General features: G+C 46.1%; 1 long non-coding RNA gene across 1 annotated transcript; it reads left to right on the top strand.

Moving 5' to 3' along the window:
- The first annotated feature begins 31943 nt into the window (after nt 1-31943).
- On the top strand, nt 31944-71103 carry LOC134911151 (uncharacterized). Its single transcript, XR_010176356.1, has 3 exons — nt 31944-32044; nt 69616-69752; nt 70978-71103. It is a non-coding gene; the product is annotated as an uncharacterized LOC134911151 (long non-coding RNA).
- Nucleotides 71104-72089: the final 986 nt, after the last annotated feature.

Below are 72089 nucleotides of genomic sequence, written 5' to 3'. Positions count from 1 at the left end.
TGACCCCTCTCCAACCAGGTGAAGATGTTTGTACATTGTCCCTCACTGTCTGATCGAGTCCGTCCATTAGCACAGACACAGCTACCTTTCTGTAATTTTCATTGTTCCCTGCATCTAATACCCCCATGTATCTATCCATTTCCTGTAGTGCTCGGTGGAAATATTCAGATGTCATTTCATTTTTCCTCTGTTTTATGGAGAAAATTCTTCTCCACTCAGTGGGAAAACACAACTCTAGTTGCTTATTAATTTGTTCTATATTTTCCTGATTGTTTCTGTCAGTCATAGGACTATCCGACTCTAATCTACAATCAGTGATGAATTTTTGTGCGTTAATATTAGGGGGTAGGCCTGTTTTCAAAAATGTCCGCCAATGTTGGTTTGTCGGTTCATACACATTACCCAGATCTCTTATAATTTTCTGACATCTGGCTAAATGCTTCCGAGGGTTGGGGAATTCTGAAATGATTGATCGCAGCTCATCTCTGGGCCACGGGCAATACATTGCATTATTCTCGGTGAAGACTACTTCCTGACTATCGGTTCCCCCATTGGGAGTTACTATTCCCAAGACAGGGTGTAATCCTACCATTCCGTTCCTACTCTGTTTACTGTGTGGTGTTGTTTCTGTGCAATGAACTGTCTCATACTTACCAGTAGCTGTGACCTCACCAGTTCTTTCATTGGAGAATATTGTTACTGCGCTACCTGGTTGGACAGGTCCCACCTGAGTTTCCTGCAACATGACTGCTTGGAGGAGAGCTGCGACTTGGCTGAATCCTTCATCCTCCTGTGACCTAAAACCTTGGAGAGACTTCAAAACAGGATACATTTTGCAAAAGTTAGGGTTAATACATTGCTCTTTCATATTACTACCATTTACGGATGTATCATTGACTGTAGCCTTCTGTTCCCCTTCTCTGTGTCGACAATGGTGTGTTTGTGTTCTCATTCCCGCTAGGTTTGGAACCGGTTGCATATGTTAATTTCTCCTGCATATCGGCCTCTTGCTGCCATACATTTAAACAGTTTGTGTGTCTGACCCTTTGTTTTCGGGACTTTATCAGACATATCCTAACCCTTAAATTCTGCAACACCTCTGGTTCAAAACTGCCTACCCTAGGGAATGGTTCCCTATCTTCCGCAGTCATACGTTCCCATTCATTGCATAAAATCTCTGTGTGTGATCCGTACTTCTCACACATTATGTACCTCGCTGACCCTCTGGGCCACGGAACATCAACCTGAACCCTGGTTGAACGTCTCTTACTTGAGCAACTGGCCCCCATTGCCTTCTCAGCTAATTCCTACAAAAAACCAAAATACTCAATATAAGGCAACGGTGAAAGTTCAACGAGTGCTCTCACCCACTCACGCCCACGTTGGCCAATACTACCAAATGCTGTCGTCAGCGAAGTTAGTACCCAACCTAGGGCCCCTGTGTAACCTCTATTTACTGGAAGTATATGGGAGTGACTTACCCTTCCCAGTAAATATTGGTTGTTGGAGATTTCCTGAGTGACCAGCGAAACTCCCTTAAAACAAATTTTTTTTTTACACAAATCACGCTTGCGTATGCTACACCCAGCGCTAATGATCCCGCGATTTTACGCAACGCTCGTAAAAAGGGTATCACGTTGCGCTAAGTATTGCACTCACGAACATGCAGTACAATCGCACAGCGTATAGGTAACTGTTACTTATCTGCAGTACGACCAATGGAATCGTTTTTCAGGCTGCGAAACCTCAGCTGGAGCGTATCAATCAAATGGACTATATGGGTTTCTTCGCTAACCCCTTGTGGTTGCGGCACCTAAACAAAAACCTCACTGACCTTTTGGTGTGTGGTACTCTAAACCTTCGCTGACCTTTTGGCCTGCGGTATCTGCTACCTTGCTCCTTTGTACTTCAATTTATGTTTACGTGAGCAAGCCACTCTCACGCCACCAAGTGTTCACTCACCTGGTGTGGTCTCCGACGGGATCCCGAATTCCCTGGGTCCACAAAAACCTTTATTGTTTGCACACTCACGCTCGTTCACTCAAATACACTTTGGTTTTTCTGTACAGAAAATTAACTTTCATTCAGGTGAACAGCCTTAGTACCAGAGGTAATACAGTAAAAAAAGGTTTTCTTTAAACTAAATCTTGGAAACTGAGCAATTTGTGCTATTGTAGCGTGGCTACCGTCCCGCGCCTAAACTAAACAATGCTATTGTGTAATTTGTACTTAGCGGTCGTACCTTTACGCACGTTGCGTAAACACGCGATCGTGCGTACGTCTTTACGTTGCGTACGCAGTCTTGTACTTTGTCCGAGACACGTGTACAAAGTCCGTACGTCCGCAATAGTACAAATCCCACACTTCTATAAATGTAAGCGATATTAACTATAATCGCTCACTTAACACAGCACACAGTTTCTTCTGTATAAACCTTTACAACTAGGCCAGGCTGCGTGTGCGTCTTACACTTATTTCTTAAATATTTACTCTATATTTTAACTAAATAGCAACAAATTTCTCAGTACAGGTCTAAATGAATCTAGTAATCAATACTTATGGCAACAATGCGAGCAGATATGCAAAGTACAAATTACAGGTGTATGCGTGTGATGTGTGCGTATTTGGCGCCAAACAGAAATTCAGACTTTAAAAATAGCTTTGCGTATTTACCTTACGGATCCCACCAGCATCCCTACAAACCATGCAGAGCAGACGCTTATCTTATCAGCAATTGATATAGAGTTTATCAGAGTATCCACCAACCAGGAGAAGGCTTACGTGGATACCTGTCCGCCCTTTGCTGATAGATAAAGTCTGCTGTAACCTGCTAGGCTGTGGGTATAAGGAAAAACAGGACGATGCCCCCAATTGATAATATCGATATTATCTTAAACCATAAAGCTATACCTTTAAACACACTTTTACCATGGAGCCGCTACGGCCGCTAGACTTAATACACACGCTACGCATTTCGCACGCTATTTGCGTACAGAGTCCTGTACGTCGTACGTACTTAGCGTACACACGCCGCGCTGGGTGTACAGAGTACGCACAGTGCGCGCACACTCTTGATAAACTTTAAACCTTATTCGTGATGCAATGCAAAGTTATTCTTACACTCTAAACCTTGTGCCGTAAAGCACTGTACTGATGATACACCTTAAACCTTTACGCAGCGCTGAAGGTATAAAGTACCCGCTATGCGTACACACCTTATCAATACACTTTAAAACCTTATGCAGTTAAATACACTTTAAACCCTAGCAGGGAAATGAGGACGCAACACCAATTTGTAGTAAACCGCTGGGTTCTAAGGCCACAGTGGATTATTTGAAAGGGGATAACAGTACAAGTTATACACTACAGACCTAACAAGATAAATCTACAACAGAATAATGGCTACAGTCTTCTGACCGGCCAGGCAACAACAGGCTTTTTATACACAACTTCCATATACAATACAATGGTCACTGTAATCCCTTTGTCTATTGGACACTGAGATCCATCTTTACATTACAGGAGAGGTCATAGGTTGATTTGAAAAGGTGGGCAATGTCTTTCTCAACTGCTCTTGTGGATGGTATCCTCTGGATTCCCGCCGCATACATAATATACAGTAAATACAGTTTATACCTATATTCTACTTCTGCACATAACTATACGCAGGAACATGTAATCTTTCTCTAACCAACACCGGAATGTTACCCTTAAAATACCCTACAGCTGGATACTAGACATCACCTTATTACCTAGGTGAATCCCTTAGTCCTGGAATCATTTAAACTGTTGATACTTGCTGATGTGGTGTAGGGGAGCTATGTGTACAAAATGCACTATTTGGGTTAAATACGTAAAGTTCTGATAACCCTCTACGCACTCACAAACTCCGCCGTAAATACCCATACCACGCGCATGATCGCAGGAGCGATCCTACGCAAATTGCGGATATGTGCACGCACGGCGAAACAAGTGCACGCGCAGCGGGCATGTGTATGGTGTATGCATTACAATACAGTACATGGTGTATGCATTACAATATTTTTCGACTTTGACAATTCTGTATTGGACAAGGAGTCATGGAGCTGTTTCCTAACCATTGTCGACAAGGTCGTTATATAGCTCTCCCAAACTTCAAAAATTTTTTGTATCTTAGTATCTTTTTCCAGCAGGACGCTTATCCACTCCATCCTAAAGAGGTAGAATAGTTTGGCTTTAAATAATGATAGAGTAGGTGGATCCCTAGCAATCCACACTTGCAGAATGGCTTTCCTAGCCGCTATACTAACTGCCAGCAGCAGCTTTTTACTGCCCAAAGAGAGGCGTTGATTCGGTGGTAGGATACCGAAAAGCGCCCACTCCGGAGACAACCTCCAATAGTTCACCAGATTGGCCGTCAAGTAGTTTCTTATATGTATCCAAAACTGTCTGATTATAGGGCATGTCCACAGGCAGTGAAATAGATCCATCTGAAGAGTGCCACATTTCCAACATGCATGTGTGTCAGCAAGTCCTATCATGTGTCGTCTATGAGGCGATAAATAAGTCCTATGTAAAATATTAAGAGATATTTCTTTATACCTAGAAGAGGGAAATAATTTGCAGTCCTTAACATGTGCCGCAAGTAAGTCCGTAGTCTCAATGTCTGGGAGACAATCCTTCCAAGACATAATGCTTCCCAGTCCCCTCGAGTAGTCTAGGACATTCCGAAAGTACCCATATGCCGTCGAAATTGCCTTACGAACCTTAGGGGTTTGTTTCAGCATTCTATCCAACGGATTGTCCCAATCCCCAGGTGAAAAACATCCAATAATGGATGAAACATAGTGTTGAGCCAAAAGAAAGGCCACAGGATAGGCTAACAAAGTTGGATATTTAGTAGTGGCCTCCTGGAACGTGAGCGGCCTCGAGCCCCGCATATCCACTAAATCACCTATCCTGGACACCCCCCCCAACCGCCATATATTAAACGGATATTGTGCCCGACCATCCTGGAAGTCAGGATTAGCCATGAACGGAAGATGTAATGATTTGTGGGCATTTAGATCATGTTTATGTCGCATATCCGTCCATAGCTTCTTAATGTTCCACAATAGTGGGTTTCTCCTCAGCTCCTCGGACACCTCCTGAGCGTGTAGATGTAGAAAGGTAATTAGATCCCCCCCTTGTAAAAATTCCCTATCTAAGTCTGTGTTTGTGTACGTGTTGTCATTGTGCATCCAGTCATGGAGGTATCATAGTTGGGCCGCTTGGGACTACCAGAAAATATTAGGGAAGTTAATTCCCCCATTTCCTGCAGTCTGCTGGAGTTTGATCAACGCTATGCGCGGTTTCCCTCCCTGCCAAATAAATCTTCTAAAAAGAAAATTGAGACGTTGAAAGTCTTTAGGTAGAAGTACATGCGGCATGGCTTGAATGAAGTACATCAAACGGGGGAATGATATCATCTTAATCAAGCTAGCCCTCCCCATATATGATAAAGGCATAGATTTCCAGGTCTCAAGTTCTGTTTCAATTGTTCGGATGGCCGAGGTAAAATTTAGGGCATATAATCGCTCCGGCTTTCTCGATATTCGAATCCCTAGATAAGTTAGTTGATCTGAACTCCATTGCAATGGTAGGTTCCTCACCCCATGTTTCAAAAATGAACCATTCCCCAATCTGAGTGCCACCGATTTTGCCCAGTTAACATTGAAGCCCGAAACTTGTCCATAAGCCTGCAGTAAATTAAATATATGGGTCAATGAAGCCTCCGGGTCTGAGATATAAAGCAGTAGATCATCGGCAAATGCAGTAAGTTTTAGGTCTCTGCGACCAACCAGAATTCCATGAAACTGAGTATCACTTAACAGCAAACGGTGTAGGGGATCTATGGCCAGGTTGAACAGTAGGGGAGACAAGGGGCAACCCTTCCGCGTGCCACGGCGCATAACCACCGGGCTGCTAATATGTCCATTAAGTCAGAGGGTAGTAGAGGGAGAATCGTATAGGTAGCGAATAATATCAATGAAGTCTTGGTGGAATAGTCTACGTTCTAAGACTTTGAATTGATGGGGCCAAAGTACTGTATCGAAGGCCTTAGTGGTGTCTAAACTGAGGAGTATATTCCTGGATTGGGGCGATTGAGCAGAAGCTATAACTGCAGCGACCGCCGCCCTAATTCCCTTAACCGAATGTGTATTGCGAACAAAGCCAAGCTGGTGATTAGTTAAAGTGTGGGGGAGAATAGTTTGTAGATGATCTGCCAAAATCTTAGTAAATAGCTTTATGTCGGTATTTAATAACGTAATGGGCCTGTATGAGGTCACCAATTGTAAGTCCTGTGCGGGTTTAGGGATTAAAATAGTATGTGCTGTTGTGAAGTGGTGAAAGGGGGTGCGATGATGCAAAAGGCCGTTGAACAATTCCAGCAGAGTCGGAACTTCGTGAGGCTGAAGGATTTTGTAAAATTCATTGGAGAGGCCGTCAGGGCCTGGAGACTTGTGCAATTTGAGTTTGGACATTGCCGAGACTAGTTCCTCCTCAGTGATAGCTCTCACCAGTAAATCCGACTGTGCATTCGTTATTGGCGGTACTACTGTGTCTGGTAGAAGCGTCGTATGGGTAGATTCGCTGAAGGGGAGATCAGAGTATAGGTCAGCAAAGTAAGATTCAAAATGGTCTAATATGGCAGGGGAGCTGGTAAGGAGTTGTCCCGAGGCTCGGTGTCTAACAGCTGTTATGAATTTGCGAGTAGTTTTTTTCCTAGCCATATTTGCCGGTAGTCGACCGGATTTATTTCCCCATTGCTAATATTTATGAGAAGAAAATACCACGTCACGCTTTGCTTGTGCTAACAAATGGTCATTTAAGAGTTGCTTAGCCTGTAAATAAAGCTGCAAAGACTCCTCAGTCTGCAGGGTAAGGTGACGCCGCAGTGCATCAGTTAATTCTGATTGTAAAGCGTTATAAATCGCCAAATTTTTCTTTTTCAATCTATGAACATACTCAATAATTTGACCCCTTAGAACTGCTTTTGCTGCACCCCAAAGAATAGTTGGGCGGTCCCAGTGTTCCAGGTTATCGTCTAAATAGTTGGTCCAGTTCGTTATCAAAAATTTCCTAAAATCATCACAATTATAAAGATAACTCGGAAATCTCCAAATCCTGGAGCCTCCCGACTGAAGAGTTCTTTGCAGCGTCAATGTCACAGGAGCATGGTCCGATATCAAAATGTTGTGGATATCAGCTTGCGCGACTTGCGTAACTAGGGAGTCTGCAACCAAGATTGAGTCAATCCTGGACCAGGATCTATGAACCCCGGAAAAGAAAGTAAATGATCTGTCAGAGGGATTGAGGAGACGCCAAATATCAGTATGCTGAAGGGAGGCTTTTAACGTTTGGAGATGTGTCCAAAAAGAGGAACCGGAAGTACGCGGGACAGGACGTTTATCAATAGTGGGATCATCCACTGTGTTCCAGTAGCCTCCCAGGATAAATTTAAAATTATCGCGTTGTAACAGCTGAGAGCTTAATTCTTGGAGAAAAGCAGCTGTCTCACCATTGGGTGCGTAGACATTAACCAGTGTGTATTTGTTACCCCAAATTTCCACATCCAAAATTAAATAACGCCCCTCCGGGTCAGTAACAGAGTTTAAAACAGTGTAGTGTAGGTGTTTGCTAAATAGGATCGCCACCCCCCTAGTCTTCCTCGCGTTATCTGCAGAAACACAGCTATCTAACCATGGTGCCTTAAGCGCAGAGAAGGCGCCCGGCACCCAGTGGGTCTCTTGGAGAATCATAATTTGAGGTTTAAACCGTTTCAGGTGTGTGACAACTCTTTTACGTTTTATTGGGGAGTAAAGGCCGCCCACATTCCAGGATAAAATCTTAAAGCAAGAATCTGATGAAGAGGTTCTTACACTAGGATCGGTCATTAGTCTATTAACCTACACCCACCTGAGGGTGACACTCCAGCGGGAACATCACGTCACAGAGTCGTCCTCCTCCTTCCCAGCGAGCGGAGAGGAACGACCGAAACCATACTGTACCATAGAGCTCAGGAACAGACCGGGTGAGTAAGGCACGGCATGGCAAAAAAAAAAAAAAAAAACACACATTGCTTCACATAACATTTTTCATTTTTTCCAAGCCAAACTAATAACAACGCAAGTGCTAAACCCTCCGGTAGCACTGGCGAGAAACCTATCAGAAGTAAATGCAACATTTAAATTAAAGCTGAGTAGCATGTAATGAGACCAAATGTCTCTCTCATGTGAAAATTAAACCGACTCAGGGCGTAAAGTTTAGAACAACAATATATCTAGTACTGGTGTGGTGGATTTCCAGGGTTCAACATGTGTGTAACATGGGATTTTGCAGTGGCAGGATCAACAAATAGCAGTGTGCGACCATTGTCATGAATGCGCAATTTAGCAGGATACATCAGTGCGAATCTAGTATTGCTCTCATGGAGTATTTTGCAAACATCCGAGAATTCCCTTCTCTTCTGCGCAACAGAGGCAGGGAAATCCTGAAAAATCAAAATACGTTTTCCCTGCGCTACCAATTGCGGGAGTTTGCGATAAGAGCGCAATACATGTTCCTTCATACGAAAGTCCATGAATTTCACAATGACTGGCCTCGGCTTCACTTCAACATCAGGTCGAGCAGGACCAATTCTATGCACCCTTTCAATATGTGATAAGAATGGGGCATCTGTAATTTCCAAAGCCAGGAATATATCAGTTGTTATAAAATCTGACAATTGTCTGTCTTTAACTGTTTCGGAGATGCCCACAAAGCGTAGATTCGATCGCCTATCCCTGTTTTCAAGCTCATCTATTTTTGCCTGTAAGGTTTTAAGAGAGGAATCTTGAGTGTCAGTGGATCGCTGGAGTGTGTGTATCTGATCCTCCCCATCGCTAACCCGCTGCTCTAATGAGGTGATCCGTGAGGTGTTATGGTCAATTTTCGCAAGTGTCGAATCAAGTAGTGTCTGTATCTGTTCAAGCCTTTGGTCGCCACCAGGTGGCGATGTAACCTCAGAAATTCCTGCACAGGGGCTACAGAGATTTCAATAAACTCATGTACCAGTGTCGCATGAGGCAGCTTCCAACATTACTAATAAGTACAGTATTAATGGTGGGCAGATAGGGAAAGAAAAAAGGAAAGAAATAAAATGGGAGAATCCAGCAAGATACAGAAGGAAGAATAAGAGAGAGGCCTGGGTTTCCACACCTCAAGACAAAAGGGCCTAAGCAAGAAGAAGAGACTGAGCACTCCGTTGGAAAGAGGTATGAGGTATTACAAGAAAGGTTAGGGAGAGGCACACAACAGGCAGGTATCAAGCAGTGTACAAGGGGGCTGTATAAGTCTCTCATGTAAAGATGCGGTCCCGGGTAGTAGGACCACGCAGCCAGTGGTCAGCGACAGGCAGGACCCCAAACCGCCACTATCTTCCAGAGTGATGTTCACTATGCCAGCGGGTACCCAAAGACAGTTCCCAGCCCCTTATTCTAGCCACTCTCGAGGGGTTCAATCGAGCAGGCACAGGGCTCACCTCAGCACTCACCGCCGCTGCAATGTACAAGGGCACAGTAATCCGGGTGTCCAAACCCCGGCACCAGGTTCAGAGGGCTGAAGAGGAATCGCAACACCCCGGGCGCCGAGGGCAGCAGCGGCCACCCCCCAGGTAACAATCGGCCTCGGTTCAGCAGGCTCTCACCTCACCCGCGCTGAAAAGTGCCTCCCGGGATCCTCCGTCGCCGCTCCACCAGCGCCCGTCACGGCAGCCGATCACCGCCGCGTCGCCCAGTCTCTCCTCCGGACACTGCAGCACAGACGTGGAAGCAGGGGGGGAGCCAGGTCAGCGTCCTCTGCTCCAGGGGCCGTCCCCGTCTCAGCACCCCACCGCCGTCAGCCAAAACTCGTCCCGCCGTTCGGCCCCGTCCCCAGACACTGCCGCACAGCCTTGGGAGCAGAAGCGGGGGGGAGCCGGGCCAGGTCCACCGCTCCAGAGATCGCCGCCGGTGCAGCGCTACACCGCAGCCAGCCGCGGGAGTCTTTACAAGCGTCCAGGGGCAGCAGGGGCAGCCAAGTACCAGGGAGCAGAAGCCGCCGGGCTGCCAGCAGGACACGGAGCCCCCGCACCTTCCCAAAACGGATGGGTCCCCACCAAAGGGCCGCAGGTATTGGGAAATCCCGCGTGAGCGGCAGGGGATGGGTATTACCAGGCCTCCATTCTTCACGCCAGAACCCACGACGGCGGTCATGCAGGCCGTCTCCTTGAAGGCCAAACTTCGGGGGCACACAATCACGCTCCTACCCTTGCAGGGTATCTCCTGGCTCCCTATGATGTAGGGGTTGGTATAGAGGGTCTCTCAGGAGAATAGAGGGCGGATAGCAGGGGATGTTAGTGGATTTCCACCCTGCAAGCCGGAGCCCAGCTAAAAAGCAGCCATGCTGGATGGCCCGCCCACCGGAAGACGGAAGTGGCTCTTCTTGATCTTTCCCTATTTTATCCTCAAAATTTTTGTTCTCCATTATTTTTTGGGAGTTATATAAGACAATATGCGGCACAGGAATGACTGATGAGACAGGACACTACCACTGGTCTGATGCAGCACAACACAACAACACTGTAAGGGACTTGTGGTTGTTGTTATTATTATTATTTTACGTCAGCAGTGGACATATAGCAGCAGCGTATATCGTCACTTGAATGACTGATGTACAGGACACTACCACTGTTCTGATGAAGCACAACAACACTGTAAGGGACTTGTGGTTGTTGTTATTATTATTATATGGCAGCAGTGGACATATAGCAGCAGTGTATACCACTGTGACTGCCTCGTCACTGGAATGACTGATGGACAGGACACTACCACTGGTCTGATGCAGCACAACACAACAACACTGTAAGGGACTTGTGGTTGTTGTTATAATTATTATATGGCAGCAGTGGACATATAGCAGCAGCGTATATCGTCACTTGAATGACTGATGGACAGGACACTACCACTGGTCTGATGCAGCACAACACAACAACACTGTAAGGGACTTGTGGTTGTTGTTATTATTATACGGCAGCAGTGGACATATAGCAGCAGCGTATATCGTCACTTGATTGACTGATGGACAGGACACTACCACTGGTCTGATGCAGTACAACACAGCACCACTTTATACAGCTACACTGGATACATGGCAGCAGAGGACACCAACACTGAGGGAAAGAAGTGGAACAGGGATTTTTGTGAACATTCTCCAGAAGAACTGAATCCTTGGGTACTGGTTAATTCAGGAAGAAAGATTCATAAGAGATAAACATTCGACCCCATATTATCCCAGAGGGTGCGCACACCTGCAAATTGTGACTTAGCAAACCTCAGTAAGGAACTTTTGCCTTCAATCAATCATTACTTCACATGAGGCTTTTAAACCAGGGACGTGCAGTCAGGGGAGGCAGTGCCTCCCCTGTCATAATGATTAAAATAATAAAAAGAAGATATTTATAATAGAGATGAGCGGGTTCGGTTCCTCGGAATCTGAACCCGCCCGAACTTCATGTTTTTTTACACGGGGCCGAGCGACTCGGATCTTCCCGCCTTGCTCGGTTAACCCGAGCGCGCCCGAACGTCATCATCCCGCTGTCGGATTCTCGCGAGGCTCGGATTCTATCGCGAGACTCGGATTCTATATAAGGAGCCGCGCGTCGCCGCCATTTTCACACGTGCATTGAGATTGATAGGGAGAGGACGTGGCTGGCGTCCTCTTCGTTTATAGAGAAGAGAGTGAGACTAGAGTAGAGAGAGACACAGTATTTACTTTAGTAATTTTGGGGAGCATTAGGAGGAGTACTACTACTTGCTGAAGTGATAGTGTGACTGTATATCTGACTTGTGGGGGAGACAGTGGGGAGCAGTTAGAGTCTGAGAGCAGGAGTACATATTTTAACGTACAGTGCACACTTTTGCTGCCAGAGTGCCACACTGCCATTGTGACCACACTGACCACCAGTATATATTGTGATTGTCTGCTTAGGAGTACTACTTGCAAGTTGCTGATAGTGTGACCAGTGACCTGACCACCAGTTTAATTAATCACCACCAGTTTAATATATATATATATATATAATTGTATATAATATATATATATAATTGTATACCACCTACCCGTGTGTTTTTTTCTTTTCTTTCTTCTTGATACATACTACTATAGTAGCTTACTGTAGCAGTCTGCGGGGCTGCTGAGCTGACAGTGTCCAGCAGGTCCGTCATCAGTCATTACATAATAAATATATATACCTGTCCGGCTGCAGTACTAGTGATATTATATATATATATATTAATTTCATCTCATTATCATCCAGTCTATATTAGCAGCAGACACAGTACGGTAGTCCACGGCTGTAGCTACCTCTGTGTCGGCAGCCGCTGTTCCATCCATAATTGTATACCACCTACCCGTGGTTTTTTTTTTCTTTCTTCTTGATACATACTACTATAGTAGCTTACTGTAGCAGTCTGCGGTGCTGCTGAGCTGACAGTGTCCAGCAGGTCCGTCATCAGTCATTACATAATAAATATATATACCTGTCCGGCTGCAGTACTAGTGATATTATATATATATATTAATTTCATCTCATTATCATCCAGTCTATATTAGCAGCAGACACAGTACGGTAGTCCACGGCTGTAGCTACCTCTGTGTCGGCAGTTGCTGGTCCATCCATAATTGTATACCACCTACCCGTGGTTTTTTTTTTCTTTCTTCTTGATACATACTACTATAGTAGCTTACTGTAGCAGTCTGCGGTGCTGCTGAGCTGACAGTGTCCAGCAGGTCCGTCATCAGTCATTACATAATAAATATATATACCTGTCCGGCTGCAGTACTAGTGATATTATATATATATATATATATATATATATTAATTTCATCTCATTATCATCCAGTCTATATTAGCAGCAGACACAGTACGGTAGTCCACGGCTGTAGCTACCTCTGTGTCGGCAGTCGCTGGTCCATCCATAATTGTATACCACCTACCCGTGGTTTTTTTTTTCTTTCTTCTTGATACATACTACTATAGTAGCTTACTGTAGCAGTCTGCGGTGCTGCTGAGCTGACAGTGTCCAGCAGGTCCGTCATCAGTCATTACAGAATAAATATATATACCTGTCTGGCTGCAGTACTAGTGATATTATATATATATATATTAATTTCATCTCATTATCATCCAGTCTATATTAGCAGCAGACACAGTACAGTAGTCCACGGCTGTAGCTACCTCTGTGTCGGCAGTCGCTGTTCCATCCATAATTGTATACCACCTACCCGTGGTTTTTTTTTTCTTTCTTCTTGATACATACTACTATAGTAGCTTACTGTAGCAGTCTGCGGTGCTGCTGAGCTGACAGTGTCCAGCAGGTCCGTCATCAGTCATTACATAATAAATATATATACCTGTCCGGCTGCAGTACTAGTGATATCATATATATATATATATTAATTTCATCTCATTATCATCCAGTCTATATTAGTAGCAGACACAGTACGGTAGTCCACGGCTGTAGCTACCTCTGTGTCGGCAGTCGCTGGTCCATCCATAAGTATACTAGTATCCATCCATCTCCATTGTTTACCTGAGGTGCCTTTTAGTTGTGCCTATTAAAATATGGAGAACAAAAATGTTGAGGTTCCAAAATTAGGGAAAGATCAAGATCCACTTCCACCTCGTGCTGAAGCTGCTGCCACTAGTCATGGCCGAGACGATGAAATGCCAGCAACGTCGTCTGCCAAGGCCGATGCCCAATGTCATAGTACAGAGCATGTAAAATCCAAAACACCAAATATCAGTAAAAAAAGGACTCCAAAATCTAAAATAAAATTGTCGGAGGAGAAGCGTAAACTTGCCAATATGCCATTTACCACACGGAGTGGCAAGGAACGGCTGAGGCCCTGGCCTATGTTCATGGCTAGTGGTTCAGCTTCACATGAGGATGGAAGCACTCAGCCTCTCGCTAGAAAAATGAAAAGACTCAAGCTGGCAAAAGCACCGCAAAGAACTGTGCGTTCTTCGAAATCCCAAATCCACAAGGAGAGTCCAATTGTGTCGGTTGCGATGCCTGACCTTCCCAACACTGGACGTGAAGAGCATGCGCCTTCCACCATTTGCACGCCCCCTGCAAGTGCTGGAAGGAGCACCCGCAGTCCAGTTCCTGATAGTCAGATTGAAGATGTCAGTGTTGAAGTACACCAGGATGAGGAGGATATGGGTGTTGCTGGCGCTGGGGAGGAAATTGACAAGGAGGATTCTGATGGTGAGGTGGTTTGTTTAAGTAAGGCACCCGGGGAGACACCTGTTGTCCGTGGGAGGAATAGGGCCGTTGACATGCCTGGTGAAAATAGCAAAAAAATCAGCTCTTCGGTGTGGAAGTATTTCACCAGAAATGCGGCCAACATTTGTCAAGCCGTGTGTTGCCTTTGTCAAGCTGTAATAAGTAGGGGTAAGGACGTTAACCACCTCGGAACATCCTCCCTTATACGTCACCTGCAGCGCATTCATGATAAGTCAGTGACAAGTTCAAAAACTTTGGGCGACAGCGGAAGCAGTCCACTGACCAGTAAATCCCTTCCTCTTGTAACCAAGCTCACGCAAACCACCCCACCAACTCCCTCAGTGTCAATTTCCTCCTTCCCCAGGAATGCCAATAGTCCTGCAGGCCATGTCACTGGCAATTCTGACGAGTCCTCTCCTGCCTGGGATTCCTCCGATGCATCCTTGCGTGTAACGCCTACTGCTGCTGGCGCTGCTGTTGTTGCTGCTGGGAGTCGATGGTCATCCCAGAGGGGAAGTCGTAAGCCCACTTTTACTACTTCCACCAAGCAATTGACTGTCCAACAGTCCTTTGCGAGTAAGATGAAATATCACAGCAGTCATCCTGTTGCAAAGCGGATAACTGAGGCCTTGACAACTATGTTGGTGTTAGACGTGCGTCCGGTATCCGCCGTTAGTTCACAGGGAATTAGACAATTTCTTGAGGTAGTGTGCCCCCGTTACCAAATACCATCTAGGTTCCACTTCTCTAGGCAGGCGATACCGAGAATGTACACGGACGTCAGAAAAAGACTCACCAGTGTCCTAAAAAATGCAGTTGTACCCAATGTCCACTTAACCACGGACATGTGGACAAGTGGAGCAGGGCAGGGTCAGGACTATATGACTGTGACAGCCCACTGGGTAGATGTATGGACTCCCGCCGCAAGAACAGCAGCGGCGGCACCAGTAGCAGCATCTCGCAAACGCCAACTCTTTCCTAGGCAGGCTACGCTTTGTATCACCGGTTTCCAGAATACGCACACAGCTGAAAACCTCTTATGGCAACTGAGGAAGATCATCGCGGAATGGCTTACCCCAATTGGACTCTCCTGTGGATTTGTGGCATCGGACAACGCCAGCAATATTGTGTGTGCATTAAATATGGGCAAATTCCAGCACGTCCCATGTTTTGCACATACCTTGAATTTGGTGGTGCAGAATTTTTTAAAAAACGACAGGGGCGTGCAAGAGATGCTGTCGGTGGCCAGAAGAATTGCGGGACACTTTCGGCGTACAGGCACCACGTACAGAAGACTGGAGCACCACCAAAAACGCCTGAACCTGCCCTGCCATCATCTGAAGCAAGAAGTGGTAACGAGGTGGAATTCAACCCTATATATGCTTCAGAGGTTGGAGGAGCAGCAAAAGGCCATTCAAGCCTATACAATTGAGCACGATATAGGAGGTGGAATGTACCTGTCTCAAGCGCAGTGGAGAATGATTTCAACGTTGTGCAAGGTTCTGCAACCTTTTGAACTTGCCACACGTGAAGTCAGTTCAGACACTGCCAGCCTGAGTCAGGTCATTCCCCTCATCAGGCTTTTGCAGAAGAAGCTGGAGGCATTGAAGGAGGAGCTAAAAGGGAGCGATTCCGCTAGGCATGTGGGACTTGTGGATGGAGCCCTTAATTCGCTTAACAAGGATTCACGGGTGGTCAATCTGTTGAAATCAGAGCACTACATTTTGGCCACCGTGCTCGATCCTAGATTTAAAACCTACCTTGGATCTCTCTTTTCGGCAGACACAAGTCTGCTGGGGTTCAAAGACCTGCTGGTGACAAAATTGTCAAGTCAAGCGGAACGCGACCTGTCAACATCTCCTCCTTCACATTCTCCCGCAACTGGGGGTGCGAGGAAAAGGCTCAGAATTCCGAGCCCACCCGCTGGCGGTGATGCAGGGCAGTCTGGAGCGACTGCTGATGCTGACATCTGGTCCGGACTGAAGGACCTGACAACGATTACGGACATGTCCTCTACTGTCACTGCATATGATTCTCTCCCCATTGAAAGAATGGTGGAGGATTATATGAGTGACCGCATCCAAGTAGGCACGTCAGACAGTCCGTACTTATACTGGCAGGAAAAAGAGGCAATTTGGAGGCCCTTGCACAAACTGGCTTTATTCTACCTAAGTTGCCCTCCCACAAGTGTGTACTCTGAAAGAGTGTTTAGTGCCGCCGCTCACCTTGTCAGCAATCGGCGTACGAGGTTACTTCCAGAAAATGTGGAGAAGATGATGTTCATTAAAATGAATTATAATCAATTCCTCCGTGGAGACATTGACCAGCAGCAATTGCCTCCACAAAGTACACAGGGAGCTGAGATGGTGGATTCCAGTGGGGACGAATTGATAATCTGTGAGGAGCGGGATGTAAACGGTGATATATCGGAGGATGATGATGAGGTGGACATCTTGCCTCTGTAGAGCCAGTTTGTGCAAGGAGAGATTAATTGCTTCTTTTTCGGTGGGGGTCCAAACCAACCCGTCATTTCAGTCACAGTCGTGTGGCAGACCCTGTCACTGAAATGATGGGTTGGTTAAAGTGTGCATGTCCTGTTTATACAACATAAGGGTGGGTGGGAGGGCCCAAGGACAATTCCATCTTGCACCTCTTTTTTATTTCATTTTTATTTGCGTCATGTGCTGTTTGGGGAGTGTTTTTTGGAAGGGCCATCCTGCGTGACACTGCAGTGCCACTCCTAGATGGGCCAGGTGTTTGTGTCGGCCACTAGGGTCGCTTAGCTTACTCACACAGCTACCTCATTGCGCCTCTTTTTTTCTTCTTTGCGTCATGTGCTGTTTGGGGAGTGTTTTTTGGAAGGGCCATCCTGCGTGACACTGCAGTGCCACTCCTAGATGGGCCAGGTGTTTGTGTCGGCCACTAGGGTCGCTTAGCTTACTCACACAGCTACCTCATTGCGCCTCTTTTTTTCTTTGCGTCATGTGCTGTTTGGGGAGTGTTTTTTGGAAGGGCCATCCTGCGTGACACTGCAGTGCCACTCCTAGATGGGGCAGGTGTTTGTGTCGGCCACTAGGGTCGCTTAGCTTACTCACACAGCTACCTCATTGCGCCTCTTTTTTTCTTTGCGTCATGTGCTGTTTGGGGAGTGTTTTTTGGAAGGGCCATCCTGCGTGACACTGCAGTGCCACTCCTAGATGGGCCAGGTGTTTGTGTCGGCCACTAGGGTCGCTTATCTTACTCACACAGCTACCTCATTGCGCCTCTTTTTTTCTTTGCGTCATGTGCTGTTTGGGGAGTGTTTTTTGGAAGGGCCATCCTGCGTGACACTGCAGTGCCACTCCTAGATGGGCCAGGTGTTTGTGTCGGCCACTAGGGTCGCTTATCTTACTCACACAGCTACCTCATTGCGCCTCTTTGTTTCTTTGCGTCATGTGCTGTTTGGGGAGTGTTTTTTGGAAGGGCCATCCTGCGTGACACTGCAGTGCCACTCCTAGATGGGCCAGGTGTTTGTGTCGGCCACTAGGGTCGCTTATCTTACTCACACAGCTACCTCATTGCGCCTCTTTTTTTCTTTGCGTCATGTGCTGTTTGGGGAGTGTTTTTTGGAAGGGCCATCCTGCGTGACACTGCAGTGCCACTCCTAGATGGGCCAGGTGTTTGTGTCGGCCCCTAGGGTCGCTTATCTTACACAGCTACCTCATTGCGCCTCTTTTTTTCTTTGCGTCATGTGCTGTTTGGGGAGTGTTTTTTGGAAGGGCCATCCTGCGTGACACTGCAGTGCCACTCCTAGATGGGCCAGGTGTTTGTGTCGGCCACTAGGGTCGCTTATCTTACTCACACAGCTACCTCATTGCGCCTCTTTTTTTCTTTGCGTCATGTGCTGTTTGGGGAGTGTTTTTTGGAAGGGCCATCCTGCGTGACACTGCAGTGCCACTCCTAGATGGGCCAGGTGTTTGTGTCGGCCACTAGGGTCGCTTATCTTACTCACACAGCTACCTCATTGCGCCTCTTTTTTTCTTTGCGTCATGTGCTGTTTGGGGAGTGTTTTTTGGAAGGGCCATCCTGCGTGACACTGCAGTGCCACTCCTAGATGGGCCAGGTGTTTGTGTCGGCCCCTAGGGTCGCTTATCTTACACAGCTACCTCATTGCGCCTCTTTTTTTCTTTGCGTCATGTGCTGTTTGGGGAGTGTTTTTTGGAAGGGCCATCCTGCGTGACACTGCAGTGCCACTCCTAGATGGGCCAGGTGTTTGTGTCGGCCACTAGGGTCGCTTTTCTTACTCACACAGCTACCTCATTGCGCCTCTTTTTTTCTTTGCGTCATGTGCTGTTTGGGGAGTGTTTTTTGGAAGGGCCATCCTGCGTGACACTGCAGTGCCACTCCTAGATGGGCCAGGTGTTTGTGTCGGCCACTAGGGTCGCTTAGCTTAGTCATCCAGCGACCTCGGTGCAAATTTTAGGACTAAAAATAATATTGTGAGGTGTGAGGTATTCAGAATAGACTGAAAATGAGTGGAAATTATGGTTTTTGAGGTTAATAATACTTTGGGATCAAAATGACCCCCAAATTCTATGATTTAAGCTGTTTTTTAGTGTTTTTAAAAAAAAACACCCGAATCCAAAACACACCCGAATCCGACAAAAAAAATTCGGTGAGGTTTTGCCAAAACGCGGTCGAACCCAAAACACGGCCGCGGAACCGAACCCAAAACCAAAACACAAAACCCGAAAAATTTCAAGTGCACATCTCTAATTTATAACAGAGTCTGTTATCAATATCTTTTTTCCTTATTTTAATAATCCCCCCCCTGTGGCTGCTTGTGAGGGTGGGAGGCAGCGGGAGAGGTGCCTCCCGCTGCTAACATTAAAACTCCGGGCAGCGGGGGGCGGGCAGGGGGCGGGGCGCAGCAATGGGCTGTGAAAGCCCATTGAAAATGAATGGACAAGCGGCACCTATACTGGTGCCGCAATGACAGGGGCGTGCGATGAATGCACGCCTCTGTCAGTGTCCAGATGTGATTGGCCCAGCGGATCCAGTGCTGGATCCGCTGTCCAATCACCCCCTTCCTGGCTGCAGCAGGCGCCGTGGGCTGTGTGGGCGCCCGCTGCAGCCAGTGCCGCTACTATGGGAGAGACGTCATGAGTCATGACGTCTCTCCCATAGTACAGAAGAGACGAGCCGGCGGCGGACGGACGGAGGACGGACGGAGGACAGCGCTGCAGGAGCGGTAAGTATGTGTGTGTGTGTGTTTTTTTTTTTTATGTGTTTGTGTTGGGGCACAGCAAGAAGGGCACAACAACTGGGGGGCACAGCAACTGGGGGGCACAGCAACTGGCACAGCAAGAGGGGCACAGCAAGAGGGGCACAGCAACTGGGGGCACAACAACAAGGGGCACAGCAACTGGGGGGTACTGCAACAGGGGCACAGCAACTGGGGGGCACAACAACAAGGGGCACAGCAAGAGGGACACAGCAACTGGGGGGCACAGCAACTGGGGGGCACAACAACAAGGGGCACAGCAACAGGGGCACAGCAACTGGGGGGCGCATCAACAAGGGGCACAGCAACAGGGGCACAGCAACTGGGGGGCATAACAACAAGGGGCACATCAACTGGGGGGCACAACAACAAGGGGCACAGCAACAGGGGCACAGCCACTGGGGGGCACAACAACAAGGGGCACAGCTATAAGGGGCACAAGTACAAGGGGCACAGCAACTGGGGGGCACAACTACAAGGGGCACAGCAATTGGGGGGCTCAACTACAAGGGGCACAGCAACTGGGGGCACAATTACAGGGGTCACAGCTACTGCAGGCAAAGCGACTGGGGGCACAGCGACAGGGGGCACAACTACTTCGGGCACAGCTAGGGGCAAAGCTACAAGGGGCACAGCGACTGGGGTCACAACTACTGGGGGCACAGTGACTGGGGGCACAACTACAAGGGGCACAGCAACGGGCACAGCAACTGGGGGGGGCGCAACAACAAGGGGCACAGCAACAGGGGCACAGCAACTGGGGGGCACAACAACAAGGGGCACAGCAACAGGGGCACAGCAACTGGGGGGCGCAACAACAAGGGGCACAGCAACTGGGGGGCGCAACAACAAGGGGCACAGCAACTGGGGGGCACATCAACAAGGGGCACCGCAACTGGGGGGCACAACAACAAGGGGCACAGCAACAGGGGCACAACAACAAGGGGCACAGCTATAAGGGGCACAAGTACAAGGGGTACAGCAACTGGGGGGCACAGCCACAAGGGGCAAAGCTACAGGGGGCACAGCTACAAGGGGCACAGCGACTGGGGGCACAACTACAGGGGTCACAACTACTCGGGCACTGCTACTGGGGGCAAAGCTACTAGGGGTACAGCTACTAGGCTCACAACTATTGGGGGAGCCTGCTCCATCATCCCAGTTAGCAGCAGCACTCTTCCCTGTCTGTGCTAACGTCTTCCCGCGTCAGCGAGGGCATAATATTCATTAATTTCTCTCTCTCTCTCTCTCTCTCTCTCTCTCTCTCTCTCTCTCTCTCTCTCTCTCTCCTCCTGTGGAATACTTTGTTTGTAAGTATAATTTTCATTTTTACAGGTACCCCTTTTGGATTCTACTGGACAAGTGGACGTGACCGGCGTGGGATGTAGGTAAGTGATCTCTCTCATTTTTACAGGAACCAACTATTGGATTCTACTGGACAAGTGGACGGGACCGGCGTGGGATGTAGGTAAGTATGTGTGAGTGTGTAAGTGTGTTTTAATAAATTTTTACTTTCACGGTGTGTGTGTTGTGTTTTTATTTGGGTATTTTTTGTTGTTGTAGAACTACAGGTACCAGAGGGCCCGTTATTTCCCTGCATGCTGGCATTTGAGGTTCTCCAAGTACCAGCAAGCGGGGGAGGCTTGCTGGGCCTTGTAGTTCCACAACAAAAAACAATATTCTTTTTTATACACACTTATGGCAATCAGCCCGGCACCCACCGCCCAGGGGTGCTGGGGACAGCCTCGGGCTTCGCCCCTGACCCTTGGGTGCCTGGAGGGGGGGGGGACCTCTTGATTTAAGGGGTCCCCACTCCTCCAGGGAACCCCGGCCAGGGGTGAATAGTTGGGGGGGTAATGCCACGGCCGCAGGGACCTACATAAATGTGTCCCCCGGCTGTGGCATTATGTCCCTGGCTAGTGGAGTCCGGTGCTGGTTTTAAAAATATGGGGGACCCCTACATCTTTTGTCCCCCGTATTTTTGGAACCAGGACCGGTCTAAGAGCCCGGTGCTGGTTGTCTAAACACAGGGAACCCCTGTCCAATTTTTTCCCAGTATTTAAACAACCAGGACCGGCTCAAAGAGCCCGAGGCTGGTTATACTTAGGAAGGGGGACCTCACGCATTTTTTTTTATTTTTTTTTAACCCATTCAGATCCTTCTCCATTAAGTTAATGGAAGCCCTGGACAACAAAATTGCATTCATGTCCTCCTCCCACTCCCTTCTCAAACACTAATTTTTATTTTTTTCTATAAAAATGTACAATATATCACAAGTATGATGAGCAGGCAGGCAGCGGGCATTGGCGGCATCGGACTGAGGTGCAAATTAGTGGCGGAGGGCTGGGTCAGTTGATGGTGGGCTAGTTTGTAAGCCATTGGCGGTGGCAGCAGGCATTGGCTAAGTGGCAGTAGTGGGCATTGGCTCGGCGGCGGTAGGGGTCATCGGCAGGATTTGGCGGACATTATGGCTGTAGTGCCTCACCAGCCTCTGACCTCACCGCACGCCACTGTTTTAAACAAACAGTGAAGGTAATTCAGAGTAGTGATGTGCACCTGAAATTTTTCGGGTTTTGTGTTTTGGTTTTGGGTTCGGTTCCGTGGCCGTGTTTTGGGTTCGGACGCGTTTTGGCAAAACCTCACCGAATTTTTTTTGTCGGATTCGGGTGTGTTTTGGATTCGGGTGTTTTTTTCAAAAGACCCTAAAAAACAGCTTAAATCATAGAATTTTGGGGTCATTTTGATCCCATAGTATTATTAACCTCAATAACCATAATTTCCACTAATTTTCAGTCTATTCTGAACACCTCACACCTCACAATATTATTTTTAGTCCTAAAATTTGCACCGAGGTCGCTGGATGGCTAAGCTAAGCGACCCTAGTGGCCGACACAAACACCTGGCCCATCTAGGAGTGGCACTGCAGTGTCAGGCAGGATGGCCCTTCAAAAAAATACTCCCCAAACAGCACATGACGCAAAGAAAAAAAGAGGCGCAATGAGGTAGCCGGAGAGGGAAATCTGCTGTGCCTGTGTCTAGCTGTGTTCTGCCTGTGTAGGGATGACATCAGCACTTGGGTTTGGCAGTCGGATTCAATGAGAGTACACAGAGTAGAGACAGCTCACAGACTGATGGGGGAGGGAGAGAGGCAGAACACAGCTAGACACAGGCACAGCAGATTTCCCTCTCCGGCCGGAGAAGGGAACGCAGCAGCATTCACTCCAGACAGAGCGCTCACGTGACACCGCACGTGACGCGCGAACCAGAAAGTGGTAGACGGGACCCGTGAACGGAGGAGACCGGCGGCTGCTGGGGCAGCGCGCGGACCAAAGGAGACGGAGGACACTGAGGAAGAGGACTGATAGCCTGAGGTGGGGAAGGAAGAGACGCGGTCACCGGCGGCAGGCAGAGACCTGCCCCCGGCGGTAAGTGTGAGACACACAGCCCACGACCCCACACCTCAGTGCTGCACATGAGAGGGGACTGACAGGCGGGACGCCGCACTGGTCATACCCCCCAAACATTCAAGTAAGACACAGCTTCAGAGGTCACATAGGCACCCACCACACCTATGGTAAAGGTGACCCGCAGGGTACACCTGACATTTACCTGAGCTGGGGTTCATTTTTGGTATACCATTAGGAAGGTATACATTGCAAAGGGTAGTCTGCAGGACACACCTGACAGTGGTGAAGGAACGGTGTAATAAGGAACCATCAAATCAGTATAAGGAGGTTGCTGATAGAAGGGCAGCCTGCAAAATATATCCGAACACTCTTTACTATAATAAAGTGAATGATTAGAAACCATCATTAGATTGATCATTGCCTCAAACCTACATCCATACACAAACAGTATAACATATCCATATACCTATAGCTATATCCCATCCCGCAACACCTTCTTTCCCCTCTCTCAATTTCCACTAATGAGCGCGCTGACCATTCCATTTTATAAATCAATTTATAGCCAGAGAGGTAATGAACCAAAGCCAGAGGTATAATATCAGACTAGCCAAGGTCAATCCTGGCAGTCAGTCAGGGTAAGACCGAGATGCAGAGTCAGAGATACTGGGACATAATAATCTGGCATTGACTGTTCTGTCAGAGTCACTTTAAATAGCTGACATTAGAAGTGACACACCTTACAAGCAAGTCTCCGGTGCGAAAATCATTTTAGTCACACACATTTATTATCATCCCTTGCAGCCTTTGCTGTATTCCTTCTGCGCATGGGGCCTAATTCAGGTTCAGTCAGATAGAGCATTACTGCTGCTTCCTTTGAAAATGGAGGCCATAGCCACCCCCTACCTTCCCCTAAATGGAGCAGACTGTCAAGTGCCTGTTGTCTGCAGCCACATTGCGAGTGAGTACGCAGGACCCATACTTCACATGCTCAGTGTAGGTTCTGCGTATGCACAGTCACACTTATCCAAAGATTAGAAAACTGTGAAAGAAGTAATACCGACTGAACCTAAATTCCTTGCTCCATTTTTGCATGGGTAGTTAAGGAGGCGGATTTACTGGTATGCGACCAAAGCGATCACTTAGGGCCCTGTGGGTCCCTGGGGCCTGCCAACAGGGCTTAATCTATGAGGGGGATGCACTGTTTCTGGTTAGTCCGGCATCGCACTGCACTGCACTGACTATTCATTCAAACTCAAAATAAACTTCAGCTCCCAGCAGACTTTGCTGCCAGAAGCTTCTGGAAGCAAGGGCTGTCGGAAGCTGTAGTTTCTTTTAAGTTGAACACTCTGTAGTGCGGAGCGGTGCCGGACAGTCTGGCGATGTCAGCCTCCTGCCTGCTCCCAGTCTCAGCGCCTCCTTCCCATTCCCAGTCCCGGCACTTCCTGCCCACTCCCGGCGCATCCTTCCTTCTCCCGGGCATTATGTGTATAAGTGGCATAACTACAGGGGACATTATGTGTGTAACCAGCATAACTACTGGGGGCATTATGTGTATAAGCAGCATAGCTGCAGGGGGCATTATGTGTATAAGCAGCATATCTACAGGGTGCATTTTGTGTGTGTAAGTAGCACTAATACTATGGGCACTAATATTATGTGTATAAGTGGCATTATGTGTAGAATCGGTATAACTACAGTGGGCATTATGTGTATAAGCAGCATAACTACTGGGGCCATTGAGTGTGTAAGCGGCACTACTACCATGGGCATTATATGTATAAGTGGTACAACTAAGGGGACATTATGTGTGTAAGCGACACAACTACAGTGGGCATTGTGTATGTAAGGGTGTACGGATGGTGTAATGGTTAGCATTACTGCCTTACAGTCCTAAGGTCATGGGTTTGATTCCCACCATGGCCCTAACTGTGTGGAGCTTATATATTCTCCTCCCATAATCCAAAAATATGATTGTAGGTTAATTAGCTTCTGACAAAATTAACCCTAGTATGAATGTGTGTGCATATAAATGTGCTAGGGAATATAGATTGTAAGCTCCACTGGGGCAGGGACTGATTTGAATTGCCAAATATGCTCTGTAAAGCGCTACGGAATATGTTTGTGCTATATAAATAACAGGTAATAAATAATAAAATAAGAATTTACTTACCGATAATTCTATTTCTCATAGTCCGTAGTGGATGCTGGGGACTCCGTAAGGACCATGGGGAATAGCGGCTCCGCAGGAGACTGGGCACATCTAAAGAAAGCCTTAGGACTATCTGGTGTGCACTGGCTCCTCCCCCTATGACCCTCCTCCAAGCCTCAGTTAGGATACTGTGCCCGGACGAGCGTACACAATAAGGAAGGATTTTGAATCCCGGGTAAGACTCATACCAGCCACACCAATCACACCGTACAACTTGTGATCTGAACCCAGTTAACAGCATGATAACAGAGGAGCCTCTAGAAAAGATGGCTCACTACAGCAATAACCCGATTTTTTGGTAACAATAACTATGTACCAGTATTGCAGACAATCCGCACTTGGGATGGGCGCCCAGCATCCACTACGGACTATGAGAAATAGAATTATCGGTAAGTAAATTCTTATTTTCTCTAACGTCCTAAGTGGATGCTGGGGACTCCGTAAGGACCATGGGGATTATACCAAAGCTCCCAAACGGGCGGGAGAGTGCGGATGACTCTGCAGCACCAAATGAGAGAACTCCAGGTCCTCCTCAGCCAGGATATCAATTTTGTAGAATTTTACAAACGTATTTCCTCCTGACCAAGTAGCTGCTCGGCAAAGTTGTAAAGCCGAGACCCCTCGGGCAGCCGCCCAAGATGAGCCCACCTTCCTTGTGGAGTGGGCATTTACAGATTTTTGGCTGTGGCAGGCCTGCCACAGAATGTGCAAGCTGAATTGTACTACAAATCCAACGAGCAATAGTCTGCGTAGAAGCAGGAGCACCCAGCTTGTTGGGTGCATACAGGATAAACAGCGAGTCAGATTTCCTGACTCCAGCCGTCCTGGAAACATATATTTTCAGGGCCCTGACAACGTCTAGCAACTTGGAGTCCTCCAAGTCCCTAGTAGCCGCAGGCACCACAAATAGGTTGGTTCAGGTGAAACGCTGAAACCACCTTAGGGAGAAACTGAGGACTAGTCCTCAATTCCGCCCTGTCCGAATGGAAAATCAGATAAGGGCTTTTTCAGGATAAAGCCGCCAATTCTGACACGCGCCTGGCCCAGGCCAGGGCCAACAGCATGACCACTTTCCATGTGAGATATTTTAACTCCACAGATTTAAGTGGTTCAAACCAATGTGACTTTTGGAACCCAAAACTACATTAAGATCCCAAAGTGCCACTGGAGGCACAAAAGGAGGCTGTATATGCAGTACCCCTTTTACAAACGTCTGAACTTCAGGGACTGAAGCTAGTTCTTTTTGGAAGAAAATTGACAGGGCCGAAATTTGAACCTTAATGGACCCCAATTTCAGGCCCATAGACACTCCTGTTTGCAGGAAATGTAGGAATCGACCCAGTTGAATTTCCTCCGTCGGGCCTTACTGGCCTCGCACCACGCAACATATTTTCGCCAATTGCGGTGATAATGTTTTTGCGGTTACATCCTTCCTGGCTTTGATCAGGATAGGGATGACTTCATCCGGAATGCCTTTTTTCCTTCAGGATCCGGCGTTCAACCGCCATGCCGTCAAACGCAGCCGCGGTAAGTCTTGGAACAGACAAGGTCCTTGCTGGAGCAGGTCTCTTCTTAGAGGTAGAGGCCACGGATCCTCCGTGAGCCTCTCTTGAAGTTCCGGTTACCAAGTCCTTCTTGGCCAATCCGGAGCCACGAATATAGTGCTTACTCCTCTCCATCTTATCAATCTCAGTACCTTGGGTATGAGAGGCAGAGGAGGGAACACATACCCTGACTGGTACACCCACGGTGTTACCAGAGCGTCTACAGCTATTGCCTGAGGGTCCCTGGACCTGGCGCAATACCTGTCGAGTTTTTCCCAACGGTTTATAATCATGTGGAAGACTTCTGGATGAAGTCCCCACTCTCCCGGGTGGAGGTCGTGCTGAGGAAGTCTGCTTCCCAGTTGTCCACTCCCGGAATGAATACTGCCGACAGTGCTATCACATGATTTTCCGCCCAGCGAAGAATCCTTGCAGCTTCTGCCATTGCCCTCCTGCTTCTTGTGCCACCCTGTCTGTTTACGTGGGTGACTGCCGTGATGTTGTCCGACTGGATCAACACCGGCTGACCTTGAAGCAGAGGTCTTGCTAAGCTTAGAGCATTGTAAATGTCCCTTAGCTTCAGGATATTTATGTGAAGTGATGTCTCCAGGCTTGACCATAAGCCCTGGATATTCCTTTCCTGTGTGACTGCTCCCCAGCCTCGCAGGCTGGCATCCGTGGTCACCAGGACCCAGTCCTGAATGCCGAATCTGCGGCCCTCTAGAAAATGAGCACTCTGCAACCACCACAGGAGGGACACCCTTGTCCTTGGTGACAGGGTTATCCGCTGATGCATCTGAAGATGCGACCCGGACCATTTGTCCAGCAGGTCCCACTGGAAAGTTCTTGCGTGGAATCTGCCGAATGGGATTGCTTCGTAGGAAGCCACCATTTTACCCAGAACCCTTGTGCATTGATGCACTGAGACTTGGCTCGGTTTTAGGAGGTTCCTGACTAGCTCGGATAACTCCCTGGCTTTCTCCTCCGGGAGAAACACCTTTTTCTGGACTGTGTCCAGGATCATCCCTAGGAACAGAAGACAAGTCGTCGGAACCAGCTGCGATTTTGGAATATTGAGAATCCAATCGTGCTGCCGCAACACTACCTGAGATAGTGCTACACCGACCTCCAACTGTTCCCTGGATCTTACCCTTATCAGGGAATTGTCCAAGTAAGGGATAACTAAAATTCCCTTCCTTCGAAGGAATATCATCATTTCGGCCATTACCTTGGTAAAGACCCGGGGTGCCGTGGACCATCCATACGGCAGCGTCTGAACTGATAGTGACAGTTCTGTACCATAAACCTGAGGTACCCTTGGTGAGAAGGGTAAATTTTGACATGAAGGTAAGCATCCTTGATGTCCCGAGACATCATGTAGTCCCCTTCTTCCAGGTTCGCAATCACTGCTCTTAGTGACTCAATCTTGAATTTGAACCTCTGTATGTAAGTGTTCAAAGATTTTAGATTTAGAATCGGTCTCACCGAGCCGTCCGGCTTCGGTACCACAACAGTGTGGAATAATACCCCGTTCCCTGTTGCAGGAGGGGTATCTTGATTATCACCTGCTGGGAATACAGCTTGTGAATGGCTTCCAAAACTGTCTCCCTGTCAGAAGGAGACATCGGTAAAGCCGACTTTAGGAAACGGCGAGGGGGAGACGTCTCGAATTCTAATTTGTACCCCTGAGATATCACCTGAAGGATCCAGGGGTCTACTTGCAAGTGAGCCCACTGCGCGCTGAAATTCATTGAGACGGGCCCCCCACCGTGCCTGATTCTGCTTGTAAAGCCCCAGCGTATACTGAGGGCTTGGCAGAGGCGGGAGAGGGTTTCTGTTCCTGGGAACTGGCTGATTTCTGCAGCCTTTTTCCTCTCCCTCTGTCACGGGGCAGAAATGAGGAACCTTTTGGCCGCTTGTCCACGAAAAGACTGCGCCTGATAATACGGCGTCTTCTCATGTTGAGAGGCGACCTGGGGTACAAACGTGGATTTCCCAGCTGTTGCCGTGGCCACCAGGTCTGAAAGACCGACCCCAAATAACTCCTCCCCTTAATAAGGCAATACTTCCAAATGCCGTTTGGAATACGCATCACCTGACCACTGACGTGTCCATAACCCTCTACTGGTAGAAATGGACAACGCACTTAGACTTGATGCCAGTCGGCAAATATTCCGCTGTGCATCACGCATATATAGAAATGCATCTTTTAAATGCTCTATAGGCAAAAATATACTGTCCCTATCTAGGGTATCAATATTTTCAGTCAGGGAATCCGACCACGCCAACCCAGCACTGCACATCCAGGCTGAGGCGATTGCTGGTCGCAGTATAACACCAGTATGTGTGTAAATACATTTTAGGATACCCTCCTGCTTTCTATCAGCAGGATCCTTAAGGGCGGCCATCTCAGGAGAGGGTAGAGCCCTTACAAGCGTGTGAGCGCTTTATCCACCCTAGGGGGTGTTTCCCAACGCACCCTAACCTCTGGCGGGAAAGGATATAATGCCAATAACATTTCAGAAATTATCAGTTGTTATCGGGGGAAAACCATGCATCATCACACACCTCATTTAATTTCTCAGATTCAGGAAAACTATAGGTAGTTTTTCCTCACCGAACATAATACCCCTTTTTGGTGGTACTCGTATTATCAGAAATGTGTAAAACATTTTTCATTGCCTCAATCATGTAACGTGTGGCCCTACTGGAAGTCACATTTGTCTCTTCACCGTCGACACTGGAGTCAGTATCCGTGTCGGCGTCTATATCTGCCATCTGAGGTAACGGGCGCTTTAGAGCCCCTGACGGCCTATGAGACGTCTGGACAGGCACAAGCTGAGTAGCCGGCTGTCTCATGTCAACCACTGTCTTTTATACAGAGCTGACACTGTCACGTAATTTCTTCCAACAGTTCATCCACTCAGGTGTCGACCCCCTAGGGGGTGACATCACTATTACAGGCAATCTGCTCCGTCTCCACATCATTTTTCTCCTCATACATGTCGACACAAAAGTACCGACATACAGCACACACACAGGGAATGCTCTGATAGAGGACAGGACCCCACTAGCCCTTTGGGGAGACAGAGGGAGAGTTTGCCAGCACACACCAGAGCGCTATATATATACAGGGATAACCTTATATAAGTGTTTTTCCCCTTATAGCTGCTGTATAGTTAATACTGCGCCTAATTAGTGCCCCCCTCTCTTTTTTAACCCTTTCTGTAGTGTAGTGACTGCAGGGGAGAGCCAGGGAGCTTCCCTCCAACGGAGCTGTGAGGGAAAATGGCGCCAGTGTGCTGAGGAGATAGGCTCCGCCCCCTTAACGGCGGCCTTATCTCCCGTTTTTTTATGTATTCTGGCAGGGGTTAAATGCATCCATATAGCCCAGGAGCTATATGTGATGCATTTTTTATTTTTGCCATCCAAGGTGTTTTTATTGCGTCTCAGGGCGCCCCCCCCCCAGCGTCCTGCACCCTCAGTGACCGGAGTGTGAAGTGTGCTGAGAGCAATGGCGCACAGCTGCAGTGCTGTGCGCTACCTTGTTGAAGACAGGACGTCTTCTGCCGCCGATTTTCCGGACCTCTTCTGCCTTCTGGCTCTGTAAGGGGGCCGGCGGCGCGGCTCTGGGACCCATCCAAGCTGGGCCTGTGATCGTCCCTCTGGAGCTAATGTCCAGTAGCCTAAGAAGCCCAATCCACTCTGCACGCAGGTGAGTTTGCTTCTTCTCCCCTTAGTCCCTCGATGCAGTGAGCCTGTTGCCAGCAGGTCTCACTGAAAATAAAAAACCTAAACTAAAACTTTCACTAAGAAGCTCAGGAGAGCCCCTAGTGTGCACCCTTCTCGTTCGGGCACAGAGATCTAACTGAGGCTTGGAGGAGGGTCATAGGGGGAGGAGCCAGTGCACACCAGATAGTCCTAAAGCTTTCTTTAGATGTGCCCAGTCTCCTGCGGAGCTGCTATTCCCCATGGTCCTTACGGAGTCCCCAGCATCCACTTAGGACGTTAGAGAAATAAATAATAACTGCTGTGGCTCTTATGTGTATAAGCAGCACAACTACAGGGGGCATTATGTGTGTAAGCAGCACAATTACAGGGGGCATTATGTGTGTAAGCAGCACAACTACAGGGGGCATTATGTGTGTAAGCGGCACAACTACTGTGGGCATTATGTGTATAAGCAGCACAACTACTGTGAGCATTATGTGTATAAGGGGCTCTACTACAGTGGGCATTATATGTGTTAGGGGCACTACTACTGTGGGCATTACTTGTGTTAGGGGCACTACTACAGTGGGCATTATATGTGTTAGGGGCACTACTACAGTGGGCATTATATGTGTTAGGGGCACTACTACAGTGGGCATTATATGTGTTAGGGGCACTACTACAGTGGGCATTATATGTGTTAGGGGCACTACTACTGTGGGCATTATATGTGTTAGGGGCACTACTACAGTGGGCATTATATGTGTTAGGGGCACTACTACAGTGGGCATTATATGTGTTAGGGGCACTACTACTGTGGGCATTATGTGTGTAAGGGGCACTACTACTATGGGCATTGTGTATGTAAGGGTATACGGATGGTGTAATAGTTAGCATTACTGCCTTACAGCACTAAGGTCATGGGTTTGATTCCCACCATTGCCCTAACTGTGTGGATCTTATATATTCTCCTCCCACAATCCAAAAATATACTTGTATTTTAATTGGCTTCTGACAAAATTAACCCTAGTATGAATGTGTGTGCATATAAATGTGCTAGGGAATATACAGTAGATTGTAAGCTCCACTGGGAACTACTGTGTGGTGTAATGTGTATAAGGGGTACTACTGTGTATTGTAACCTGAATAAGGGGCCTCACTGTGTGTTGTAAAGGGAATAGGGGACGCAACTACTGTGTGTGGTGTAATATGAATTGTGGTGTAATGTGAATAAGATTGTGCTGACCGGGAACAGGTAAAAACTGTCCTGGAGTCTGCAGCTGAGCAGTAGTCTGGGTGGGTGGGTGCTGTCACTGGGTCACAAGGGTAAAGGGGGTGGGTCTGTGCAAGCTACCCTCTGGGAGTAGGGGGTGGTGGTGTGTGTGTGGGGGGGAGGGCTGTTCAATTTGTCACCTGGTCTGGGATGGGAGTGTCTGTGCAAGCTGTCACGGGGGAACTTGCTTAGGTCCGCATGAGGTCTAAATCCTGAGCAGTTATGTCCTGACAAGATCCCTTTGAATACCTTAGTGATGCTTTCCTTATTCATAAATCGAGTGACACATCAATATTCCCTCTGTTTACAGGTAAATGTACCTGTGTCTATAAATTTATCAGATTGATTACAGAATTTTAATCCAATAACCAAAAAAGTATTTTATTTTATTTTATCAATATATTGTTTCTCTTTTACTTTCCTTCTTCCCAATATCTCTTAATTAACTTTGCTTCTAGATGTCTTCTTCCATATTTTCATAGTCCAATTTTATGCATCAGGTAAATGCCTTTTTCATATAATTTAGAGTATTCTCAAGTACTAGACTTACAGCCAAACTGAACGTTGGTTAGATCAAAAGACCTATATGTTGTCAAGATTTCTGGGTCAACCACAAAATACTTTTTTTTTTTTCCTCCACCAGTCTGCAAGGAGAAGAGTACAAACTAGTTAATGGACTGCAGAACTGGACAATTGTCACAGATCTGCTAATCCGGCGCTAGTTATAAAAATCAGAAAATTGTATGTATCTATACATATATATATATATATATATATCAAAAACTTTTTTTTGAAAGTGAAAATAAAAATGTGAATAGGCAGCTGAGTAAAAGCGATTTGCTGGGTCGCTTAGGGTTAATGGAAACAAACAAAGAAAAAGTTTACTCTGCGCCAAAAAACACTTTGTGATACCAGTGTGCAGTCTGTCATGTATAATGATTGACTCAGTACAACTTCAATTATAAACAACCACTTTTATATTAGAGATGAGCGGGTTCGGTTCCTCGGAATCCGAACCCGCCCGAACTTCATTTTTTTTTACACGGGCCCGAGCGACTCGGATCTTCCCGCCTTGCTCGGTTAACCCGAGCGCGCCCGAACGTCATCATCCCGCAGTCGGATTCTCGCGAGGCTTGGATTCTATCGCGAGACTCGGATTCTATATAAGGAGCCGCGCGTCGCCGCCATTTTCACACGTTCATTGAGATTCATAGGGAGAGGACGTGGCTGGCGTCCTCTCCGTTTATAGAGAAGAGAGTGAGACTAGAGTAGAGAGAGACACAGTAGTAATTTTGGGGAGCATTAGGAGGAGTACTACTACTTGCTGAAGTGATAGATAGATAGTGTGACTGTATAATGTATATCTGACTTGTGGGGGAGACACTGACAGTGGGGAGCAGTTAGAGTCTGAGAGCAGGACTCAGGAGTACATATAACGTACAGTGCACACTTTTGCTGCCAGAGTGCCACACTGCCATTGTGACCACACTGACCACCAGTATAATATATATTGTGATTGTCTGCTTAGGAGTACTACTTGCAAGTTGCTGATAGTGTGACCAGTGACCTGACCACCAGTTTAATAATCACCACCGGTTTAATATATATATATATATATATATATATAATTGTATATAATATATATATAATATTGTATACCACCTACACAGTACGGTAGTCCACGGCTGTAGCTACCTCTGTGTCGGCAGTCGCTCGTCCATCCATAATTGTATACCACCTACCCGTGGTTTTTTTTCCTTCTTTATACATACTACTATAGTAGCTTACTGTAGCAGTCTGCGGTGCTGCTGAGCTGACAGTGTCCAGCAGGTCCGTCATCAGTCATTACATAATAAATATATCTACCTGTCCGGCTGCAGTACTAGTGTGATATTATATATATATATATTGATTTCATCTCATTATCATCCAGTCTATATTAGCAGCAGACACAGTACGGTAGTCCACGGCTGTAGCTACCTCTGTGTCGGCAGTCGCTCGTCCATCCATAATTGTATACCACCTACCCGTGTTTTTTTTTTCTTTCTTCTTTATACATACTACTATAGTAGCTTACTGTAGCAGTCTGCGGTGCTGCTGAGCTGACAGTGTCTAGCAGGTCCGTCATCAGTCATTACATAATAAATATATCTACCTGTCCGGCTGCAGTACTAGTGTGATATTATATATATATATATATTGATTTCATCTCATTATCATCCAGTCTATATTAGCAGCAGACACAGTACGGTAGTCCACGGCTGTAGCTACCTCTGTGTCGGCAGTCTCTCGTCCATCCATAATTGTATACCACCTACCCGTGTTTTTTTTTTTCTTTCTTCTTTATACATACTACTATAGTAGCTTACTGTAGCAGTCTGCGGTGCTGCTGAGCTGACAGTGTCCAGCAGGTCCGTCATCAGTCATTACATAATAAATATATCTACCTGTCCGGCTGCAGTACTAGTGTGATATTATATATATATATATATATTGATTTCATCTCATTATCATCCAGTCTATATTAGCAGCAGACACAGTACGGTAGTCCACGGCTGTAGCTACCTCTGTGTCGGCAGTCGCTCGTCCATCCATAATTGTATACCACCTACCCGTGTTTTTTTTCTTTCTTTCTTCTTTATACATACTACTATAGTAGCTTACTGTAGCAGTCTGCGGTGCTGCTGAGCTGACAGTGTCTAGCAGGTCCGTCATCAGTCATTACATAATAAATATATCTACCTGTCCGGCTGCAGTACTAGTGTGATATTATATATATATATATATATATATATATTGATTTCATCTCATTATCATCCAGTCTATATTAGCAGCAGACACAGTACGGTAGTCCACGGCTGTAGCTACCTCTGTGTCGGCAGTCGCTCGTCCATCCATAATTGTATACCACCTACCCGTGGTTTTTTTTTTCTTTCTTCTTTATACATACTACTATAGTAGCTTACTGTAGCAGTCTGCGGTGCTGCTGAGCTGACAGTGTCCAGCAGGTCCGTCATCAGTCATTACATAATAAATATATCAACCTGTCCGGCTGCAGTACTAGTGTGATATTATATATATATATATTGATTTCATCTCATTATCATCCAGTCTATATTAGCAGCAGACACAGTACGGTAGTCCACGGCTGTAGCTACCTCTGTGTCGGCAGTCGCTCGTCCATCCATAATTGTATACCACCTACCCGTGTTTTTTTTTCTTTTTCTTTCTTCTTTATACATACTACTATAGTAGCTTACTGTAGCAGTCTGCGGTGCTGCTGAGCTGACAGTGTCCAGCAGGTCCATCATCAGTCATTACATAATAAATATATCTACCTGTCCGGCTGCAGTACTAGTGTGATATTATATATATATATATTGATTTCATCTCATTATCATCCAGTCTATATTAGCAGCAGACACAGTACGGTAGTACACGGCTGTAGCTACCTCTGTGTCGGCAGTCGCTCGTCCATCCATAATTGTATACCACCTACCCGTGGTTTTTTTTTCTTTCTTCTTTATACATACTACTATAGTAGCTTACTGTAGCAGTCTGCGGTGCTGCTGAGCTGACAGTGTCCAGCAGGTCCGTCATCAGTCATTACATAATAAATATATCTACCTGTCCGGCTGCAGTACTAGTGTGATATTATATATATATATATTGATTTCATCTCATTATCATCCAGTCTGTATTAGCAGCAGACACAGTACGGTAGTCCACGGCTGTAGCTACCTCTGTGTCGGCAGTCGCTCGTCCATCCATAATTGTATACCACCTACCCGTGGTTTTTTTTTTCTTTCTTCTTTATACATACTACTATAGTAGCTTACTGTAGCAGTCTGCGGTGCTGCTGAGCTGACAGTGTCCAGCAGGTCCGTCATCAGTCATTACATAATAAATATATCTACCTGTCCGGCTGCAGTACTAGTGTGATATTATATATATATATATATTGATTTCATCTCATTATCATCCAGTCTATATTAGCAGCAGACACAGTACGGTAGTCCACGGCTGTAGCTACCTCTGTGTCGGCAGTCGCTCGTCCATCCATAATTGTATACCACCTACCCGTGGTTTTTTTTTTCTTTCTTCTTTATACATACTACTATAGTAGCTTACTGTAGCAGTCTGCGGTGCTGCTGAGCTGACAGTGTCCAGCAGGTCCGTCATCAGTCATTACATAATAAATATATCTACCTGTCCGGCTGCAGTACTAGTGTGATATTATATATATATATATTGATTTCATCTCATTATCATCCAGTCTATATTAGCAGCAGACACAGTACGGTAGTCCACGGCTGTAGCTACCTCTGTGTCGGCAGTCGCTCGTCCATCCATAATTGTATACCACCTACCCGTGTTTTTTTTTCTTTTTCTTTCTTCTTTATACATACTACTATAGTAGCTTACTGTAGCAGTCTGCGGTGCTGCTGAGCTGACAGTGTCCAGCAGGTCCGTCATCAGTCATTACATAATAAATATATCTACCTGTCCGGCTGCAGTACTAGTGTGATATTATATATATATATATATATATATTGATTTCATCTTATTATCATCCAGTCTATATTAGCAGCAGACACAGTACGGTAGTACACGGCTGTAGCTACCTCTGTGTCGGCAGTCGCTCGTCCATCCATAATTGTATACCACCTACCCGTGGTTTTTTTTTCTTTCTTCTTTATACATACTACTATAGTAGCTTACTGTAGCAGTCTGCGGTGCTGCTGAGCTGACAGTGTCCAGCAGGTCCGTCATCAGTCATTACATAATAAATATATCTACCTGTCCGGCTGCAGTACTAGTGTGATATTATATATATATATATTGATTTCATCTCATTATCATCCAGTCTGTATTAGCAGCAGACACAGTACGGTAGTCCACGGCTGTAGCTACCTCTGTGTCGGCAGTCGCTCGTCCATCCATAATTGTATACCACCTACCCGTGTTTTTTTTTTCTTTCTTCTTTATACATACTACTATAGTAGCTTACTGTAGCAGTCTGCGGTGCTGCTGAGCTGACAGTGTCCAGCAGGTCCGTCATCAGTCATTACATAATAAATATATCTACCTGTCCGGCTGCAGTACTAGTGTGATATTATATATATATATATATATTGATTTCATCTCATTATCATCCAGTCTATATTAGCAGCAGACACAGTACGGTAGTCCACGGCTGTAGCTACCTCTGTGTCGGCAGTCGCTCGTCCATCCATAATTGTATACCACCTACCCGTGGTTTTTTTTCTTTTTCTTTCTTCTTTATACATACTACTATAGTAGCTTACTGTAGCAGTCTGCGGTGCTGCTGAGCTGACAGTGTCCAGCAGGTCCGTCATCAGTCATTACATAATAAATATATCTACCTGTCCGGCTGCAGTACTAGTGTGATATTATATATATATATATATATATATATTGATTTCATCTCATTATCATCCAGTCTATATTAGCAGCAGACACAGTACGGTAGTACACGGCTGTAGCTACCTCTGTGTCGGCAGTCGCTCGTCCATCCATAATTGTATACCACCTACCCGTGGTTTTTTTTTTTCTTTCTTCTTTATACATACTACTATAGTAGCTTACTGTAGCAGTCTGCGGTGCTGCTGAGCTGACAGTGTTCAGCAGGTCCGTCATCAGTCATTACATAATAAATATATCTACCTGTCCGGCTGCAGTACTAGTGTGATATTATATATATATATATATATATATATATATATTGATTTCATCTCATTATCATCCAGTCTGTATTAGCAGCAGACACAGTACGGTAGTCCACGGCTGTAGCTACCTCTGTGTCGGCAGTCGCTCGTCCATCCATAATTGTATACCACCTACCCGTGGTTTTTTTTTTCTTTCTTCTTTATACATACTACTATAGTAGCTTACTGTAGCAGTCTGCGGTGCTGCTGAGCTGACAGTGTCCAGCAGGTCCGTCATCAGTCATTACATAATAAATATATCTACCTGTCCGGCTGCAGTACTAGTGTGATATTATATATATATATATATATATTGATTTCATCTCATTATCATCCAGTCTATATTAGCAGCAGACACAGTACGGTAGTCCATGGCTGTAGCTACCTCTGTGTCGGCAGTCGCTCGTCCATCCATAATTGTATACCACCTACCCGTGGTTTTTTTTTTTCTTTCTTCTTTATACATACTACTATAGTAGCTTACTGTAGCAGTCTGCGGTGCTGCTGAGCTGACAGTGTCCAGCAGGTCCGTCATCAGTCATTACATAATAAATATATCTACCTGTCCGGCTGCAGTACTAGTGTGATATTATATATATATATATATATATATATATTGATTTCATCTCATTATCATCCAGTCTATATTAGCAGCAGACACAGTACGGTAGTCCACGGCTGTAGCTACCTCTGTGTCGGCAGTCGCTCGTCCATCCATAAGTATATTAGTATCCATCCATCTCCATTGTTTACCTGAGGTGCCTTTTAGTTGTGCCTATTAAAATATGGAGAACAAAAATGTTGAGGTTCCAAAATTAGGGAAAGATCAAGATCCACTTCCACCTTGTGCTGAAGCTGCTGCCACTAGTCATGGCCGAGACGATGAAATGCCAGCAACGTCGTCTGCCAAGGCCGATGCCCAATGTCATAGTACAGAGCATGTAAAATCCAAAACACCAAATATCAGTAAAAAAAGGACTCCAAAATCTAAAATAAAATTGTCGGAGGAGAAGCGTAAACTTGCCAATATGCCATTTACCACACGGAGTGGCAAGGAACGGCTAAGGCCCTGGCCTATGTTCATGGCTAGTGGTTCAGCTTCACATGAGGATGGAAGCACTCAGCCTCTCGCTAGAAAAATGAAAAGACTCAAGCTGGCAAAAGCACCGCAAAGAACTGTGCGTTCTTCGAAATCCCAAAACCACAAGGAGAGTCTAATTGTGTCAGTTGCGATGCCTGACCTTCCCAACACTGGACGTGAAGAGCATGCGCCTTCCACCATTTGCACGCCCCCTGCAAGTGCTGGAAGGAGCACCCGCAGTCCAGTTCCTGATAGTCAGATTGAAGATGTCAGTGTTGAAGTACACCAGGATGAGGAGGATATGGGTGTTGCTGGCGCTGGGGAGGAAATTGACAAGGAGGATTCTGATGGTGAGGTGGTTTGTTTAAGTCAGGCACCCGGGGAGACACCTGTTGTCCGTGGGAGGAATATGGCCGTTGACATGCCTGGTGAAAATACCAAAAAAATCAGCTCTTCGGTGTGGAAGTATTTCAACAGAAATGCGGACAACATTTGTCAAGCCGTGTGTTGCCTTTGTCAAGCTGTAATAAGTAGGGGTAAGGACGTTAACCACCTCGGAACATCCTCCCTTATACGTCACCTGCAGCGCATTCATAATAAGTCAGTGACAAGTTCAAAAACTTTGGGCGACAGCGGAAGCAGTCCACTGACCAGTAAATCCCTTCCTCTTGTAACCAAGCTCACGCAAACCACCCCACCAACTCCCTCAGTGTCAATTTCCTCCTTCCCAAGGAATGCCAATAGTCCTGCAGGCCATGTCACTGGCAATTCTGACGATTCCTCTCCTGCCTGGGATTCCTCCGATGCATCCTTGCGTGTAACGCCTACTGCTGCTGGCGCTGCTGTTGTTGCTGCTGGGAGTCGATGGTCATCCCAGAGGGGAAATCGTAAGACCACTTTTACTACTTCCACCAAGCAATTGACTGTCCAACAGTCCTTTGCGAGGAAGATGAAATATCACAGCAGTCATCCTGCTGCAAAGCGGATAACTGAGGCCTTGGCATCCTGGGTGGTGAGAAACGTAGTTCCGGTATCCATCATTACTGCAGAGCCAACTAGAGACTTGTTGGAGGTACTGTGTCCCCGGTACCAAATACCATCTAGGTTCCATTTCTCTAGGCAGGCGATACCGAAAATGTACACAGACCTCAGAAAAAGAGTCACCAGTGTCCTAAAAAATGCAGCTGTACCCAATGTCCACTTAACCACGGACATGTGGACAAGTGGAGCAGGGCAGGGTCAGGACTATATGACTGTGACAGCCCACTGGGTAGATGTATGGACTCCCGCCGCAAGAACAGCAGCGGCGGCACCAGTAGCAGCATCTCGCAAACGCCAACTCTTTCCTAGGCAGGCTACGCTTTGTATCACCGGTTTCCAGAATACGCACACAGCTGAAAACCTCTTACGGCAACTGAGGAAGATCATCGCGGAATGGCTTACCCCAATTGGACTCTCCTGTGGATTTGTGGCATCGAACAACGCCAGCAATATTGTGTGTGCATTAAATCTGGGCAAATTCCAGCACGTCCCATGTTTTGCACATACCTTGAATTTGGTGGTGCAGAATTTTTTAAAAAACGACAGGGGCGTGCAAGAGATGCTGTCGGTGGCCAGAAGAATTGCGGGACACTTTCGGCGTACAGGCACCACGTACAGAAGACTGGAGCAACACCAAAAACGCCTGAACCTGCCCTGCCATCATCTGAAGCAAGAAGTGGTAACGAGGTGGAATTCAACCCTATATATGCTTCAGAGGTTGGAGGAGCAGCAAAAGGCCATTCAAGCCTATACAATTCAGCACGATATAGGAGGTGGAATGCACCTGTCTCAAGCGCAGTGGAGAATGATTTCAACGTTGTGCAAGGTTCTGCTGCCCTTTGAACTTGCCACACGTGAAGTCAGTTTAGACACTGCCAGCCTGAGTCAGGTCATTCCCCTCATCAGGCTTTTGCAGAAGAAGCTGGAGACATTGAAGGAGGAGCTAACACGGAGCGATTCCGCTAGGCATGTGGGACTTGTGGATGGAGCCCTTAATTCGCTTAACAAGGATTCACGGGTGGTCAATCTGTTGAAATCAGAGCACTACATTTTGGCCACCGTGCTCGATCCTAGATTTAAAACCTACCTTGGATCTCTCTTTCCGGCAGACACAAGTCTGCTGGGGTTCAAAGACCTGCTGGTGAGAAAATTGTCAAGTCAAGCGGAACGCGACCTGTCAACATCTCCTCCTTCACATTCTCCCGCAACTGGGGGTGCGAGGAAAAGGCTCAGAATTCCGAGCCCACCCGCTGGCGGTGATGCAGGGCAGTCTGGAGCGACTGCTGATGCTGACATCTGGTCCGGACTGAAGGACCTGTCAACGATTACGGACATGTCGTCTACTGTCACTGCATATGATTCTCTCCCCATTGAAAGAATGGTGGAGGATTATATGAGTGACCGCATCCAAGTAGGCACGTCACACAGTCCGTACTTATACTGGCAGGAAAAAGAGGCAATTTGGAGGCCCTTGCACAAACTGGCTTTATTCTACCTAAGTTGCCCTCCCACAAGTGTGTACTCCGAAAGAGTGTTTAGTGCCGCCGCTCACCTTGTCAGCAATCGGCGTACGAGGTTACTTCCAGAAAATGTGGAGAAGATGATGTTCATTAAAATGAATTATAATCAATTCCTCCGTGGAAACATTGACCAGCAGCAATTGCCTCCACAAAGTACACAGGGAGCTGAGATGGTGGATTCCAGTGGGGACGAATTGATAATCTGTGAGGAGGGGGATGTACACGGTGATATATCGGAGGATGATGATGAGGTGGACATCTTGCCTCTGTAGAGCCAGTTTGTGCAAGGAGAGATTAATTGCTTCTTTTTTGGTGGGGGTCCAAACCAACCCGTCATTTCAGTCACAGTCGTGTGGCAGACCCTGTCACTGAAATGATGGGTTGGTTAAAGTGTGCATGTCCTGTTTATACAACATAAGGGTGGGTGGGAGGGCCCAAGGACAATTCCATCTTGCACCTCTTTTTTCTTTCATTTTTCTTTGTGTCATGTGCTGTTTGGGGAGTGTTTTTTGGAAGGGCCATCCTGCGTGACACTAGAGTGCCACTCCTAGATGGGCCAGGTGTTTGTGTCGGCCACTAGGGTCGCTTATCTTACTCACACAGCTACCTCATTGCGCCTCTTTTTTTCTTTGCGTCATGTGCTGTTTGGGGAGTGTTTTTTGGAAGGGCCATCCTGCGTGACACTGCAGTGCCACTCCTAGATGGGCCCGGTGTTTGTGTTGGCCACTAGGGTCGCTTATCTTACTCACACAGCTACCTCATTGCGCCTCTTTTTTTCTTTGCGTCATGTGCTGTTTGGGGAGTGTTTTTTGGAAGGGCCATCCTGCGTGACACTGCAGTGCCACTCCTAGATGGGCCCGGTGTTTGTGTCTGCCACTAGGGTCGCTTATCTTACTCACACAGCTACCTCATTGCGCCTCTTTTTTTCTTTGCGTCATGTGCTGTTTGGGGAGTGTTTTTTGGAAGGGCCATCCTGCGTGACACTGCAGTGCCACTCCTAGATGGGCCCGGTGTTTGTGTCGGCCACTAGGGTCGCTTATCTTACTCACACAGCTACCTCATTGCGCCTCTTTTTTTCTTTGCGTCATGTGCTGTTTGGGGAGTGTTTTTTGGAAGGGCCATCCTGCGTGACACTGCAGTGCCACTCCTAGATGGGCCCAGTGTTTGTGTCGGCCACTAGGGTCGCTTATCTTACTCACACAGCTACCTCATTGCGCCTCTTTTTTTCCTTGCGTCATGTGCTGTTTGGGGAGTGTTTTTTGGAAGGGCCATCCTGCGTGACACTGCAGTGCCACTCCTAGATAGGCCCGGTGTTTGTGTCGGCCACTAGGGTCGCTTATCTTACTCACACAGCTACCTCATTGCGCCTCTTTTTTTCTTTGCGTCATGTGCTGTTTGGGGAGTGTTTTTTGGAAGGGCCATCCTGCGTGACACTGCAGTGCCACTCCTAGATGAGCCCGGTGTTTGTGTCGGCCACTAGGGTCGCTTATCTTACTCACACAGCTACCTCATTGCGCCTCTTTTTTTCTTTGCGTCATGTGCTGTTTGGGGAGTGTTTTTTGGAAGGGCCATCCTGCGTGACACTGCAGTGCCACTCCTAGATGGGCCCGGTGTTTGTGTCGGCCACTAGGGTCGCTTATCTTACTCACACAGCTACCTCATTGCGCCTCTTTTTTTCTTTGCGTCATGTGCTGTTTGGGGAGTGTTTTTTGGAAGGGCCATCCTGCGTGACACTGCAGTGCCACTCCTAGATGGGCCAGGTGTTTGTGTCAGCCACTAGGGTCGCTTAGCTTAGTCATCCAGCGACCTCGGTGCAAATTTTAGGACTAAAAATAATATTGTGAGGTGTGAGGTATTCAGAATAGACTGAAAATGAGTGTAAATTATGGTTTTTGAGGTTAATAATACTTTGGGATCAAAATGACCCCCAAATTCTAAGATTTAAGCTGTTTTTTAGTGTTTTTTGAAAAAAACACCCGAATCCAAAACACACCCGAATCCGACAAAAAAAATTCGGTGAGGTTTTGCCAAAACGCGGTCGAACCCAAAACACGGCCGCGGAACCGAACCCAAAACCAAAACACAAAACCCGAAAAATTTCAAGTGCACATCTCTATTTTATATTTGGTCTGTTTAAAAATTAGCAACATAAGACACATAAATACATAAACTTTATAGCAATACTGCTCTCTGGATAGACAATATAAGCAATACGTATATATTCTAAAATTAACTTATTGGCTCTGTTTAGTAAAAATTGAATCATTAATCACTGGCGTCCCAGTGTCACAAAACTGAATATTAATAATAATACTAATAATAAAGAAAGTCCCGCAAAAATGATAATGCAGTCTATTTATAGAAGATATGTATTAATTAATGGATAATTACCAGTGTGCTGGTTCCTGAATTTGTTTAGATGCAGGGTCCGTTTTTTATTAAATTGCACATGTGGATAATTAATAGAATAGAATTACCGTTCCATTGGCAAAAAAACTCCCCTGATTGATGGCTTTGTCAGGCGGTTTCTGTGATTGCTTCAACACCACGGGTAATTGACCCCACTGCGGAGGACATATGCAGACACCCGGGGAAGACAGATGGAATGGCAGATAAAATTGAAGCTGCTGCAGACAGCCGTAGCGGTGATTAGCTGCTACTCGCCGACTTGCGATGGTGAAGACTGACGTGTAGTGCTGCAGGACACCGCCGGCTTTGAGCTCCGGGCTGATGCATCTCAGATTGTGGTCTGCGGTTAGCAGTCAGCTGAGGCACCCGGTGTACGGCTTCCAGAGAATTACTGTAGCTGTATGCAGTAGTGAGTCCGTTCCACGGACGAATGAGACCAAACAGAAGCCAATATGGAGTGAGCGTCAACGCGTTTCGTCTCCTTGGTAACCGGAGACTTCCTCTGTCTTGAGGAACTCAAAGCCGGCGGTGTCCTGCAGCACTACACGTCAGTCTTCACCATCACAAGTCGGCGAGTAGCAGCTAATCACCGCTATGGCTGTCTGCAGCAGCTTCAATTTTATCTGCCTTTCCATCTGTCTTCCCCGGGTGTCTGCATATGTCCTCCGCAGTGGGGTCAATTACCCGTGGTGTTGAAGCAATCACAGAAACCGCCTGACAAAGCCATCAATCAGGGGAGTTTTTTTGCCAATGGAATGGTAATTCTATTCTATTAATTATCCACATGTGCAATTTAATAAAAAACGGACCCTGCATCTAAACAAATTCAGGAACCAGCACACTGGTAATTATCCATTAATTAATACATATCTTCTATAAATAGACTGCATTATCATTTTTGCGGGACTTTCTTTATTATTAGTATTATTATTAATATTCAGTTTTGTGACACTGGGACGCCAGTGATTAATGATTCAATTTTTACTAAACAGAGCCAATAAGTTAATTTTAGAATATATACGTATTGCTTATATTGTCTATCCAGAGAGCAGTATTGCTATAAAGTTTATGTATTTATGTGTCTTATGTTGCTAATTTTTAAACAGACCAAATATAAAAGTGGTTATTTATAATTGAAGTTGTACTGAGTCAATCATTATACATGACAGACTGCACACTGGTATCACAAAGTGTTTTTTGGCGCAGAGTAAACTTTTTCTTTGTTTGTTTGCAAGGAGAAGAGTGTCATATGCAAAAACACAACACACAAACATAAGCAGAATTTAGGGAGAATAAAGAAGCATTTATTATACACATTTTCATATAAAAGTGTTTATTAAATATGAAATAAAATAAACCGTACCACTTTCCAAACACCAGTATGCTCCTGCTTGCTGTTTTCAATTTCTGCAGGGAGTTCTGTTCATACCTGCTATTCAGCATTCAGTTCAGTTGCATTCTTCTCTCTGCAAGAAGTCATAGGCGGATTTACGGGGGGGTGGATGATCAGGTGCTCGGGGTGATCGATCCCCATAGCACACAGTCCAGGCCCCGCCCACTTAGCTGTTCCCTCAGGTATCAGAGGTCAGGGGAGTTGTGGGTGCTGGCCGGGACCTAGCCACGCTGGCGACACTCAGTATGTAAGGCAGCTGAGGCATTCAGCTGTCAGCCCCAGCCCAGAGCAGGAGGAGGGGAGCATTGGATTCGTAGTTTATTGTTTTTAACTAATCAGCCTCTGAGCAGTAAAAGATACAGTAAATTACAAATCCCATGATGCATTGCTCCCTCCAAAGATGCCCACCACCAGCATGTCTATGGGCAGTAGTGAGGAGAGGTGATGGGCAGCAGGTAACTGGTTTGAGCAGCCTGGTAATCTTGGGCAGCTCGCTGGATCAGTGGCTGCCCATGTGTCCTTCCATCCACCTAGAGGTAATGGAAGACAATGTATGGCATATAATGTATTTGGGGGCACTGTGTGGCATATAATGTATTTGAGGCACTGTGTGGCATATAATGTATTTGGGGGCACTGTGTGGCATATAATGTGTTTGGTGGGACACTGTGTGGCATATAATGTGTTTGGTGGGACACTGTGTGGCATATAATGTGTTTGGTGGCATTTATTAACCAAAAATGGGAGAGGCAGAACTGCAAGTGGGAGGGGCAATAAGTAGAGAGGGGAGGAGTTGGTAGTAATTCTTAACCCCCCCAAAGTAAAGTCTAGATCTGCCACTGGAAGAAGTACACCCATTCCCCTGCAGTTTTCCTGGATACTTGTGTGCAGTTTACCTCTGATATTCCTGCAAGCAAGTTACCTATCTGCTATATGTAAAAGTTCAACTTAACTACTTTATGCTCATTTCAACTGGATATTATCATCTCAGCCCTATGTTGCTAGCACAGTAATCTTAGCATTACCAGTCTCAGCCCGGTTTCAGTGTAAAGCATTGCTAGTCCCATCCCAGTATCAGTGTAAAGCATTGCTAGTCCCATCCCGGTTTCAGTGTAAAGCATTGCTAGTCCCATCCCGGTATCAGTGTAAAGCATTGCTAGTCCCATCCCAGTATCAGTGTAAAGCATTGCTAGTCCCATCCCGGTTTCAGTGTAAAGCCTTGCTAGTCCAATCCCAGTATCAGTGTAAAGCATTGCTAGTCCCATCCCGGTTTCAGTGTAAAGCATTGCTAGTCCCATCCCGGTATCAGTGTAAAGCATTGCTAGTCCCATCCCAGTATCAGTGTAAAGCATTGCTAGTCCCATCCCGGTTTCAGTGTAAAGCCTTGCTAGTCCCATCCCAGTATCAGTGTAAAGCATTGCTAGTCCCATCCCGGTTTCAGTGTAAAGCCTTGCTAGTACCATCCCGGTTTCAGTGTAAAGCATTGCTAGTCCCATCCCGGTATCAGTGTAAAGCATTGCTAGTCCCAGCCCGGTTTCAGTGTAAAGCCTTGCTAGTCCCATCCCAGTATCAGTGTAAAGCATTGCTAGTCCCATCCCGGTATCAGTGTAAAGCATTGCTAGTCCCATCCCGGTATCAGTGTAAAGCATTGCTAGTCCCATCCCGGTTTCAGTGTAAAGCCTTGCTAGTCCCATCCCAGTATCAGTGTAAAGCATTGCTAGTCCCATCCCGGTATCAGTGTAAAGCATTGCTAGTCCCATCCCGGTTTCAGTGTAAAGCCTTGCTAGTCCCATCCCGGTTTCAGTGTAAAGCATTGCTAGTCCCATCCCGGTTTCAGTGTAAAGCCTTTGCTAGTACCATCCCGGTTTCAGTGTAAAGCATTGCTAGTCCCATCCCGGTTTCAGTGTAAAGCATTGCTAGTCCCATCCCGGTTTCAGTGTAAAGCCTTGCTAGTCCCATCCCAGTATCAGTGTAAAGCATTGCTAGTCCCATCCCGGTATCAGTGTAAAGCATTGCTAGTCCCATCCCGGTATCAGTGTAAAGCCTTGCTAGTCCCATCCCGGTATCAGTGTAAAGCATTGCTAGTCCCATCCCAGTATCAGTGTAAAGCATTGCTAGTCCCATCCCGGTTTCAGTGTAAAGCATTGCTAGTCCCATCCCGGTATCAGTGTAAAGCATTGCTAGTCCCATCCCAGTATCAGTGTAAAGCATTGCTAGTCCCATCCCGGTTTCAGTGTAAAGCCTTGCTAGTCCCATCCCAGTATCAGTGTAAAGCATTGCTAGTCCCATCCCGGTTTCAGTGTAAAGCCTTGCTAGTACCATCCCGGTTTCAGTGTAAAGCATTGCTAGTCCCATCCCGGTATCAGTGTAAAGCCTTGCTAGTCCCAGCCCGGTTTCAGTGTAAAGCCTTGCTAGTCCCATCCCAGTATCAGTGTAAAGCATTGCTAGTCCCATCCCGGTATCAGTGTAAAGCATTGCTAGTCCCATCCCGGTATCAGTGTAAATCATTGCTAGTCTCATCCCGGTTTCAGTGTAAAGCCTTGCTAGTCCCGTCCCAGTATCAGTGTAAAGCATTGCTAGTCCCATCCCGGTATCAGTGTAAAGCATTGCTAGTCCCATCCCGGTTTCAGTGTAAAGCCTTGCTAGTCCCATCCCGGTTTCAGTGTAAAGCCTTGCTAGTCCCATCCCAGTATCAGTGTAAAGCATTGCTAGTCCCATCCCGGTTTCAGTGTAAAGCCTTGCTAGTACCATCCCGGTTTCAGTGTAAAGCCTTGCTAGTACCATCCCGGTTTCAGTGTAAAGCATTGCTAGTCCCATCCCGGTTTCAGTGTAAAGCATTGCTAGTCCCATCCCGGTTTCAGTGTAAAGCCTTGCTAGTCCCATCCCCGTATCAGTGTAAAGCATTGCTAGTCCCATCCCGGAATCAGTGTAAAGCATTGCTAGTCCCATCCCGGTATCAGTGTAAAGCATTGCTAGTCCCATCCCGGTTTCAGTGTAAAGCCTTGCTAGTCCCATCCCAGTATCAGTGTAAAGCATTGCTAATCCCATCCCGGTTTCAGTGTAAAGCCTTGCTAGTACCATCCCGGTTTCAGTGTAAAGCATTGCTAGTCCCATCCCGGTATCAGTGTAAAGCATTGCTAGTCCCAGCCCGGTTTCAGTGTAAAGCCTTGCTAGTCCCATCCCAGTATCAGTGTAAAGCATTGCTAGTCCCATCCCGGTATCAGTGTAAAGCATTGCTAGTCCCATCCCGGTATCAGTGTAAAGCATTGCTAGTCCCATCCCGGTTTCAGTGTAAAGCCTTGCTAGTCCCATCCCAGTATCAGTGTAAAGCATTGCTAGTCCCATCCCGGTATCAGTGTAAAGCATTGCTAGTCCCATCCCGGTTTCAGTGTAAAGCCTTGCTAGTCCCATCCCGGTTTCAGTGTAAAGCATTGCTAGTCCCATCCCGGTTTCAGTGTAAAGCCTTTGCTAGTACCATCCCGGTTTCAGTGTAAAGCATTGCTAGTCCCATCCCGGTTTCAGTGTAAAGCATTGCTAGTCCCATCCCGGTATCAGTGTAAAGCCTTGCTAGTCCCATCCCAGTATCAGTGTAAAGCATTGCTAGTCCCATCCCGGTATCAGTGTAAAGCATTGCTAGTCCCATCCCGGTATCAGTGTAAAGCCTTGCTAGTCCCATCCCGGTATCAGTGTAAAGCATTGCTAGTCCCATCCCAGTATCAGTGTAAAGCATTGCTAGTCCCATCCCGGTTTCAGTGTAAAGCATTGCTAGTCCCATCCCGGTATCAGTGTAAAGCATTGCTAGTCCCATCCCAGTATCAGTGTAAAGCATTGCTAGTCCCATCCCGGTTTCAGTGTAAAGCCTTGCTAGTCCCATCCCAGTATCAGTGTAAAGCATTGCTAGTCCCATCCCGGTTTCAGTGTAAAGCCTTGCTAGTACCATCCCGGTTTCAGTGTAAAGCATTGCTAGTCCCATCCCGGTATCAGTGTAAAGCCTTGCTAGTCCCAGCCCGGTTTCAGTGTAAAGCCTTGCTAGTCCCATCCCAGTATCAGTGTAAAGCATTGCTAGTCCCATCCCGGTATCAGTGTAAAGCATTGCTAGTCCCATCCCGGTATCAGTGTAAATCATTGCTAGTCTCATCCCGGTTTCAGTGTAAAGCCTTGCTAGTCCCGTCCCAGTATCAGTGTAAAGCATTGCTAGTCCCATCCCGGTATCAGTGTAAAGCATTGCTAGTCCCATCCCGGTTTCAGTGTAAAGCCTTGCTAGTCCCATCCCGGTTTCAGTGTAAAGCCTTGCTAGTCCCATCCCAGTATCAGTGTAAAGCATTGCTAGTCCCATCCCGGTTTCAGTGTAAAGCCTTGCTAGTACCATCCCGGTTTCAGTGTAAAGCCTTGCTAGTACCATCCCGGTTTCAGTGTAAAGCATTGCTAGTCCCATCCCCGTATCAGTGTAAAGCATTGCTAGTCCCATCCCGGAATCAGTGTAAAGCATTGCTAGTCCCATCCCGGTATCAGTGTAAAGCATTGCTAGTCCCATCCCGGTTTCAGTGTAAAGCCTTGCTAGTCCCATCCCAGTATCAGTGTAAAGCATTGCTAGTCCCATCCCGGTATCAGTGTAAAGCATTGCTAGTCCCATCCCGGTTTCAGTGTAAAGCCTTGCTAGTCCCATCCCGGTTTCAGTGTAAAGCATTGCTAGTCCCATCCCGGTTTTAGTGTAAAGCATTGCTAGTCCCATCCCGGTTTCAGTATAAAGCATTGCTAGTCCCATCCCAGTATCAGTGTAAATTATTGCTAGTCCCATCCCGGTTTCAGTGAAAAGCATTGCTAGTCCCATCCCGGTTTCAGTGTAAAGCATTGCTAGTCCCATCCCGGTTTCAGTGTAAAGCATTGCTAGTCCCATCCCGGTATCAGTATAAAGCACTGCTAGTCCATCCCGGTTTCAGTGTAAAGCCTTGCTAGTCACATCCCGGTTTCAGTGTAAAGCCTTGCTAGTCCCATCCCGGTATCAGTGTACAGCATTGCTAGTCCCATCCCGGTATCAGTGTAAAGCATTGCTAGTCCCATCCCGGTTTCAGTGTAAAGCATTGCTAGTCCCATCCTGGTTTCAGTGTAAAGCATTGCTAGTCCCATCCCGGTATCAGTGTAAAGCATTGCTAGTCCCATCCCAATATCAGTGTAAAGCATTGCTAGTCCCATCCCGGTTTCAGTGTAAAGCCTTGCTAGTCCCATCCCGGTATCAGTGTAAAGCAATGCTAGTCCCATCCCGGTATCAGTGTAAAGCATTGCTAGTCCCATCCCGGTTTCAGTGTAAAGCCTTGCTAGTCCCATCCCGGTTTCAGTGTAAAGCAATGCTAGTCCCATCCCGGTATCAGTGTAAAGCATTGCTAGTCCCATCCTGGTATCAGTGTAAAGCATTGCTAGTCCCATCCCGGTATCAGTGTAAAGCATTGCTAGTCCCATCCTGGTTTCAGTGTAAAGCCTTGCTAGTCCCTTCCCGGTTTCAGTGTAAAGCATTGCTAGTCCCATTCCGGTTTCAGTGTAAAGCATTGCTAGTCCCATCCCGGTATCAGTGTAAAGCATTGCTAGTCCCATCCCGGTTTCAGTGTAAAGCCTTGCTAGTCCCATCCCGGTATCAGTGTAAAGCAATGCTAGTCCCATCCCGGTATCAGTGTAAGCATTGCTAGTCCCATCCCGGTTTCAGTGTAAAGCCTTGCTAGTCCCATCCCGGTTTCAGTGTAAAGCAATGCTAGTCCCATCCCGGTATCAGTGTAAAGCATTGCTAGTCCCATCCCGGTATCAGTGTAAAGCATTGCTAGTCCCATCCCGGTATCAGTGTTAAGCATTGCTAGTCCCATCCTGGTTTCAGTGTAAAGCCTTGCTAGTCCCTTCCCGGTTTCAGTGTAAAGCATTGCTAGTCCCATTCCGGTTTCAGTGTAAAGCATTGCTAGTCCCATCCCGGTATCAGTGTAAAGCATTGCTAGGCCCATCCCAGTTTCAGTGTAAAGCCTTGCTAGTCCCATCCCGGTTTCAGTGTAAAGCCTTGCTAGTCCCATCTTGGTTTCAGTGTAAAGCATTGCTAGTCCCATCCCGGTATCAGTGTAAAGCATTGCTAGTCCCATCCCGGTTTCAGTGTAAAGCATTGCTAATCCCATCCCGGTATCAGTGTAAAGCATTGCTAGTCCCATCCCGGTATCAGTGTAAAGCATTGCTAGTCCCATCCTGGTTTCAGTGTAAAGCATTGCTAGTCCCATCCCGGTATCAGTGTAAAGCATTGCTAGTCCCATCCCGGTTTCAGTGTAAAGCCTTGCTAGTCCCATCCCGGTTTCAGTGTAAAGCATTGCTAGTCCCATCCTGGTTTCAGTGTAAAGCATTGCTAGTCCCATCCCGGTATCAGTGTAAAGCATTGCTAGTCCCATCCCGGTTTCAGTGTAAAGCCTTGCTAGTCCCATTCCGGTTTCAGTGTAAAGCATTGCTAGTCCCATCCCGGTATCAGTGTAAAGCATTGCTAGTCCCATCCCGGTTTCAGTGTAAAGCATTGCTAGTTCCATCCCGGTTTCAGTGTAAAGCATTGCTAGTCCCATCCCGGTTTCAGTGTAAAGCATTGCTAGTCCCATCCTGATTTCAGTGTAAAGCCTTGCTAGTCCCATCCCGGTTTCAGTGTAAAGCCTTGCTAGTCCCATCCCGGTTTCAGTGTAAAGCATTGCTAGTCCCATCCCGGTTTCAGTGTAAAGCATTTCCGATGACAGCCCAGTTTCAGTTTAAAACATTGCCAGTCCCAGCCCAGTCATAGGCATTACCGGTCCCAGCCCGGTTTCAGAGTAAAGCATTAAAGGTCCTAGCCCGGTCCCAGTTCAGTTTCCTACATCACCGATCACAGTCCGGTCATTGGCATTATCGGTCCCACGGAAAAATTGTAAAAAGGAATAAGCCATAAGCATTACCTGTTACCTTAATGGTCCCAGCCTAGTTTCAGTGTAAAGCATTACTGGTCACAGCACAGGTCATAGGCATTACTGGTCCCAGCCCGGTATCAGTGTAAAGCATTACCAGTCCCAGCCCAGCCACAGGAATTACTGGTGCCAGATCGGTTTCAGTGTAAAATATTACTGGTCTCTGTCTGGCTACAGTCCAGTTTCCAACATCACAGATCCCAATCCGGCCTCCAGTATCACTGCTCCTAATCCAGTCTTCAATGTCACCAGTTGCAGCCTGGTCTTCTAACCTTCCTCTTCCTAGTCTCTTTCAGCCCTGTCTCTTCACCCCAGAGTCCTCTCCAGGGAGTAGCATCATCCGTGTACTCCGTGCAATAATACATATCAGCTTTCCTCAATACAGCCCAGTTGTCCCAGTTTCTGTGCCTACAAACAAATTCAGAGCCTGTAGCTGATTCCCTCCAAAATTTACCCCTTTTCACATTATATGACATGGTGAGAGGTGGAATTCAATGGTAGCCATATTGATAAGGAGAAAGTGATCTGTGAGAAATGCTTATCAGATGCATGCTTAAAATGTACATATACATAAAAATGCAGATGATGAGTTCCACGCATTGTCCACTCTGCAATGCCATGGTAAAAAAAAAAACAGTACCAATGGGTAGCCAGGTTGGAGGCCCCAGAAGAGTGACACCATTTTTCCGGTGCATGATTATATCACTGAGCATGATGGTGTTCCACTACACTACAGAAGTAAAAATTTCTGTAATGCAGGGTATGGGGGAACTGTAAATGGAAAACTGTCATTAAAAAAAGTATGAAACATTATTTGAGAGGTGGACCCAGGTGCAAAAATATGATTTGGACCCCAAACTAAAGAAAAACAAGGTGGCTCGTACCTGGATGCAATGTGTGACGCCTCCATATTACCAGTTATTTTACCAGTTATTTACCAGTTATCCATATCAGTATTTTACCCACATTACTTCTAAGTTCTTAGTATTGATAGCTAATGCCGAATGGCTCTTTCAGTGCTGTGGGTCCCCCGGTGCACTGCACCGATTACACCGCCGGTAGTTCCACCACAGATTTTATTATGAAAAACAAGATGTAGAATTCTGCTTTGTAGCTGTGTTGGTAAGATGCATTAATGTTGAAGTGTTTACTGGCACACTGCAGTAAAAAATAAAAAAGAGAATCAAACCTGGCAGCCTAAGAATATTATTTGTAAGAATATGCCTATGTTTTAATTAACTCTGGCTCCACAACATGGTTGCTATTATTGATTTGTCTTTCTTTGAGTCTGTTGTATTGTTCTTATATTTTTGGCTCTAGTGAGTTTCTGTGACTTTAGGAATAAAATAAAATGCAGTTAGTTAACTGCCAGGAATTCCACATTAAATATCCAAAACCTTAACTGAGTTTGAGGAGATATAAGCATCCAGTTTTTTTAAATGTAATTCTTACTGGATTGGGTTGTTAAGGGTGAAATATTTGATTTAAGGCAGTTAGCTGTCAATTTTAGCTATCCAATTGGGTCAAAGGGATAAGATTTATATGCCAAATATTGTAAATTGTGGTGATAAGGAATCTTTATTTTCAGTGGCTGGCCGCAAATGATAATAAATAGAGCCCTAGAAGTTGTTTCTTTTTTTTACAATTAAAGCACAAAAAAACCCACAAGCTTTTTCGCAGTTTCGCACAAGAATAAAATAAGAAAACACACTGTCCTGCACAGGAAAAAAAATAAGAAAACACACTGTCCCCTGCAAGAATAAAATAAAAACAAAACACACTGCCCCACTCAAGAATAAAATAAGAAAACACACTGTCCTGGTCAAGAATAAAATAAGAAAACACACTATCCCCAACAGGAAAATAATAAAAACACACTGTCCCCCACAGAAGAAGAATAAAAACACATAGTGCCTACAGGAAAAGGATAAAAACACACTACTCCCAACAAAAAAATAATAAAAACACACTGCCCCCAACATGAAAGGAATAAAAACACACTGTCCACTGTCCTTCACAGGAAAGGAATAAACATACCGTCCTCCACAGGCAAATAATAAAATCACACTGTTCCCAAGAGGAAAAAAAAACACACACAGTCCCCACAGGAAAAGAATACAGATACATTGTATCACACAGGAAAAAACAAAACACACTGTCACCCAAAGGAAAAGAATAAAAACACACTGTTACCCACAAGAAAAGTAGAAAAACACATGATCCCCTTCAGGAAAATAATAAAACCATGCTGTTCCCCACAAGATAAGAATAAAAACACACTGTCCCCCACAGGAAGAAAGAAAACACATGGGTTTACATGGAAAAAAATAAATAAATGTCCCAACCCACACCTGACACGTCTGTTGAGAAAGGTGACTGAGACGTGCTGCCAATCCCTCCATGCATTCACCTCCAGTCTTAATCAATAGAGGGTCCCTGCAATGACCGCACTGGCCCTCCAGCCGGCCCTGCTATTCTGTACCCCCCTGACGGCTGGCGCCTGTAGGCAATTGCTTCTATTACCTTTTGTTGTTATGCCACTGTTCTTATCTGCATGCCATGATTATTCTCTTGAAAATGTTCCATCATATTAATTGATACCCAGTTACCTAGACAAAAAAATAAATTTTATTTTTAAACGTAAAAATTGTCTCACTTTACAATATATTAAACAATTAATGGCTAAGCTGAATAGAGAATCCTTTTACCATGGAGAAGTAACAGAAATAAAATAAAACAATCTGATTTGTAACTCGCTATACATACTGCAATCTTAAAAATTACCAGAAGATGGCGATCTTCCCTAACATCCAAATTCTAAATCCATCATGAAACTCTGCAATGCACATTCTTGTCACTTCTTTGAATGTTTTCACTTTGCATAAAGCGTGACTCCCAGGGTAATCTTTTCCAGTTTCACAGTAATACATTTTACATTAAATGCCACTCTTTCCAGAGACTAGTTTCTAAACATCTACTTTGTTTAATAGGGTTGAAACACACATACAGATTAAGAATAAAACAGGTTTACACAATTACCTCTCTGAATATATTCAGATGTCTGCATTTTAGTAATTAAGGAGATATAAAGAGAGCAGGGCAGCCTCTAAACAGGAATATAAAGCAATTGTAGTCTGTGAAATGCGGACTGTTCTGCAATATCATGCCACTTATCTAGCTTATAACCTTGACTTTCCTGCAAATGGAAAGAAACTGCGTGTTCAGAATATGTCAATAATAATTGCTTCTCCGGAGTCATGGGAGGGAATTCTAACTCCCCCCTTAGAGATTAAGAATTTAGTGTACAATACATGGACAGATTACTGGATCTATAAGCTGCACATTAAGTTTCATTATTGAGTGATCAATATTGTAGGTTAATGATAATCAAATGGAATCCCAACTGTCAGTGTGCCATTCTATTGGAGCCCAAAGATTCAAAGCTGTATTGTGCTAGCACCCAATCTGTTATTATGCCAATATTTTTGGGGTCCCAAGTATCAGTTAGCCAGTGTCCACGTTTACAAGTCACTCCAGTGGCACATAGTGGGTAGAATTTTTAAATGAATTGCCCCCAAAGAGTCAGTGTGACATTCTTGCAATGTGGAGATTTCTGATGTACCAAGTGTGATAAACACTGGGAAAATAACAGATTGGTTATATTAGAGATGAGCGGGTTCGGTTTCTTTGAATCCGAACCCGCACGAACTTCACTTTTTTTTCCACGGGTCCGAGCGACTCGGATCTTCCCGCCTTGCTCGGTTAACCCGAGCGCGCCCGAACGTCATCATGACGCTGTCGGATTCTCGCGAGGCTCGGATTCTATCGCGAGACTCGGATTCTATATAAGGAGCCGCGCGTCGCCGCCATTTTCACTCGTGCATTGAGATTGATAGGGAGAGGACGTGTCTGGCGTCCTCTCCATTAGAATAGAGATAGATAGATTAGATAGAGAGAGATTGTGCAGAGTCGCAGACAGAGTTAGTTTACCACAGTCAGTGACCAGTGCAGTTGCTAGTTAACTTTTATTTAATATAATATATCCGTTCACTTCTCTCTGCTATATCCGTTCTCTGCCTGAAAAAAAAAACGATACACAGCACAGTCAGTCACACAGTGTGACTCAGTCTGTGTGCACTCAGCTCAGCCCAGTGTGCTGCACAGTCATCAATGTATAAATTAAAAGCTTATAATTAATTGTGGGGGAGACTGGGGAGCACTGCAGGTTGTTAGCAGGAGCCAGGAGTACAATTATATTAATTAACAGTGCACACTTTTGCTGCAGGAGTGGTGACCAGTGCCTGACCACCAGTATAGTATTGTTGTATACTACTAATATCTCTTTAAATATCAACCAGTCTATATTAGCAGCAGACACAGTACAGTGCGGTAGTTCACGGCTGTGGCTACCTCTGTGTCGGCACACGGCAGGCAGTCCGTCCGACCAGAATTGTATTATTTATTATTATATACCTACCACCTAACCGTGGTTTTTTTTTCATTCTTTATACCGTCATAGTGTCATCCTAATTGTTACGAGTATACTACTATCTCTTTATCAACCAGTGTACAGTGCGGTAGTTCACGGCTGTGGCTACCTCTGTGTCGGCACACGGCAGGCAGTCCGTCCGACCAGAATTGTATTATTTATTATTATATACCTACCACCTAACCGTGGTTTTTTTTTCATTCTTTATACCGTCATAGTGTCATCCTAATTGTTACGAGTATACTACTATCTCTTTATCAACCAGTGTACAGTGCGGTAGTTCACGGCTGTGGCTACCTCTGTGTCGGCACACGGCAGGCAGTCCGTCCGACCAGAATTGTATTATTTATTATTATATACCTACCACCTAACCGTGGTTTTTTTTTCATTCTTTATACCGTCATAGTGTCATCCTAATTGTTACGAGTATACTACTATCTCTTTATCAACCAGTGTACAGTGCGGTAGTTCACGGCTGTGGCTACCTCTGTGTCGGCACACGGCAGGCAGTCCGTCCGACCAGAATTGTATTATTTATTATTATATACCTACCACCTAACCGTGGTTTTTTTTTCATTCTTTATACCGTCATAGTGTCATCCTAATTGTTACGAGTATACTACTATCTCTTTATCAACCAGTGTACAGTGCGGTAGTTCACGGCTGTGGCTACCTCTGTGTCGGCACACGGCAGGCAGTCCGTCCGACCAGAATTGTATTATTTATTATTATATACCTACCACCTAACCGTGGTTTTTTTTTCATTCTTTATACCGTCATAGTGTCATCCTAATTGTTACGAGTATACTACTATCTCTTTATCAACCAGTGTACAGTGCGGTAGTTCACGGCTGTGGCTACCTCTGTGTCGGCACACGGCAGGCAGTCCGTCCGACCAGAATTGTATTATTTATTATTATATACCTACCACCTAACCGTGGTTTTTTTTTCATTCTTTATACCGTCATAGTGTCATCCTAATTGTTACGAGTATACTACTATCTCTTTATCAACCAGTGTACAGTGCGGTAGTTCACGGCTGTGGCTACCTCTGTGTCGGCACACGGCAGGCAGTCCGTCCGACCAGAATTGTATTATTTATTATTATATACCTACCACCTAACCGTGGTTTTTTTTTCATTCTTTATACCGTCATAGTGTCATCCTAATTGTTACGAGTATACTACTATCTCTTTATCAACCAGTGTACAGTGCGGTAGTTCACGGCTGTGGCTACCTCTGTGTCGGCACACGGCAGGCAGTCCGTCCGACCAGAATTGTATTATTTATTATTATATACCTACCACCTAACCGTGGTTTTTTTTTCATTCTTTATACCGTCATAGTGTCATCCTAATTGTTACGAGTATACTACTATCTCTTTATCAACCAGTGTACAGTGCGGTAGTTCACGGCTGTGGCTACCTCTGTGTCGGCAGTCGGCAGGCAGTCCGTCCATCCATAATTGTATTATTATTATAATATATACCACCTAACTGTGTTTTTTTTTGCATTCTTTATACCGTCGTCATAGTGTCATACTAGTTGTTACGAGTATACTACTATCTCTTTATCAACCAGTGTACAGTGCGGTAGTTCACGGCTGTGGCTACCTCTGTGTCGGCAGTCGGCAGGCAGTCCGTCCATCCATAATTGTATTATTATTATAATATATACCACCTAACCGTGGTTTTTTTTTCATTCTTTATACCGTCGTCATAGTGTCATACTAGTTGTTACGAGTATACTACTATCTCTTTATCAACCAGTGTACAGTGCGGTAGTTCACGGCTGTGGCTACCTCTGTGTCGGCAGTCGGCAGGCAGTCCGTCCATCCATAATTGTATTATTATTATAATATATACCACCTAACCGTGGTTTTTTTTTCATTCTTTATACCGTCGTCATAGTGTCATACTAGTTGTTACGAGTATACTACTATCTCTTTATCAACCAGTGTACAGTGCGGTAGTTCACGGCTGTGGCTACCTCTGTGTCGGCAGTCGGCAGGCAGTCCGTCCATCCATAATTGTATTATTATTATAATATATACCACCTAACCGTGGTTTTTTTATACCACCTAACCGTGGCAGTCCGTCCATAATTGTATACTAGTATCCAATCCATCCATCTCCATTGTTTACCTGAGGTGCCTTTTAGTTCTGCCTATAAAATATGGAGAACAAAAAAGTTGAGGTTCCAAAATTAGGGAAAGATCAAGATCCACTTCCACCTCGTGCTGAAGCTGCTGCCACTAGTCATGGCTGAGACGATGAAATGCCAGCAACGTCGTCTGCCAAGGCCGATGCCCAATGTCATAGTACAGAGCATGTCAAATCCAAAACACCAAATATCAGAAAAAAAAGGACTCCAAAACCTAAAATAAAATTGTCGGAGGAGAAGCGTAAACTTGCCAATATGCCATTTACCACACGGAGTGGCAAGGAACGGCTGAGGCCCTGGCCTATGTTCATGGCTAGTGGTTCAGCTTCACATGAGGATGGAAGCACTCAGCCTCTCGCTAGAAAACTGAAAAGACTCAAGCTGGCAAAAGCACCGCAAAGAACTGTGCGTTCTTTGAAATCCCAAATCCACAAGGAGAGTCCAATTGTGTCGTTTGCGATGCCTGACCTTCCCAACACTGGACGTGAAGAGCATGCGCCTTCCACTATTTGCATGCCCCCTGCAAGTGCTGGAAGGAGCACCCGCAGTCCAGTTCCTGATAGTCAGATTGAAGATGTCAGTGTTGAAGTACACCAGGATGAGGAGGATATGGGTGTTGCTGGCGCTGGGGAGGAAATTGACCAGGAGGATTCTGATGGTGAGGTGGTTTGTTTAAGTCAGGCACCCGGGGAGACACCTGTTGTCCGTGGGAGGAATATGGCCGTTGACATGCCAGGTGAAAATACCAAAAAAATCAGCTCTTCGGTGTGGAGGTATTTCACCAGAAATGCGGACAACAGGTGTCAAGCCGTGTGTTCCCTTTGTCAAGCTGTAATAAGTAGGGGTAAGGACGTTAACCACCTCGGAACATCCTCCCTTATACGTCACCTGCAGCGCATTCATAATAAGTCAGTGACAAGTTCAAAAACTTTGGGTGACAGCGGAAGCAGTCCACTGACCAGTAAATCCCTTCCTCTTGTAACCAAGCTCACGCAAACCACCCCACCAACTCCCTCAGTGTCAATTTCCTCCTTCCCCAGGAATGCCAATAGTCCTGCAGGCCATGTCACTGGCAAGTCTGACGAGTCCTTTCCTGCCTGGGATTCCTCCGATGCATCCTTGCGTGTAACGCCTACTGCTGCTGGCGCTGCTGTTGTTGCCGCTGGGAGTCGATGGTCATCCCAGAGGGGAAGTCGTAAGCCCACTTGTACTACTTCCAGTAAGCAATTGACTGTTCAACAGTCCTTTGCGAGGAAGATGAAATATCACAGCAGTCATCCTACTGCAAAGCGGATAACTGAGTCCTTGACAACTATGTTGGTGTTAGACGTGCGTCCGGTATCCGCCGTTAGTTCACAGGGAGCTAGACAATTTATTGAGGCAGTGTGCCCCCGTTACCAAATACCATCTAGGTTCCACTTCTCTAGGCAGGCGATACCGAGAATGTACACGGACGTCAGAAAAAGACTCACCAGTGTCCTAAAAAATGCAGTTGTACCCAATGTCCACTTAACCACGGACATGTGGACAAGTGGAGCAGGGCAGGGTCAGGACTATATGACTGTGACAGCCCACTGGGTAGATGTATGGACTCCCGCCGCAAGAACAGCAGCGGCGGCACCAGTAGCAGCATCTCGCAAACGTGCATTAAATATGGGCAAATTCCAGCACGTCCCATGTTTTGCACATACCTTGAATTTGGTGGTGCAGAATTTTTTAAAAAACGACAGGGGCGTGCAAGAGATGCTGTCGGTGGCCAGAAAAATTGCGGGACACTTTCGGCGTACAGGCACCACGTACAGAAGACTGGAGCACCACCAAAAACTACTGAACCTGCCCTGCCATCATCTGAAGCAAGAAGTGGTAACGAGGTGGAATTCAACCCTCTATATGCTTCAGAGGTTGGAGGAGCAGCAAAAGGCCATTCAAGCCTATACAATTAAGCACGATATAGGAGATGGAATGCACCTGTCTCAAGTGCAGTGGAGAATGATTTCAACGTTGTGCAAGGTTCTGATGCCCTTTGAACTTGCCACACGTGAAGTCAGTTCAGACACTGCCAGCCTGAGTCAGGTCATTCCCCTCATCAGGCTTTTGCAGAAGAAGCTGGAGGCATTGAAGAAGGAGCTAACACGGAGCGATTCCGCTAGGCATGTGGGACTTGTGGATGCAGCCCTTAATTCGCTTAACAAGGATTCACGGGTGGTCAATCTGTTGAAATCAGAGCACTACATTTTGGCCACCGTGCTCGATCCTAGATTTAAAGCCTACCTTGGATCTCTCTTTCCGGCAGACACAGGTCTGCTGGGGTTGAAAGACCTGCTGGTGACAAAATTGTCAAGTCAAGCGGAACGCGACCTGTCAACATCTCCTCCTTCACATTCTCCCGCAACTGGGGGTGCGAGGAAAAGGCTCAGAATTCCGAGCCCACCCGCTGGCGGTGATGCAGGGCAGTCTGGAGCGACTGCTGATGCTGACATCTGGTCCGGACTGAAGGACCTGACAACGATTACGGACATGTCGTCTACTGTCACTGCATATGATTCTCTCAACATTGATAGAATGGTGGAGGATTATATGAGTGACCGCATCCAAGTAGGCACGTCACACAGTCCGTACTTATACTGGCAGGAAAAAGAGGCAATTTGGAGGCCCTTGCACAAACTGGCTTTATTCTACCTAAGTTGCCCTCCCACAAGTGTGTACTCCGAAAGAGTGTTTAGTGCCGCCGCTCACCTTGTCAGCAATCGGCGTACGAGGTTACATCCAGAAAATGTGGAGAAGATGATGTTCATTAAAATGAATTATAATCAATTCCTCCGCGGAGACATTGACCAGCAGCAATTGCCTCCACAAAGTACACAGGGAGCTGAGATGGTGGATTCCAGTGGGGACGAATTGATAATCTGTGAGGAGGGGGATGTACACGGTGATATATCGGAGGGTGAAGATGAGGTGGACATCTTGCCTCTGTAGAGCCAGTTTGTGCAAGGAGAGATTAATTGCTTCTTTTTTGGGGGGGGTCCAAACCAACCCGTCATATCAGTCACAGTCGTGTGGCAGACCCTGTCACTGAAATGATGGGTTGGTTAAAGTGTGCATGTCCTGTTTTGTTTATACAACATAAGGGTGGGTGGGAGGGCCCAAGGATAATTCCATCTTGCACCTCTTTTTTCTTTTCTTTTTCTTTGCATCATGTGCTGATTGGGGAGGGTTTTTTGGAAGGGACATCCTGCGTGACACTGCAGTGCCACTCCTAGATGGGCCCGGTGTTTGTGTCGGCCACTAGGGTCGCTAATCTTACTCACACAGCTACCTCATTGCGCCTCTTTTTTTCTTTGCGTCATGTGCTGTTTGGGGAGGGTTTTTTGGAAGGGACATCCTGCGTGACACTGCAGTGCCACTCCTAGATGTGCCCGGTGTTTGTGTCGGCCACTAGGGTCGCTAATCTTACTCACACAGTCAGCTACCTCATTGCGCCTCTTTTTTTCTTTGCGTCATGTGCTGTTTGGGGAGGGTTTTTTGGAAGGGCCATCCTGCGTGACACTGCAGTGCCACTCCTAGATGGGCCCGGTGTTTGTGTCGGCCACTAGGGTCGCTTATCTTACTCACACAGCGACCTCGGTGCAAATTTTAGGACTAAAAATAATATTGTGAGGTGTGATGTGTTCAGAATAGGCTGAAAATGAGTGTAAATTATGTTTTTTGAGGTTAATAATACTTTGGGATCAAAATTACCCCCAAATTCTATGATTTAAGCTGTTTTTTAGGGTTTTTTTAAAAAAACACCCGAATCCAAAACACACCCGAATCCGACAAAAAAAATTCGGTGAGGTTTTGCCAAAACGCGGTCGAACCCAAAACACGGCCGCGGAACCGAACCCAAAACCAAAACACAAAACCCGAAAAATTTCCGGCGCTCATCTCTAGGTTATATGTGAGTCCTACAGTTCTGTCAGGATGTGACTTACAACTTGCTTAAAGGTTCAGTTGATCAGCAGGAGGAGAAGAGGTGCTGCAATTTACCAATTAAAACTGGAAGGGACAAGAAAACAAAGAAGCATGTAACAGAGAGGTGCAGCAACTGGCAGTGGTGGCTGAATAAGTTTCCACATGAGCCATGCCTAGCTCATTCTGTACATAGGCTAGTCATTTTCTACAGAAGGCGTTCACGAGTTATGATGATAAGGCCTATTTAAAAAGATTTGGAGAATAGCTAAGTTAAAAGGCTGCTCTAAAGAACAGTTGACACCCTTGATTTTTAGGGAGTTGATGCTTGGGACTATGACAAAATGAGAATAGAAATTGTAACTCATTTGGGAGTAAACATATCCAACCAAGCAGCGTGCATTTACTGTATGTACCACTATATGTGCCATGTGAACAAACCTGTCCACTCTACTCCCATATGTACAACCTCATCCAACTCAATGACCTGAGACTGTGGAAAGGGTCATCCTGGACTGATGTCTGAGAAACAGGATACCAGGGTCAGACAGTGGCCGGGGAGTTGAATAATTCCCTGGTGAGCCCGTCTGCTTTAAGACCCCTTCCCTTCCTGTGAGGGGCAGGTGCGCGGGGGGGGGGGGGGGGGGGGGTTGGGGGCGCCGGGGCAGGGAGGGTTGCTAGTGTTGTATTGTGGTCACTGTGTTGTCTGTATTATATGGAGGTCACTGATTTGTTCTCTATTATATGGCAGTCACTGCATTGTCTCTGTATTATATGGTGGTCACTGCATTGCTCTCTGTATTATATGGCAGTCACTGTGATGTTCTCTGTATTATATGGTGGTCACTGCATTGCTCTCTGTATTGTATGGCAGTCACTGTGATGTTCTCTGTATTATATGGCATTCACTGCGTTGTCTCTGTAGTATATGGTGATCAGTGTGTTGCTCTCTGCATTATATGGCGGTCACTGCAATGTTCTCTATATAATATGGCAGGCATTGCTATGATATTTTCCACACCTCTTCAGTCAGCTGACTTCACCTCTTCAGCTTTATGCCGCCTCCCTACCATTGCATTCCCCCTGTGGGTCCTTTATGCCCCAGTCTGACACTGCAGGATACGGGCACCCTAAAACAGCTGAACAACTATGTAGATGGTGGAGACCTACTGTATATGACAAAGAACCTATGAGTATGCCACATTGTTCCCTGTTCCTGCAGCAGCAGTTTCCATTATCTTCTGGTAAGGCTGTTCTGAGGGAAAATGTCACTCAGAGATTGAATAGCACAAGTGCACCTCCTGCTCAACAGGATGGTACTCGCCAGGGGTGCCGGCCAAGGAGGGATGCCCCCCATAGCCAGGTGCTGGAATCACATAATGTTTCTATCTAGGGCTGTAATTAGTGCCCACTTTATGCATACTAGTACTGGGGTGCCTGGCTCCTTCTCTGCCAGGCACACCACCACTAATATACAGTACAGTGGGCAGGAAAGATCATGGGCTAGAACTGTATAACTGTAAGTTAGAGCTGGAAATGCTATTGTGTGCTTTTTCTTATTTGGATCCACTTAATAGCTGCTGAAGTACAAAGTGCCACCATCTAGCCATTAAGCAAACCAGACTCCCACCTACGAGCCAGTGAGCACTCAGGGGGAGGGGAAAAAGATCACCCAATCCCAATTCCTGTTGTTTCTGTTATATGTTTTACTAATCATAGTGGGAAGGCTTCCCACATCACTATGTGACCTGGGGCTCTTGGGGACTTTATTCACCGCAGCCTGTTTGAATCACTGTACTGGTTACCAAGTCATGGCTGAATGAGCACGAGTATAGTGCTGCCGAGCATTTCACACAAAAGATGGGCCCAGGAGCTAAATCATATTTGCAGTGGTCCTGGCACTTTCTCACTTCTTTGTACTGTATGTACTTTATAAATCCGGTACTGTACTGTATGCAGGGTAGGACTGGCCCACAGTAGAAACCCCACGGTGGGCCCCACTACTCGGTGCCCCACCTCCTCTTCTAGGGATCTGGTCCCACATTGTGCAAATGAATTATACATTATACATATGTTACATCACACTGGACAGGACTATGGTGGTCATTCCGACTTGTTCGCTCGCTAGCAGTTTTTAGCAGCCGTGCAAACGCTATGCCGCCTCCCACTGGGAGTGTATTTTAGCTTAGCAGAAGTGCGAACGAAAGGATCGCAGAGCGGCTTTTGTGCAGTTTTAGAGTAGATCAATACCTACTCAGCGCTTGCGATGACTGCAGACTATTCAGTTCCTGTTTTGACGTCACAAACACGCCCTGCGTTCAGCCAGCCACGCCTGCGTTTTTCCTGGCACGCCTGCGTTTTTTCGAACACTCCCTGAAAACGGTCAGTTGACACCCAGAAACGCCCACTTCATGTCAATCACTCTGCGGCCAGCAGTGCGACTGAAAAGCTTCACTAGACCCTGTGTGAAACTACATCGGTTGCTGTATTAGTACATCGCGCGTGTGCATTGCGCCGCATACGCATGCGCAGAAGTGCCATTTTTTTGCCTCATCGCAGCACAGCGAACGAATGCAGCTAGCGATTAACTCGGAATGACCCCCTATGGTATATTTTCTACAATGCATTGCTGTTATTAATCTGGTAAATTCTCCTGCATTCACTAGCAGTATTTACTATATATATTTATGAAGGGGCCCAACCCATGCACTCTCTAATGGTTAGGCAAACCAATGTGGTGGATGGCCACACCCCCTCTGGAGACAGACCACACCCCTAAACATGGACCCCTACCACTGCATTCCCCCGGTGGGCCTTTTATGCCCCAGTCCGACACTGACTGCATAACTGAATACTAGCGATCAAGCTGCACAAGGTGCCAGGTCCATCAAAGGTTCTTTATCTTCAGTTATAACATTTTAAGAAGAGCTCTAGGCAAAAATGCTACAGGCAGATTTCCATTATCCATGATATATCCAAGTGTTTTGCGAGTTCCTAAACACAAATATCCTTCAATCTGAACACGAAATAGGTTGCAGTAATCCTACAGAGTACACTAAACATCTCCTAAGCTGGTTATTTGTAATGAATAATTCCAAAATACCTAATATACAGTACCCATGTAACACAATATCACATTAATAATGCAGAATGTTTCTGCTACTTAAACTTGAAAACAGTTTTTTTGCAGCCAAAAAAAATAAAATAAAGTAAATAAATTATTCAAAGCAGTAGATAAAATTAGAAGACTTTGAAGAAAGCAGAACATAGCTGTGAACAGGACAGTTAGCATAAACAATTACCAGTGGGGGTTCGGGGAGTTACTGATGTTACTGTTTGGAGAATGCTGCGGGGGAGAGAGGAGTTACTGATATTACTGGAAGGAGAATGCGCTGCTGTGAGCTACTGAGCTAGACAGTGTCGGACTGGGACATGAAGGGCCCACCAGGGGAATGCAGTTATAGGGGTCCATACTTAGGGGTGTGGCCAGCCTACAAATGGGGTGTGGCCAGCCTCCACAGAGGCTTGAAATACACAATAGTTTAGTGCAGTGTAATGCAACATATCTACCATGTATAATACAAGTGCACAGTCTGGAACCTGATCCCTAGAGGAAGGAGTGGGCCCTCAGGCAGTGGGGCCCACTGGTGGTTTCCCTGGTACCCCTGTGGGCCAGTCCAACCCTGGAGCTAGAGGCAGAATGAGAATAACGAGTGGGCTTTCCCTACCACAGTGAACAAGTCAGTGCATGGTGCTGTAGCCCATTTTGGGTAAATAAAAAAAGTGCCCACTTCCCAAAGGCTACTAGCTATGGCAAGTGCTGGGGCCATGGGTTTAGCCCAGGATTACCGACTTTCTGGCGATAAAAAGTGGTAGGTATAGAGATGGCGCTACCTATTTAGCTGATAAGAAGTATGAGAACGATGGATGTAAAAAACAACATTTATTTACACTTCATATCGATCATAAAACTTGATAAAAAAAATGATAAAAAAATTCACCATACATATAGCGATGTATGGACTGTTAAAAAACATATAGTAAGGAATAAGTCCTACCGAATGATGAGTAGTGGAGCAGCAGGTGGTAAATGGTGTAGGGAAGTCCGGACTTTTCCCTGCAGAATGCTCCCAGATCTTAAGTCCACATCAGCTAAATAGGTGGCGCTATCTCTATACCTACCACTTTTTATCGCTAGATTCCTTTAGGGGTAGGGTACCCCCTTTTTGGCATAGAGAGGCAGCTTATACCTATTTGAAGCACCCAGAGGTTTTTGTCACCCTCCAGATTCTGCTATTACTGACTTTCTGGGTGCCCATGCTGGAGGGGGCAGCCGAGTCGGCATTACAAGGGGCATGGCCTTATCACGGGCGGGCAGTACGGGTGTGTGGATGCATGATTGCGTCATTGTGGACCCGCCCCCGGCTATTCATTACCCTGATTACCAACACTGAATAGCAGGGGCGGGACTACAATGACGCCATTCAGCATGAATCGCATCATCGGCCAACTCAGACTGTCCAACGTGGAGGGCAGAGAGGTGGATTCGGCAGACCGGGAGCACCTCCAATATGTAGGACTTTTCCTTTTTGTTGAGCATTTGCTACAGTATACAGAGATTTTGGACTTAGGGCCAAATGTATTAAGCTTTGAAAAGTGATAAAGTGGAGAGTGATAAATGACCAGCCAATCAGATTCCTAGCTGCCATGTTACAGGATGTGTTTCTGAAAATGACAGGAGCTGATTTGTTGGTACTTCATCACTCTTTATAAATCTCCACTTTATCACTTTTTAAGGCAATACATTTGGAGCTAAGGGGGAGATGTACTAATCAGTGATAAAAGTGGAGAACTGAGCCAGTGGAGAGGCTGCCCATGGCAACCAATCAGCTGCTCTGTATACCTTTATAGTAAGCAAATTATAAATGTTACATCAGTGCTGATTGGTTGCCATGGGCAACATCTCCACTGGCTCACTTCTCCACTTTTATCACTGCTTAGTACATCTGTGGCACCCCTGAAAGTGGATTGTGGCACCACAAGTGCCAGCATGCCCCTGTGTGATCTAGATGCATGCAGCATACAGCTGTGGCACTACAGACCCCAGCCTGTCCTTTTATATTGAGGCAGACATGCAGGCCGCAGCTAAATAGCTGAACAGAGGGTTAATGCAGCCCACATCTGAAACAATGTATCCAGGTAGCCTGTGGTCTACTACCTGATTGGCTGTCTGCAGAGAGAATGGAACCTTTCCCTAGACAGGACAGGGGGGGGAGAGAAGCTCCTGCTTGGTAGGAAAAAGTGTGCTAAAGTGTGTGCAAGTGGTACACTGTGAGGAGAAAAGTGCAACTGGGACTAAGAGGTGAGCAGCCATATATACTAGCCCCCACAGCTACCAGAGAGGAATCCCAGGGGAAAGAGCAGCCCTGCGTTTAAGAGTGAGACAGCAGCAGCAGCAGCAGGAGAAAACGTCACTGTGAAACAGCTAATAGAGTTCAGCAGCACAGGCTAATACAGGTTGAGTATCCCATATCCAAATATTCCGAAATACGGAATATTCCGAAATACGGACTTTTTTGAGTGAGAGTGAGATAGTGAAACCTTTGTTTTTTGATGGCTCAATGTACACAAACTTTGTTTAATACACAAAGTTATTAAAAATATTGTATTAAATGACCTTCAGGCTGTGTGTATAAGGTGTATATGAAACATAAATGAATTGTGTGAATGTAGACACACTTTGTTTAATGGACAAAGTTATAAAAAATATTGGCTACAATTACCTTCAGGCTGTGTGTATAAGGTGTATATGAAACATAAATGCATTCTGTGCTTAGATTTAGGTCCCATCACCATGATATCTCATTATGGTATGCAATTATTCCAAAATACGGAAAAATCCCATATCCAAAATACCTCTGGTCCCAAGCATTTTGGATAAGGGAGACTCAACCTGTATAAGAAATGAAGCCCTGCAGGGAAGAGGGTTCATGGCAGCCAAGGGAGGTCCCATTTTGGAAAGCAGTTATCTCCAATATCAGACCCTCCAACATGACCCGCCCCACTAGGTACAAAATGCTCTGTTCCTGGACTTCCCTCTTCATTTATGATTTCCATCACCTGTGTTGAACTAGTTAAATGATAAGAAAGCTGTTTCTTCACAGGTGATGGCAATAATAAATTAAGAGGGAAGTCCAGAAACAGAGCATTTTGTACCTAGTGGATGGGGTCATGTTGGAGGGTATTGAATATGTGTTGCAGCATCTGTGAACTCAGCAGCCTTATAGCACACATAGCCTACAGTTAAAACACAGTCTTGCAACAGCCAATCTGCATGCCAGCAGAGAAGTCTGCCTTAAAGACATTATTGCACTTAAAGACACAGTTGCAGTGAAAGTCACAAGCTCATGAAGAAGGAAACAGCCCCGTGGCTCACAGCATAGCGGAGGCCCAGGCAACTGCTCAGGTGTCTGAAGAGAGTAGCCCTGTGGACCGCAGTGCAGCAGAGGTCCGGGCAACTGCTCAAGTGCCCGCGAAGTGTGACAGATCGAGACTGGGCGTAAATGGAAGACCGCATTCTTCAGCCATGAGTAACCGATATGCCCCGTACCTTGGTCCATTTAAGGGAACGCATCTTTGTCCATAGTGAGAGACAATATACATTGTGCATTTATACACCCACATTTACGTTGCTATCCAAGGGTCCATTGTACAGCGAGTTACTTCATGCTATTCTGTCACTTCTCCTTATTTGCATATTCCCAGAAAAGGAACATTCTTGCTATTTCTCCTTTGCCATTGCGGAGTGACATTACCTAACTTTAATTGCTCATGTAGTGACACTTTACCAAAAATCCTGTGCACAGGTAGAGGAGGAACACTTTTCAGGGGGCTAGTTTCATAACGGGTCCCAACACATATCCAGGTATATGGTTTGATCTATTGAATGTTATAATATCGCTGATGCATATTATTGAAGTGTTTTGATGTACTTATGATATTGAATGTGTTATGGTCCATTATTGTTGCAAATGCTAATGTACTGAAAAGCGCACTGTCATGTGGTGCGTATGTTTAGGAAAACCGTGATACAGTCTGTGCATGCTATTTAGCCATTGATTTTGCGATAGTGAATATCAGACTTGTATATTGCCTTTGTAGTGTGTTGCTTAACTTCTGCCGACCCTCCAATAAAAACTCATTCCTTTTGAAACGAGACCTGACTCAGCGTGTCTTCAAGTGTTCCCACAATTCTCACCTCTCTGCACTGGAGTGAAGTGACCGAAGCGGATCTCAAGGTAAACATCCCTAACACATTAAATGCCGCCGTGTGGGGGTACTTCACATCTCCCCCTTAATGAGTATCATACTTTGGGGATCACCAGGGCCTTCTTTTTGTATGGGATCAATGGGCTCTTGCCCAAGGGCCCCAAGAGTATAAGGGCCCTAGCCTGATAACTGAGGGTCCCCTCTTTCCAGGGGTACCAGATTTTTTTAAATCGGCCCTGGGGAACCGGAGATATCCGACTTGAAAGCAGTGGACCCCATCCAAGCCTGTTAATTGCTCCTCCCAGCCAGATATCTTGAGTTCTGTCTGATTTAGAGTTTTTCTGAGGGTATACTCCAAAAGCTGTGACTCTCCCCTTTCAGTGGTCACTGGCAGCTTGTCTCTACTATGCCCAGAACTAGAGATATCAGCCTTCAAGCAGCTGGTCCCTGCTCCAGCTCCACATGCCTAATATGCAGTTTTAGATGTTCATTGGTGAATTGCTTTGGCTCCTGAACTCTGATCCCCTAGTCCCCAGAACCTTCTGAAAGGTGGGACTCTCTAGTTTTTTTTATCAATTTCAAAGCTAAGCAATATATCTTCAGGAACTTGAGATGTTTGCAGTCAAGCAAGCTGCCCTCCCACTAGAAAATGATAACTATTAAGCCCACTCCACTATCCACCCCTCCCCTACGTATTAAACACCCCCTTACCACCCTGGAAGTCATGTACCAGGGCTTCTTCATTCAGCCCAATGCCCTTTCTACAGTTTAGTCCCATCTGTGCAGTAAAGAAGCAATTAACAGAAATTACTGCTCCAGGTTCTACATGCTGAGCGGAAGATAGAACACCCCCTACTGCCCACGAAAAGTTAAAGCTGACGCTGATACCACCCCCCACCCCTACCGCTGGAGGATGCATTGCTGTACCCAGGGGCCTACACTGTTGTTAAGACGGCCCTGGGGATCACTGCACTGGAGGTGGTGGCAAGTTCCACAGGTTTTGGACAGTGTTTAATACCATATAATTGTTTCATCTTTGATGGTTAGTTTTGAATTATGCAGCTTTAAGTGTTTGCATAATCAGTAGTAATGCACTAGAAATAGCCAACAATGGTAAAATATTAGCAAAAGCATAACAGTAATTATTCTTACTATTTGTATTATTATTATTATTATTATTATTATTATTATTAACTGGCAGGTAGAAATTAATGTAGCGTAACAATTATTTTATGGCTTCTTTTATCATCACAGGTTGTAGAGAGGAAGAGAATGAATTGAACGGATACAGATGTCTGAAGGAATTATAGTCGGGCACATACTGTACTGTACTACAGCGTTGTCAATATAAACTCTCCATGGCCGATGCACTCACACTCCATGCACACCCACTTATCTAAATAAATAAATACACGGACCACTGTAATTGCAGTGAAATGGGGTCAGATTTTTATTGAAAGGGTGCAAACTAACTATTTAAGATTAAGCTACAGTAACTAAAGTATGGTGGCAGGATAAGAACGGCCTAGCGTAAGCAAACCTTAACATTAACTGTAAGAACCAGGGCCAACTGCCCGACAGGCAAGGAAGAGTCAACTGCCACCTACCTTGCCCATCTGACTCGCAAAGGCAGGGCCAACTGCCCAAGCCTTGCGAGGACAACAACACAAACCGATGAGGCCGTCTGCCCACATCAGCATCGACTTGAGGCAGCAGTTCATCCATGTAGAAGGAGAAAGGAGGGCCCACCTGGTCCAGTGATGCCCTCCGGTCCGCCACTGATTGTCCATGCCCAGACTGCTCCCTGACTGAACTGCCCCCCAGAGAAAAAATGATCTATTCTATCGAATTACACATAAGCCGTTCTGAGACCGGCCAACACGAAGGTTTAACCTAAAAAACCTGCGCCGCCACCATACTCTAACACCTTACTCTAACCTCCAAGCCTAAACCAACCGAATACCCTGAAAAATATTGTCCACAAACCTATACATAACCTCATCTGAGAGATGCACACCATCAGCCTGTAACAGAGTGTGATCTCTATAAGATGTGCCCGGGTGAGAAATAACATGTCCACCAGCAGCCACCACAGCACGGGCCACGACCATGTTCACCCTTCTGCGTACCAAATTTATGGCACTTGGTCTCTCGGCACCATGCCAAACCAAACGCAGGGTAATGTCCGACCACCAACTTATGCAGAAAGGCCATTCTGCAATCAAATCTATCAACTGCCATCTAATATCGCATCTCAGGTCCAGAGACGACCTGGATGTCAAATTGTTGCCCCCAAGATGTACAATGAGGAACAACGGATAGCCAAACAAATCCATTGCCTCATCCAATCTCTGTCGGAATGCCTC

This window comes from Pseudophryne corroboree, chromosome 4 (genome assembly GCF_028390025.1).
Source record: "Pseudophryne corroboree isolate aPseCor3 chromosome 4, aPseCor3.hap2, whole genome shotgun sequence".
Lineage (NCBI taxonomy): Eukaryota > Metazoa > Chordata > Amphibia > Anura > Myobatrachidae > Pseudophryne > Pseudophryne corroboree.
The sequence above is the reverse complement of the archived record's forward strand: the minus strand, read 5'-3'. Positions and strand labels throughout refer to the sequence as shown.